At 37.6% G+C, this 70,659-nt stretch overlaps 2 protein-coding genes, 1 long non-coding RNA gene and 1 pseudogene across 5 annotated transcripts in view; 1 reads left to right on the forward strand and 3 right to left on the reverse strand.

The window, feature by feature from the left end:
* LOC126622117 (uncharacterized) overlaps positions 1-916 on the reverse strand; it is a 2,399-nt gene extending 1,483 nt beyond the window's left edge. The window contains exons 1-4 of one of the 2 annotated variants that reach the window (XR_007623333.1): positions 683-916; positions 441-544; positions 251-346; positions 62-157 (exon numbers count right to left, since the gene is read on the reverse strand). This is a non-coding gene — a long non-coding RNA (uncharacterized LOC126622117). The remainder of the gene's footprint in view (positions 1-61; positions 158-250; positions 347-440; positions 545-682) is intronic. The other variant, XR_007623332.1, reaches the window with a different exon arrangement.
* Positions 917-12,119: 11,203 nt separating this feature from the next.
* On the reverse strand, positions 12,120-14,243 carry LOC126622516 (uncharacterized). Its single transcript, XM_050291313.1, has 5 exons — positions 14,121-14,243; positions 13,180-13,392; positions 13,000-13,092; positions 12,819-12,917; positions 12,120-12,170 (listed from the first exon to the last, which is right to left on the reverse strand). Exons 1-5 carry the CDS (start codon positions 14,241-14,243, stop codon positions 12,120-12,122), a joined length of 579 nt encoding a protein of 192 aa, XP_050147270.1.
* A 6,849-nt stretch (positions 14,244-21,092) lies between these two features.
* LOC126622111 (uncharacterized) lies at positions 21,093-26,618 on the forward strand. 2 transcript variants are annotated; one of them, XM_050290769.1, is made up of 2 exons: positions 21,093-21,952; positions 26,353-26,618. In XM_050290769.1, the coding sequence occupies exons 1-2, from the start codon at positions 21,277-21,279 to the stop codon at positions 26,616-26,618; spliced, it is 942 nt and encodes a 313-aa protein (XP_050146726.1). In that variant the 5' UTR covers positions 21,093-21,276. The 2 variants fall into 2 exon arrangements, with proteins under 2 accessions (XP_050146726.1, XP_050146725.1); XM_050290768.1 differs by having other exon boundaries at positions 21,093-21,874; positions 26,275-26,618.
* A 12,422-nt stretch (positions 26,619-39,040) lies between these two features.
* On the reverse strand, positions 39,041-40,704 carry LOC126622517 (uncharacterized; annotated as a pseudogene).
* Between the last annotated feature and the right edge of the window lie 29,955 nt (positions 40,705-70,659).

A 70,659-nucleotide genomic window follows, 5' to 3' on the forward strand; every position in this document is an offset into this window, starting at 1 on the left:
TGAACTGTCATTGAACATGAAAATGTTGAGTTTAACAACTGCAAAAGAACGAGATCTTTACCTTCATGATTTGCAGCGGGCGAGACATTTGCCGTTTAGTTTGCGTTCTGGAACCATTAGACCGACAGCTTAAGCTTGTTTTTCTCTCGGTTATATGCTGGATTTGAGTGTCATTTTTCAGTCCCAGCAGTGGTTATATTATTCAAATATCAGATCATCGTCAATCCATAAAAAGGGTTACGGGTTTTACCTCATCATTTGCAGATCCTTGGTTGAGCAGAGCTGGCGACTCAGGGTGTGTTCTTGTGTTGTTGTCTCAGATTTGAAACCATTAGGGGTCGTCACACTGATAAAACCACATGCATGTGTTAGTTTTTGTTCCAGTTGTCTCAAACAAATAAATTGGACAATGAAACCACAAGATTGGAGGATGATTTTACCTTTGGGTTTCAGTTTTTCCGATTTTCCACCACGGCTGGGTACTCACGGAGGTGTGTTGTTGTTGGATTATGGAAGGCTACAGATGCATCACTCTACGAGGAAACTGAGACATACACAGAACAATCAAATGCATCAGTCACAGACATTTTCATTTTACTCTTGGTGATGAAGTTAGCAGAAATGGAGCTACATCTTTACATTCGAACGAACAACAGGAGAAATGGCATGGCTTAGTTTTTACCTGCAGAGGGAGGATTTTTGGACGAACTATTTTAGATCTGCCCATTTGGGTATCAGTGTTGCGGACCAGAGCACTATTATAGAGGAATCAGACATGCCTGTGTCGCTCCACCATGGATGGGATCTGAGAGGAAATTGAGAGAGAGACGGACCCTTCTTTTCATTTTTGAGAGGAATGGGTCTGAGAGAAAAGAGAAAAAGAGTAGAGAGATGAAATGGGGGCCGAGAGAAATGAAAGACTTCTTTCAGTCTCTATTGAAATGCGAGAGACTTGGGGTTTACAAAGCTTTCAAAAAAGTAAGGTTGATCTTAACCGTTCCTTTGGAATCTTAAGTAGCTCACTGCCGTGATGCATGCCACGTGTACAAAGCTGGCGTATTCCCATGTCTGTTCACGGGACTCGGTTTGCGTTAAAGGCAAAGAATAGCCGTTTGGCTCGGGACCCAATATTTGCAGGAATCCTTTTCAAATTGCATGCCAGCTGCATGCCTTTCAAAAAGGGAATCCAAAGTTTTCAATTTTTGGTGCACGCCTGTTGTGCACATGGCTTTGGTCATATCTCCATCAAGTGGGCGCATGACTGACATATTTAAAAAAAAAAAAAAAAATTGCGCCAGCTGCATGCCATTCTCACGGGAATCCAAGGTGCTTTCTTGACCAATCAAAGTCAGCAATGCCAATTATACCATCTTCTTAAGCATCGACTGAATAGCCGAATAGTGAAGAAAATAATATTTTTTTTTTGCTTTCGACAAAAAACACACAATGAAATACATGCTGCAATATCACATCTTCTTAGCAAATTTGTATTACTTCCTCGGCCAACTAATATATATATATATACCAAATGGGTGCGGAAGCCAAAAATGTAAATGGAGACTAGAAATTCAAAGTATTTGATTAATATCAGATTGTGATTAATAGGAAATTGGAAGCCAAATGAATCAATTAAAAGAATAGAAACAAATAAAACTAGGTTGAAAGTAGATGTAGTATACATGATGAGATAATGAATTAAAATTAATGATGCAAATATAAATTTGAAAGTAATTTTATTTCAGATTGGAAACCAACTTACAGTTCGTCTACTGACGATTGATTGAGAAAACAATGGAGCTCGCAGGCATCCTTGATTGAAAAATTAAAAATACAAGTGTTTAATATTTTGGTAGGTAAAAATAGAGCTCAGAGATGGCTTCTGTTCTGAAGAGAATTCGCAGAAGTTCTGAGATGACGACTAGACTCCTCCTCCTTTCTGAATGAGCTTCGAAGATATAGGAGGGGGCTGATGATTCAGATCCAGGAATCCCGTTCCTTCTGTCTTCTGCATGTGCTAAAAGCTGTAAAGGCTGAGTAATGATGAAGCTTTCACTGTGTAAACACGATGATGTTGTCTGGAGTGGTAAATGAATAGTAAAAAGTGATTTTTACTATTCATGAATAGTAACTTATCGGGTGAATGATTGCTGCTACTGCTGATTGCTGCTTTTATTGTGGAATTCACTTGACCTTTACTGTGCGATTTACAAATCATACAGGTCTTGGGCATCTGGATACGGATCTTGGGCATCCGGGTATCTGTCAACTCGATCCGCCTATTTCTTTGGTTGAGACGAAACATCTGATGAGTCAGAACTAGAGACATCTTCTTCTTCACTAGAACTTTGAAGCAAAGCTGCTATTGCTATGAGCTTATCGGCCATCTTCAGGAGTTGGGAAGATTTTCCTTTTTTCTTCGAGCTGGAAGATTTGGAAAATTTTGCTGTCTTGGACTGGTTGCCTTTGAGGGAGGATGAAGGACTAATGTCCGATAATGACTGAGTGTTTTCTGGGATTTTTGGCAATGCTTGAGTAGATGATGGTGTTGCAGAAGGCAATGCCTGTGTAGCTGATGCTGGTGGAGCTAAAGCTGAAGCAGGAGAACTTGGGAATTCCGATGAGACTAGGCTGATAATTCTGCCACAGTCGAATTTATCCCACCACTTGACCCACCGGGCTCTGTAAATTTCACCTGTTTCATACTCATAATTCCATTTAAATATCCAAGGGACTTTGTATTTTGCCATAAACAATGAAATGAGGGTGATTCTAAAGTCAAAACGACTTATGTCAAAATGCTGCTGGAAACTAGATAAAAGAAATTGCATGAGATTTTCTGGAAGTAAACTGGCTGTTGGGCCATGAGTAGACCACCAATTTGGAAACCAGGCTGGGAAGTTTAATTTGAAATTTTTGTCAAAGGTTACAAACCATGAATGAGAAAAATCGGGTGTTTGGTGAAGGAAAATATTGGTCCAAGCTTGGATATAATCAAAATAATTATATCTGTTGTTTGGGATGAGTTCATTTTGGATGGCTAATTGTTTGGTATGGTAGAGGGGAATTGCCCATTCTTGTTCAGTGATGAATTTTCCAATGTGGATTGAATGGTATAAAAGTTTAGGAGTTTGATGGGTAGTGCTATAAATGGGTTTGATGGAAACTCCTTCAGTTGTAGAGAGAATGGCTTGATAATATTGAAGGGATTTGAAACTTTCAGTAGGGATGTAATGGAGATTTGGAGGGAAAATGGTTTTGGCAATTTTGTCTGGCGATTGCCGTTTATTGATATGATGATGGATAGAAAAAAGTTGTTCCATAGGATGTTTTTTGACATAAGGGGATGTTTTAGCAAAGCTAGGTGTTTTTGGGGTTGAAGGTGATGGCATTGAAGAATATGGGTCATAAGGACTGGCTAAAGCTGTTTGGTAGTTTGGTCTGAATTGGCCAACGGTTGATCCTAATGGAGATCCTAAGGGAACAAATCTGTTTGTTATGGCTAAGGCCGATGATGAGGAATTGGGAATAGATTCCTTTTTTGGTGGTGGAGATGGCAGAGTGGCTGGAAGCCTCCTCTGGCTGCTATTGTTGTTCTTTCCTGACATTCTTTCCCTGTAGAAATTCTCTTGTTAAAAAATCTGGAATGTAGTTATGGCTGCCTTTAATGTATTCTATATCAAAATAAAAAATGCTTAATATGGCCTGCCATCGTGCAAAAATCTGTTTTGATGCAATGTTTTGAACATCTTTTTGTAAAACATGTTTTGCAGATTTGCAATCGACTCTAACAAGAAATTTTTGATTTAATAAATTATCTTGAAATTTACTAATGCATTATACAATAGATAATATTTCTTTTTTAATAGTACTATAATTAGTTTGTGTAGAATTCCATACTCCTGAATGGAAACGGACAATTTGTTCAGGGGCATCGGAAGAAGTTTTTTGCTTGAGGATACCTCTATAACCGATGTCAGAAGCATCAGTTTCAACTATCTTAAAAGAGTTGGGAGTTGGAATGCCAATACAGGGCAATGTCTTAACGTGTGTTTTAATCTGTTTGACAATGGAGGTGTGATTTGGAGACCAAGGTGGAGGATTATCTTTAAGACGATCAAATAATGGTTTACACTGCTGACGAAGATGAGGATAAAATTATGATACATAATTTAATGATCCAAGGAATCTTTGGAGTTGGGTTTTATCAGTAATCTGATCTGGGAATTTTTCTGCAAATTGGATAACTCTATCTATGGGTTGGATGGTAGATTGGTGGATATTGTATCCTAAAAATCTAACATTCGTCTGAAACAATTTAATCTTAGAGGCAGAAACAACTAATCCATTGGATTTAATTATTCTAGCAAACAAATGCAAATGTTTCCAATGTTCGTCTATAGACTTTGAATAAATAAGCACATCATCAATATAAACAATCGAAAAATGGCTATACGGCTTAAAAATTTCATTCATAATATTTTGAAATTCACTTGGTGCATTTTTCAAACCAAAAGGCATTACATTCCATTCATAATGTCCAAAAAGAGTTACAAAAGTTGTTTTGTATTTATCTGATTCATTGATTTGAATTTGCCAAAAGCCTGATTTGATATCAAATTTTGAAAAAATAACTGCTTGAGAAAGTCTTTTGATTAAATCTCTTTTGTTGGGAATTGGATATCTAATCCATTCCAAAACTTCATTCAAAGGTTTATAGTTAATAACTAATCTGGGAGTTCCTCTTTCTAATTCTGCATTTTTTTGAACATAAAATGCAGGACAAGACCATGGTGATTTACTTTTACGGATAATTCCTTTATTAAGAAGTTCTTGTATTTCTATTTTACAGAATTCCATGACCTCTTGACTCATCTGGATGGGTCTAGCCTTAGTAGGTATCTTAGATTCATTAAACTCCTTTATATAAGGAAGTTTAACTATGTGTTGCTTATGGTGCCAAAAAGCATTGGGGATATCAGAACAGACTTTATTAATAAGTTTCTTTTGAAAATTATTAATAGTTTCTAACAAAGACTTATTTGTTAGTTGTTCTTCAATTCTTTTGTGATTAATTTCTTCTTTTAAGAAGTCAATATGCTGCGACTTATTAGTGATAATACTAATAGTTTTTGAAATGTTGTTTTTCTGTAAATGTCTTAGTTTTTTGAGGTCTGTTTCCAGGCAGAACTCAAACGTGACCTTCTGTCCTAAGACTCTGGTGGTAATTTTATTATGATAAACTTTAAAGGGATATATGAGTGCTAAAAATGGAAGTCCTAATATAATTGCATCAGAAATATTTTTGATCAAAACAAATGGGGTTTTAAAACAAACATTATTTTGGCAAACATGCGCTTTAGGTATTTCATATTTCAAATGCATAGGTGATTGATTAGCAGCACTAAGTATTTATGTTGATTTATGAAAATATTTAGTAGGTATTAATCCTTCTTGAATACAATTTAAATCTGCACCTGAATCAATCAAAGCAATTGTTTCTAAATGAAAATCTTCTATTACTATTGTAATTTTAGAATACCATTTTAGAATTCTTATTTTATGTAAAAGACTTAAAACTAGGTTCTCAGTTGATTGAGATCCTGACTCAGAACTGGAGGAAGAACTAGCAAGTTCTTCCTTGTGAGGATTTATTAATGAATGGGTTTGGATTTCACTAAGACGAGTACGGACTTCTATATTTTCTGATTTTAAAAATTTAATTTCATCTTTATTTTATTCACTTCAACTTGAAGATCTTTAACTGTGATTTCTTTCTTAGACTTATTAAACCTTTCCAAGGTTGTGCTAAGAGAGATTTTTGGAGTTAATGGAGTGTGGTTAGTGCCTGATTCTTCTGAAGAAACTAATTTCTTTAGTTTCTTAAGATAAAAAGTTTTAAGTTCAGGGTCATCAACCTTACTAATTAATTCAAGTAGAAAATCTTCTTGTTCTTCTTGTTTATTAAGAACTGAAATCTTGTTTTTGCAACAAGCATCAGTACAACCAATTTTTATATCTGGTGATGAGCTATTGCTCATTGATTGATAATCAGAAGAGGATATTTCCAAATCATCTTCTGACTGACTATGGTCTGTGTCTTTGAGTTCCAAAACTTGGATTAATTGAAGTTTTTCTTTGTCAGAAATCTTCAACTGGTTAATGGTTTTCTTTACATGACATTTATTAGCATAATGACCAAATTTGCCACATTTGTAGCATTTACCTTTCTGGCTTTGGTCATTGGATCGAAATTTCTTGGAAGATTTCTTCTTCCATTTGGATTGTGTGGGTTTTTCATAAAACTCATTTTTATTAAAATTCTTTTGTTTATAATATTTTTTACCAAAATATTTTCTTGGATATTTATTATGAATATCTAATCTTTTCTTTTTATTAGAAGGAGCAATAGGGGGTAATCCATATTGTTCACAGAACGTTCCTAATTCGTATTTAGCTATAGATCTATCTTTATTTACTTGTTTCGAAATTTTCATACCTATACACATTTTCAAACCTTCCTTCTGGATAATATTAACTATGTTTCCATAAGTAAGAGTATGATATGGTATGATACCTTCTTCATTAACCAAAACACTTCGGATTTTATGAGCAAATAAATTTGGTAATCCATTTATAATTTTTTTTTCCAAAAAGGTTGATTACTGTCTTCTCTGAGCATGACTCTAGACATGAATACATCTTTGTACCATCTAAAGTCGCTTAGAGTTGGACATCTCAGATTGCTGAGTTGATCATGGATCCTAGAAGTGACATTACTAGGTGTTCCTATAAAATGTTCTATAATTGTAAAAAGTAATGTGTTAATTGCGTCTGGGACGCCTTGTCCTATTTGTTCATCAAATATAGGTATTCCTTCTTCATCTCTTTTAACAGCATGTTTTATTTCATTTCTGATTCTTCTGTGAGATGTTTCTCCCACCAGGAATGAAGCATTCCAGTGAATCCTGTGACCAATAAATCAATGATGGTGGTTTGGGGAAGATTATGATTGGTAATATAACTATTAGCAACCATGGAAATATGTTGGAGTTTATTAAGAAGTTCTTGTTCTGACAATCCATCTATATTCCATTCATAGAGTTTGTCAGAAGAGACGGAGAATTGGTTCTGAATATTCCTTTCTTCAAATTGAATATCAGGAGGAGTTGGTCTGGGGTACCAGTTTTTTGTGAGAGATGTAGGATTGACTCTTCTATTGTTAATACGTTTTAATCCAAGATGTTGAAAAGCCTGTTCAACTCTTTGGATAGAATCTGAATCATGTTCTGACTTAGATGATGATGTAGAGTTTTCCAGATTGGAATCCTCACAATGATTTATGGTTTGGACAGTCTTTTCTTTCTTTAATTCTAATAACATTTGTTCGAATTTTTGATTTGTGGAGGCAGAGGTTGTTTTCAAAGCTACTGTATTTGAAGAAGATTCTAGGAAATTAATCAAAGGTTTTTCTTTGACTAATAGTTTTGATTGAGAAATCTGGTTAATTTTAGTTTCAATTTTATCAAGTTGTTTACCAATAGTATGAAGACTTTGATTGGTAAAATTGTTTTGTTCAACAACGGGTTTCGCAATTCCTAAATCATCTTTGGGGATCTTGAAAGGAGTTGCAGGAATTTGGGTATTACCTTTTGTGATTAAAATGGTTTCTTGGGGAGGATGACTAGAGGAGACGATAGTCTTATCTTGCTTAAGCCAATTTTCTTTGGTTATTACCTCAAGTTTTTTATCAGAATCGTAATATTTTTCAACATAATCGAAGAAAAATACTTCAAATCTATGTTTTTCCATGAATTCATTCCATTTCTTTAGAATTATTAATTTTTCCTCTTGTGTGTATTTTTTCTTGAAAATATTCCTTCTCGGAATATTCTCTTCAGCCTCAATATCAGCATTGAGCCTTTTACTATTCTTTTTAAATGGTTTATTTAAAACTAAAAGTTGATGATGAACATGACTTGCTTCGAAGTCAGATACAGTAGGAGAAGTTTGTCCTCCTTGATCTTGGGTTTGTGGTTGATAAACCGGATGAGTAACTTGAGAAGCTGTTTCTAATGATTTTAATTTGATATTAATTAAATCATCAACTAATTCTTGTTGGGTAACAGATGAGCTAGTATCTACTGATTTTAATTTTCTATTAGCTAAAGAATTGATTAATTCTTGATCTTGACCCATCCTATCGGTTGGTATGGATCCAGAAAAAGAATTTCTGCTAGGAGCAAATGATCTTTGAGAATGAACTGATTCACAAGATCTTCTGGCTGGACGATCAAAATTAATTTTGACAGTCCCGTCAAAATACTGTTCTATGTTTTCTAAATTAACTAGACTGTTTTGGATGGCTACTGGCTTACTTTCAATAATTAAACACCAATCTGAGGGTAGACTAATGTCTGACCACTTAATGGTTCTAGGGAATTTAATGTTTGCATTTTCTTGATTAGTTTGAATTAAAAGTGTATGATCTCTCGGACTTTTGGTTAAAGCCTGAAAGTTCATATTTGTGCCAGTGACTTTGTAGTAAACTCTATAAATTAATGCCAAGGGCTGTGTTCCTTCAAGGACTTGGTATCCTGAAGTTTTAATGTTTAGGGTGAGTGCTTTCAGCATATGTGGATCTGAAAGACTTATGGTGAGGTCTGGAAAGCAATCAAAATGGATAGGTCCATTATATAAGCTTGACTCAATCATTCCAAGTATACTATCACTAAAATTAGTGAATCTAGCATCTCGGAGACATAATAAAATTGAGGTATTAAGACCTTTTCGTGTTAATGGTTTAACAACTATTTGAACTAACCCAATATGAATATAATTATGACCATCTTTCCTATGGGATTTGATTTGTTCTGGAGAAAACAATTGACAAGTCTCATGATCTTTACTAAGGGCATAAGCTTTTTCAACTGTCTTTACATGATGTTCACTTCTAAATGAGGTCATTGACCATTTCTTTTTATAAATGTTTTTACTAGAAACCTTAGGGATATTCCAATCTCCAAAGTCTATGCTATCATCAGTTTGAAAATCAAGTTTTTGTTCTTCATTAACAATATCTGGTATAGTACCCAAACTAGTTCTAGAGCTAGTGCTGGCCATTGAATTAGATCTAAATAATCTACTCATAATAATCACAGTTCTAGCAAACAAAATACAGAAAACTTATACTCATTCACCTTCCTCGTGCGCTAGTTAAACCCCTTTCCCGCTCATGCGATCCTTATATATATTTGGATTGCCGCAGTGTTGTTGCCCCCCTTGTTTTCTTATGCATCGGCTTAATTAGCAAGATGATTAAGAAAATAATTTATTCTTTTTTTATTTTTTTTCTAAATGGAAATAAAAGTAGCCGAACCATAGTCAGGAGAAGGCCAACGATGCTTTATTCCAAGCCGAGATCTTGTAATAACAAAATTTTGAAATTGATTTTGCTCTAGGCCAAATAAAGAATCACCTCCAAATACTTTTGACTTGGCGAAATATTTTTTATCATCGGCTTCCCAATGTATTGAACAATTACTACGCCCCCTGGGCATAATAATTTCACCAATTTCACCTTTTAACTCAAACAATTTAACCGAATGAGATTTCTCCATATCTGCTTTATCGCCAATAATCATATCAATTGGCGTGGTTTTTCCGGCTAGGCCTATGTCTCAGCCTTGTTCATCGTTGGAGCACTTTTATGTCGAATCATTTTTTGAGTCGATTTGTGGCTCAGAAACTTGATTTTTTCCTTCTAGGCCTACCACACTTTCAGTCTCGACTGAAAAAATAGGTGGCCTAGGTTTTTCATCTTGGCCGACCATATTTTCAGCCTCGACCGAAAAAATAGGTGGCTTTTGTTCTTCGGCCAAATTAACAATTTTCTTAGGCCGATGTCTTATTGCGGCCGGAGTGAAAAATTGCCCCCCGGTCTTTTCAACCAACCATTCCTCAAATGGAATTGATCTGTAGTCGAAAATGTAAGGAAAATGTTCTCCATCTAGCCAGGCATTAAATCGAGCCCTATCTTCATGTACCTATTACTCTTGTAAGGTAACATGAGCGTTTATTCTCATCATGTATGCGAATGACTTTTGCATCTCTCTATGGCCACGAAGAACTTTTTCCACTTCCCAAGATTTTTTACGTTCCTCATTGTATTTTTTCAATTCCTCTAGGAGCTTGGACAATCGGCTACATTGAGCCAGATTGGAATCTTGATATATCATATGAACTTCGTAGTATTAGCACTGGGTCCCATTGGGTGCGCCAAAATGTTGACCTTAAAAACTACCAAGCCTACGTGACGCGCATGCCGAGTAATCTATAAGCTAACTACGTCATTCAGTTGAATGCGGGGCGTGCCAACTCGTCGACCGAGCTCGACCGAGGAGTAAAATTTGTTGATGTTGCGTTGGGTGCGTGGCTGACCTCTGCGTCTTACGATTACGACCGAGGAAGGAACATGTCTCAGCCTCTTGGGTTCTCGAACTTGAAGACAAGGCTACCATTCTTACCAAGTTCACAAATCGTCGTCGTTGGATTCGGTCACAGTGATGGTATTCGTCAGAGTAAACTCACGCCGAATCGACACCAAAGTGTAAGGGCACAAATACTCAAAGCAGATATAAGTCTTAATAGTGAACGTGGTTTGGCCATCTGAATGCCGAACTCTAAATCCCACTTGAGAGTATCCAATCATAAAATAACTCGGCGTACAATGCGTCGAGCTCAGTAAGCTGTAACACCTCACTTCGTCGAGAAGGCTAATGAGATGACCTCGATCAATAAGGATTCGGAAATCTTTCTCGACCGAGACTTGGATAGGTAACCAACCGTCCTCGCCGCAGTGCTGTTGATGCCAACGGAAGATGATGCAAGATCGGTTGATTCTACGGCGACAAAGCTATCTATGTCGACTGAAGATATCACCGGTTGCTTTCACAGAGCTGTTGATGCCAAAGAAAGATGTGTCAACGAAAAGAGAAAATAAAAAATCTCAAAGTTGTTCAGAAAGTTTGCGCAGGGCAGTTGTGTGTTGAATTGGAAAGGCCTTTGAATGCTGCACGACCTCTTGTATTTATAGTAGCTGTATATCTGCTGCGACATCCAGGCTAAAATAATATTCCTCAGAATATTATCTTTAATATCCCACGGATTGCTTTTCAATTCTATCTCTTGCATGCAATCTCTTCTGAGCAATTAGTCTTTGATTTGATAATGTCTAACAACATCATTATCACCCTAAAAAGACCTAGCCACCCTAGGCTTTTTAAATGTCACCATTATCCAATACTTTTATCTTGGCATTCCCCCATACTTTTAGACTTGGTGCATGCAACGAATGTGATGTCAATCTTCTGAGGATACACCAAAGCCGTTCTAATCCGCTACACTGCTAACAACTCCAAATTAATCCGGATTGTTCCGCTTGCTTGGAGGTATAATTTGCATCTTATCTTATCACATTCAAGAATATGTCAAGATAACTCACAAAAGATCATTTTTATGGTAAAAATCATAATATTATCCTTTAAAATTATCTTTACTATTCCATCTGACGATCTAGAACCATGCTTACCCAACGGCTTCGATTACTTGGGCCGATGGTGTAAAATCGTGTCCAAACAGTAACCTATTGGGAGAAGTTGGTTTCTCCCTGGAATTGGAATTTAGTGCCAAGAATTAATGATCAAAGGTACTAAAAGTTAATTCATATTAGTCCAAAACCAAAATAGCGTATAATATAATTCGTAGTCTACAAAATCAATTAAGCTTAACGTTAACAACTATGAAAGTTCACATTGTTTTCACAAAAAGTTCACATATTCCAGTAAAACAAAATGGCTACTTGTGGAGGTGGTTGCTACCCTTCCATTATTTTGAGTAGGAGTTCCTCAAATTTTTATTGGTTCTCCTTCAATTCTTGGATCTCTTGTTTTGTTTCAACAAGCTCTTGTTTTGTTGTCACAAGCTCTTGTTGTTAAGCCTCAAGTTTTTCTTCTAAATGTTGGTCAACATAGTGTCTTCACGAGAGACAGACTTTAAAGGACCTTTGAAGTACCTAGACTTGTGACCAAGAACCCCTAGAACAATTTCATTATTTGTCAACATCACAGTACCATCTGGAAGAGTTGTTTTGTTTTCATACTTAGCATCTCTTCCTACAAAGGAAAAATAAACTATCATGCTTGGCTCCTTCATGTACACAAACATAAAATTTATCATGTTTGGTGCCTTCATATACATATATACATATACAGGCCCTTTATGCAAAGGGATCCCCATTTTTTGAAATAAAATGGGGATTAGGTGTGGGGCTCACTCCACATCGAACTTCAACGATCCGAGCAGTCTATTTTGTAAGTCTCGATTCATAGATCATTCTTGCAAAAATTCAATTTAATCCGAAACCATTTGCCTATTTAATTATGAAGATAAAATTTCATTGTTTCTTATATAACAAAGTATTCGTTCATTTCTTTGAACCCAATTAGATGTCTTAAACATTTCCGATTTGGCTAATATTTTGTAAGGATAATCTATGAGGTGCAACTTGAAAAATAGACGGTTCAGATCGTTAAAGTTTGATGTAATATGGACCCCGTAACTAATCCCCATTTTTATAAAAAAATGGGGATCCCTTTCCTTAAAGATTCCTATACATATATATACATATATACATACATACATACATACATACATACATATATATATATATATATACATATATATATATATATATATATATATCATAAACAGAAAATCTTCACAGAAAATATACACAACCAGCATGTACATAACTAACTTACCCACTTCAGTTTAGCCCCTTTATCCCAATCATTTTTGGTGTTTTTAAGCACAGCCTCAAAGTAATCAATTGCACTTAGTTGCTCTTCGGTTTTGGCTTCCTAATACATGGATCACAAATTAAAGTTAATAACTTATTATCCACCTAGAATCTAGATTAAAATTATGAAAAACACATCTTACAATCTCTTCTTCATGGGCCCTAAAAGATTTTGACCCTCCTTTATGATTGTAAGTCAAATGAGACCTATTAATTGCATTTTTATTTGAGCGTTCCTGCATAGCAAAATAAATGTTGTGACATGAAGAAGATAAACATCACACATGACAACCACAATTTAGTTCATTAATATACACGCGTACCTTGAGTTGAACACTTGCATAATGATCACAAAGAAAATTCAATTCCTCTTGACTAGTTACATCCTCATGTTTGTTTTGTTTTACCTCCTCTAGAGTTGGGATGGAATCAAAATGCTTTTTCAGCTTGTGTCGAACATCAACAAAGCACCTTTGTAATGCATTATTAATATATGTACTAACATGAGTTAGTGACAAATCAATATCGTACTTGCTCTGCATGGAATTCAATTTATGGTAAATCTAATTTAAGAAGACTTTTACATACTGAATGTAACAAAAATGTGAAAAGAAAATATTACTCACAATTATTCTTTCAATCATCTTATCCACATCCTTCTTTTCTACATTCCTCCATTGCTTTATATTTAGTGGTGCATGGGTCCGAACCACAAAACCAATATCATTCACAAGAAATGAGAAATTTGAACCTATAGGCTTCCCCTTTAGTTTTGTCAAAGTAATTGTTATTTTCAAACCACCAAGCTACTCTTACAGTTTATCAGAATTCTTCCCATGGGTGTTTGAAGTTTTTTTTTTCCGGTTCACCTAACACATCATTAATGCAAATTTTATTTTACATATGATACAAGAACCTTTTACATAAACAAAGACAATACAAAAACAAGTGGAACAAGAAGGCCGAGGACCAAGAAAACCATAAGAATATAAAAAAAAATCAATTGAACACACCAATAACATCCTAAAAGAAAAGAGCCACATTTTCTTGCTATAAAACAGAACACCTTTTTAGGTTTATATCAAGGACTTGCTCTAACTTTTAATCCATTAATGAAAAGTTCAAATAGTTAATAAAACACATCATAACTACACAGATTATGTTCAAATACACTTAGAGAAGAAGATCACTTCAATTAAGCAACCTAATATAGATAACATTCAAAATAAAAAGGCATACCATTAGCACTTCCCTGGGTATTGACTGATGATATAATAGCAGCAACCATGTTGCTTGAAGGTATCACAGCAACAACTCTAATTAGTGGATTATCAGTTGATGCCTCACTTGAAGAGTCATGAGGGATTTGCTTCCTCTTTCCTGCCATAGTGATATTCTTCAAGAAGAAAAAAATTAACAAAATTAAAATATGCAAGTTATTTGAGAAAGCTTAACAACATGACAAATTAGTTTTATGAATATAGACAGTGACTAATTACAATTGATCAGGGGAAACTATTGCACCTTACCCCTCAAATGCCAAAGACAAAATACACTTCATCACATTAGTAGCTTCTACAATTACAATAACCATATGAAAATGCAAAAATTAAAAACATGCAAATACATCATGGCACTACCAAAAGTTCAAAATCAAAAACTACATTAGAAAAATCTTAGTAGTCACTGCCATCACTGTCATCACTTTTAAGAATTTCTTCATCTTCACCATCATCCAATGGATCTTCTTCAGAATCCTCGTTGTCGTGTCTTGAACATGGTTTTGACATTTCAAAACTCAACAGAATTATGGGAAATCAGATAGGCTTTGATCATGGACATGTCTAGTTTCAAAACACATGATAATGGATCGAAAGGAATCCATAAGGACATAGAAATCAAGAGCCAAAGTAGGCTACTTGAAACATAGTTTTTCTTCTAAAAAACATAAGTTCCCTGCAACTTAGAACCCAAACTCTTCTAATTATAACTTCAAAATACTTCCATCCAATCCCAAAATCATGTCTATAACTTTGATTTCAACTATACTCACAATTAACAAAAATTGACTTTTTAAGCCAAACCCTAAAACATGATATTTGATCAACACACCCAATGTATAAAATTAAAAGTAATAAGAAAGATTGATACAAAGTAGCTATGGAAATAACAAAGAAAGCTGAGAATTTTTACCTATGTTGCAGGTCGGCAAAAGGAACCATACTTTTGTTACGATTCTCTTTGCTTTTTCGAACGTAGTCTTCTATACTTCCTTCGACCTCTTTGAAAAACTGGGTATAGTTTTCTCTCCTCGTTACCCTTCTTCTACATCTTTTTCTTTCTTTTTCTTTTCCCCTGTTCTCTTCTCCTCCTCATTCAGGTTCCTCCTCCTCCTTTTTTCCACCTGCTCCCCTTTTTAGAAGATTCTCCCATTTCCTTTTCTTTTATTAATAGTATTATTATTATTATTATCCCATAAATGACACTGTATTGCCCTTATAATACTTAGAAAAATATTGAGTTTCACAAACTTGGGCCGTCTGCAAGAAATATTTTTCTTGCTGAACACTTATGCAACCCAAATACAAAATTTCTCGTTGTAGGTGTGAATAAAAGGTGCCCTATTTGAAACTTTTGGAAAATTATAGCAGGAATGCTACAGCTATAATCCATTTTACTCACTAAAAATTTTGTTCAACGAGAAAAACAATAATTTCCTAGCTAATATTTTGGTGGGAAGGGAATATAATTCCCACTAAACCTAGAGCGAGAAGAACAATTTTTCCTCGCTAGTATTATGTACAGCAACAAAACAATTTTCTCACCGAAATTATTTTTTCCTTGCTGTTTCTTAGAGATGTGAGGAGACCAAATGAGCTCACTTTTTGCGAGAACTCAAAATTTTCCTCGCCAAAAGCAACCCTACAGTTTGGAAGATAATGATCTCGCTGAAACGTTTCTCGCTAAAAGACCAATTTGTTGGTAGTGTGTTGAAAACTTAAAAACAATAAAAAATAAAAAAAAATAAAAAAGGGTTCGGCCACATAGGGAATTCGGTTCCAAGGGTGAATTCAGCCAACATGTGGGCCATGTCTAAGAATTCTCCATCGAAGCATATGGTTCTTGAAAGTCAGAAACCTTCATCTTCATATCTTTTAGCTCCACCACTTGAAGAAAGTTTGATTCAAACTTCTGGCAATGAGAATGATACTTAGCTACAACCTTAGTGGGAGCTCAGAATGTACGGGACCAATGGTTCTTTGAACCACAACGATAACACATATTTGCATCCATGGTGTTAAGTTCGTTGCCTTGGAGGCGTGGTTGAAGCATTTTGCGGCTCTATTTCCTTCCTTGGATAGGCCTTCACTTTGTTGACCTTAGGGGTGCGGCTTCTGGCCATGCCTACTGCGTCTAGAACGACGGTTCAAGCATCGTTTCTCACTAATGTGTACTTCCAGTCGAGCCGTTAGGTTTAACTTGATGCTTCTTCATCAACAGCTAGTTCTGCTTAATATCTAGAAGTCAAATATAGATCAAATATGAAAACTTGGTAAACTTTTGTGCCCTATATTTTGTTAAAGGACAATATTGGTGGCATGGAAGGTCGAATAGGTCTTGTTTAGGAGGTCATGTTCGGTTAAGTCCTTATTACAGAACTTAGAAGTGATATGATTCGACAAATTTCATAATTGTATTCTAGACTTATAGTCTTGGAAGCGTAAATGATGCCAGTCCTTTCTTGTTTAAGTCAATAGTCTATCTCTTTGGTGATCAAAATGATCCGCCAAAGCGATCCATAAAGTATGTGGATCCTTCTCAACGAGATACTCGACTTTTAGTGCATCATGCCTATGCCTTCATATAAAGATCATGGCGGTGGCTTTGTCAGCTTCGCCAACCGGTACATCCATGTCAACTTCTATGGTGGCTCTAAGGCTTTTAGCCATGAGATGAAACTTCACATCTTGGACCCACTTTAGGTAGTTTCTTCCAGAGACTTCCAAAGCAGTAAGGTCGAATTTATTCAAATTCGACATGTCTCTGTCACAAAAATAATTACAAGATTGTGGCTAGTGCAATGGAGACAAATTGATCAGTCCATACACAAGGAGTAGAACGTTTAGGTTCCTTTAGATATGTATTGGTTTAAATTTGCATGAAAAGCTTTGGGTTTTCATGAGTGAAATGTTTTAGGTAAATTTCAGGTTTTCAAGGCATTTTATGCGAAACTTCATATTCGAATTTTATAAACTTTAGGTTCATAGGTTCCTGCAAGAAAATCCAATATTTAGAGAAAAAAAAATGCAATAAATAAATGCATGTAGGTCTTCAAGTCATATGAAAATAATTAATCAATTGATAATTTTCATTATTGAGTTGAGGGCCAATCAGGAAAGACGACTAAAATATAAACCCAATGAATAATGACTAAAATGATTAGGCACTAAAATTTGGTGGTTCAAAACTGGACCAAAGCCCACACGGGCTGCGAAAAATAAAAAGGAGCCTAGGCCCAAATCTGGGCTGGGTTCAGGTGCCAGCCGAGTGATATAACAACGCAACAAGCCCATGGGAGAACAGAGGAAGAGGCACAAGGAAAAGGGCAATACTGCTTCGTAGGCCAAAGAAACACAAAGCCCAAAGGCTTGTGTGGCGGGCAAAGAGTGACAGAGGAGGGCTATGTTCTTTGTAGTTACCGTTTAATACATAGGATAAGACGAAATGCAGTAGGACGAGGTGTTCCATCCCATGTTTGGTATACCAAATTGATTGGGACGCGCTGTACCGTGGAACGATTTTTATCTATTCCAGCCCATGGAACACAAAATTATATTTTTTTGGACAACAATACCCCTCATATTTTTCATTAATTCCACTCTCCCTCTCTTCGAACCCAATCCCAGCAAATCCATCCGAATGCAATCCCAGCTTCCATCTGCCGCCTCCCTCTTCCATGGTTAATGCCACGGTCTCTAGAACGTTGCCATGGAAGGTTGCTTGATGAGATGGTCTCAAGGCAGTGCTGTTCTAAAAGCCCTCAAACCTCTCGCTGCATGCTTCTTCTTCGCATGCGTCCTTTTTTGCTTTCTTCTCCGCATCGTGGCTTTTGCCCGTTGATTACTTCATTTTACAGGCTCTATTTTTCTGGGTCCTTATCAGAATTTTGTGCCATTGTGTTTTGATCTAATCCGAGATTCCAGTCTCATTTGTTCAAATTCCTTTTTTTTGGTTTTTATTTTGTATTTTGTCAAGTTCTGATTTTGTGTGTGTTGTTTTGTGGTGGGTTAGTTGTCCGCAGAGTGAGGCTCAATGGGGAGTAATGGCTAACAAGAATCTGGAGAAGTTGGCGTCCATTGACGCGCAGCTTCAGCTTCTGGTTCTAGTTGTAAAATTTGGTTTCGATCGGTTTGAGACGTTCATCTTGAAAAGTACAGAACTTTGTGTGTGAATTTGAAACTCCTTATCAATTTTGTTTAAACCCTTTTGATTTTGGTGGATTCGTGGACCCTTTTGATTATTTTAGGATTTAATTTTGCTTACGAAGGTTTATAACTTTGGAGGGTTTGCAGAAGTTGATTGGGTTCTGGGTTGGGTGTTTTGCATTCTTTCTCTCTATGAAGGGAGGCTGGATTTGTGAGTTTTCTGGGATGCCAATTAGTTCTGATCAAATTTAATAATTTCTGGATTATGTTAATAGAGTGGTTGATCAAATTTTGGGTTAAGCATTTGTTATTGCAATACCGTTGACATCAATCTTTTTGTTTACTGGGAGCAATTTAGGCATGCAAAGAACAAGAAAATATGGAAAAAGAGAAAGTAGAGAGATAGGGGAGAGACTGAGTCAAATAAAAAGGGTAAGTTAGTTATTTAATCTTGTTCCGTCCCGTTCCATCTGGTCCATACCAAACATGACATGAAATCTTTGTTCCATCTTGTCCCATTCCGTCCTGTCTGTGTACCAAACAGTACCTGTAAATCAAGAGAGTTCGAGGCCCAATTGGGCTCTCTTGCATACCAAAACACCCCAGCATCGCTTGGTGAGAGTTATGAGCAACCTTTTTATTTTTATTTTTGTATGAGGAATGCTCGCTAACTCCGCCTGTGTAAGTTTATCTTACATTGCCAGTCCCAAGCCCGGATAAAGGATGAGGGGGAGGGCATCAGGTAGTCAACAGCCGGCACTCCTCAGTTACGTCGAATCCTTATGAAAATGAATCCAGAACGAAATCGCGCTAAAGCTAGGGCGTCACCCGTAAGTGGCGCGCTGTGTGGCCCGAGCACAGTGATAAGTGAACAAGGGTCGCTGTATCTCCATCGGCACCCGGATGCAGTGTTAAATGAGCAAGGGGGCCATAGAAACTTCTTTTCGAACGACTCCACTCAAAGTTGTTTGGGAGCATATGCTCCTATCAACTTTACACAGGACACACAAAAGAAATACTTTGATCCTATTAGATAGGGGAGGGTGAAGAAGCTAGGACAGAAGGGTAGAGTTCAAAAGAGTAGAATGCGTTTAGGAACGTGGAATATAGGAACCTTAACGGGAAAATCTATGGAAGTAGTGGAAGTTATGGTGAGGAGAAGGATAAATATTATGTGCCTACAAGAAACTAAGTGGGTTGGTCTTAAGGCAAAGGATCTAGAAAACTCAGGGTTTAAACTTTGGTATTCGGGCACAAATAGAACGAGAAACGGTGTTGGCATCATTGTGGACAAGACCTTGACACAAGATGTTGTAGATGTCAATAGGGTAGGAGATAGAATCATGGCAATCAAGATTGTAATAGGATAAGAACTCATCAATGTGATTAGTGCGTACGCACCTCAAGTAGGGTTGAATATGAGTTCGAAAGAGAAATTTTGGGAAGACCTTGGAGACTTGGTGCAAGGAATTGCTCAGACGGAGAAGTTATTTATAGGAGGAGATTTAAATGGACACGTGGGCAGGGAGACAGGCAACTATGGAGGTTTTCATGGTGGCCATGGTTTTGGGGAGAGAAACGAGGATGGGGAAGCTATCTTGGATTTTGCAATGGCATATGATCTCTTCTTAGCCAACACCTTCTTTAAGAAGAGAGAAGAACATGTGATCACCTACAAGAGTGGGTCGTCAAAAACACAAATAGATTTTCTTCTAATGAGGAAAGGGGATCGTATAACTTGTAAGGATTGCAAAGTTATACCGGGGGATAGCTTGGCTAATCAACATCGCTTGTTGGTGATGGATGTACATATAAAAAGAGTGAGAAAAAAGAACAAGACTTGGAAGTGCCCAAGGACTAGATGGTGGAATCTAAAAGGAGAAAAACAAGCCATTTTCAAAGAGAAAGTAATCACCCAGTGTGTGTGGGTAGAGAGGGGAAAGCTAGCCAAATGTGGGATTCCATGGCTAGTTGTATCCGAAAAGTAGCAAAAGAGGTATTAGGAGAGTCCAAGGGCTTTGCTCCACACCAAAAGGAATCTTGGTGGTGGAATGAGGAGGTACAAACAAAGGTGAAGGCTAAGAAGGAATGTTGTAAAGCCTTATACAAGGATAGGATCGATGAAAATGGTGAAAGGTATAGAAGAGCGAAGCAAGAGGTGAAGAAAGCTGTGAGAGAAGCTAAGTTAGCGGCTTATGATGATATGTATAAATGACTAGATACCAAAGAAGGAGAGTTAGATATCTATAAACTAGCTAGAGCAAGGGAAAAGAAGACAAGGGACCTAAACCAAGTGAGGTGCATCAAGGATGAGGATGGAAAGGTTCTTGCTACAGAGAACGCGGTCAAAGACAGATGGAGAGGTTATTTTCATAATCTTTTCAATGAAGGACATGAAAGGAGTACTTCTTTAGGGGAGTTAAGTAACTCAGAAGAGTGTAGAAACTACTCATTTTATCGTCGAATCAGGAATGAAGAAGTGGTTGTAGCATAGAAGAAGATGAAGCATAGAAAAGCAGTGGGCTCAGACGATATACTGATCGAAGTGTGGAAAGTCTTGGGAGAGACAGGTATAGCATGGCTCACTGACCTTTTCAATAGGATTTTGAAAACGAAGAATATGCCAAATGAGTGGCGAAAGAGCACTTTGTGCCTATCTACAAGAATAAGGGCGACGTACAAAATTGCATGAACTATAAGAGTATTAAGCTAATAAGCCATACAATGAAGCTCTGGGACAGAGTCATTGAGCATAGATTGAGGCAAGAGACACGAGTTTCTGACAACCAATTCGGGTTCATGCTAGGACGCTCAACCATGGAGGCAATCTATCTCTTACGAAGATTGATGGAAAGATATAGAGATGGGAAAAAGGATTTACACATGGTCTTTATAGATTTGGAAAAAGCGTATGATAGGGTCCCAAGAGACATTCTTTGGAGGATTTTATAGAAGAAAGGAGTACGAATAGCATATATCCAAGCTATAAAGGATATGTATGAAGGAGCAAAGACTGCCGTAAGAACTTATGAAGGACAAACCGAAAGCTTCCCCATAACTGTAGGATTACATCAAGGCTCATCCTTAAGTCCTTACCTTTTTGCGTTGGTAATGGATGAGTTAACAAGACATATTCAAGATGATATTCCTTGGTGTATGCTTTTCGCAGACGATATAGTGTTGATAGATGAAACTCAGGAAGGGGTAAATGAGAAGCTGAACCTTTGGAGAGAAGTGTTGGAATCTAAAGGTCTTCGCCTAAGCCGATCAAAGACAAAATATATGGAGTGCAAGTTTAGTGCAAATGGAGGCCAAAATGAGTTAGGGGTGAGGATCGGAGATCAGGAAATACCAAAGAGCGACCGTTTTCGCTACCTAGGATCTATCTTGCAAAAGAATGGAGAATTAGATGGAGATCTCAACCATAGAATACAAGCTGGATGGATGAAGTGGAATAGTGCATCCGGCGTGTTGTGTGACCGCCGTATGCCACTGAAGCTCAAGGGAAAATTTTATAGGACGACAATAAGGTCGGCGATGCTGTATGGCACAGAATGTTGGGCGGCGAAGCATCAACACGTACACAAAATGGGTGTAGCGGAGATGAGGATACTTCGTTGGATGTGTGGGCACACGAGAAAGGATAAGATTAGGAATGAGGATATCCGAGGTAAAGTAGGAGTAGACGAAATTGTAGGAAAGCTGAGAGAAAATTGGTTACGATGGTTTGGACATGTGCAAAGAAGGCCTACTGACACTCCGGTTAGAAGATGCGACTACGGGACAGAGGTTCAGGGCCGAAGGGGTAGAGGAAGACCTAGGAAAACTTTAGAAGAGACTCTAAGAAAAGACCTAGAGTAGTTGGATCTAACGGAGGACAAGACACAGGATCGAGCACAATGGCGTTCTAAGATTCATATAGCCGACCCCACTCAGTGACTTGGATTTTTCAAGTCTCCAACCGAGAAGTTTTCCTAACTCAGGAAATTAAGGGAACACTACCTCAACCTACATGCTTCACTCACAAAGCTTCAACATACAAGCTTCAACAAAAGAAAAATTCAAAGAACTTAGTGAAGAAGGCTTTGGTGTATTTAACACAGTACGTTGAAATGAAACAAAGCTTATTTATTGATATCTCTGATAAGTTACAAATATGTACATATACATGAGTCAAAACAAACAAACAAGAGGGAGCCTTCACAAAGGTTGCTTAAGAGGTCTCAGTAGTCGGTAGAGCCCCAGAAAGAGAAGGCACCGGAGGGGGATCATTCGGAGCCTCAGTACTGAACAGAACCCTAGAAGGAGGAGGCATCGGAGGTTGATCATTTGGAGCTTCATTACGCGGTACAGCCCTAGAAGACGAAGGCAATAAATGTCTTTGGAACAAACCCACAAACCTCTGATGATCAAGTAAAATCTGACCATCAGATTCCTTCATCTGGTCAAGCTTCCTCTTCATGTTTGTAGCATAGTCATGTGTGAGTCGGTGCAACTGTTTATTCTCATGTTTGAGCCCTCTAATCTCCTGTTTGAGACTCATCACTTCAGCCACCAATGATTCAATGGCGGGTTCGAGCAAATAGGCGTTGGGCCATATTAGACACAGAACCTGCACACTGAACACTGAGAGCCAGAGAATCCTTAACAGCCAACTCATCAGACCGTTTGGAAAGTAGTCTGTTATCTTTGGGAGTGAGAAGGTTCCTGGCCACCACCGCAACGGTTATATCATTCTTCATCACGAAATCCCCAACGGTAAGAGGACCAGTAGGAGATAAGAAGGATGGGCGCCATATGTTGTCTGGAGAATGCGTAGCTGCCTCTTCAACAAGGTTCAAGTCAAAACGACGGTCGGAGGGGCCAGACATTTTCAAAGGTGTTGAAGAGAGAAGAGGTCGGACAAATCAAGATCTTAGAAATGCAAGAATGGAGCTTCTACTTGTGGAGATTCAAGTGTGCTTTGGAACTTAATGCCAGCCTCTATAAAAATCTGCACTCGACGGAGCTTCAGAAATCGAAGAGGCGTCTGCTCAGAAATTGAAAAGGCGTTTGCTTTCTCAAAAGTTGGGTTGCTCAGAGACCACGAGGGTTGCTCTCAGAAATCGAAGAGGCGTTTACTTTCTCAAAAGCTGGGCTGCTCAAAGACCACGAAGGCCAATCTCAAAATCGAAGAGGCGTTTGCTTTCTCAAAAGCTGGGCTGCTCAGAGACCACGAGGGCCGATCTCAAAAATCGAAGAGGCACTTGCTTTTTCAGCCTTGTCAGCACCTATCACATGCACTCAACTTTGTGGAAATTACGGGCATTCTGTCGAAGATTTCTGGTGAAGTAGAAAACACGTGAATCTTACTGTTCAATCATCCACTTTCCACACGCAACATCAACTTATGGGTACCACAGATAACTTTGCTAAAGATCTCTGACAAAGTTTAGACACGTGAAGCTTGCAGCTCCCATTACATCGCTATGACCAAGAAGAGTAACAGAATAGCAAAGAAACAGCACTAACAAAGTTTAGACACATAAATTTTGAAGGTCTAGCTACCATATTATTACCCACAAGGGTAAAGGAACAGGACCACTGCTGGATAATTGGAAAGTCCCTGTGTGTCAACCTCTGTGCTCCGTGGCAAGGTAGACTAGCAAACATGACCAACCTTTACTCACATTCGAGAAAACATTCCCAACAAGATTGTTTGCTCCAAGATCGAAGAGGCACCGCCTTCCGAATCTCGAGAGCCAGACTCCCAACATGATTACTTTCTCAAAAATCGAAGAGACACCGCTCTCCGAATCTCGAGAACCAGACTCCCAGCATGATTGCTTTCTCAAAAATCGAAGAGGCACTGTTCTCTGAATCTCGAGAGCCAGATCCCCGACAGGATTGCTTGTTCGAAAACCGAAGAGGCACCACTTTCTCAACTTCGAGAGCCAGATCTCCTTGGATAAAGCTTGTCTATAATCTTCACACGCAACATCAGCTTTCCAGATACCACAGACCACTTTTTCAAAGTGCTCTGACAGAGTTAAAACACGTGAAGCTGGCAGCTCCCACTACTGTGCTATGACCAAGCAGGGTAAAGGAATAACATTACTATTGTTAAGGAAGCTCCTATATATGTTGACTTCCATCTTCAACGGACAGGCAGACCTGTAAAAATGCTCAACCCTTCCTCATATCTGATAGGGCACTCCCAACGAAGCCTTTCGAAATACTCAGCTTCCTTTCCCCCCCCCCCCGATAATACCTCTGGAAACAAGCTACACCAGAGCAAGAATACCTCATATCATCAGGGTTAAAAGCAAGAGTATCCCATATCATGTTTTTTCCCTGTCTTTTCCTTTGGCTTTGTTCTTACCTGCAAGACAAGGAAAAAGATAGCAATCAGTCAGCACTTGGAATCAAGCTTCCAGTCAGGAACTGACTGCCTGAAACCCCTTACCTAATTACTTACCTGGCATTGCTCTCGAGTACTCATCTTCAACATCTTATGCTTCCAGAGAAGATACCACATCTGACTGAGGAACAGATAGGGCAAGTGAGAAGGATACAAGGAAGCATGTGGAGACAAGCGTAACATAACACGTGCCGATACATCCACTACTTTGTCAACATCAAAAGTATCCCATATCAGCAGGGTCGAACGTACTCTAGATTTGATGGACTTGTTTTGACCCTCAAATTCTTCAGTCGGCCTTATACTCTGGAGGAAACCAGAAAACCCTCCAGCCCAATTCAAGAATAAGCCTGTGGAAAGTTACTTCTTCAAAAGCAAAAGTATCTCATATCACCTCTTCTCATTTTCTTCTCTTTATCCTTCATGCTGCCTGCAAGATAGGGAGAATGAGAACAATCAGCCGGAACTCGAAATCAAACTTCTGATATGGGACTGATTGCTTAGAGCTCTGATTACTTACCTTGTCTGTCACCTATTCCAGCAGATCCCATAGCTCGGCGACTTGGGGGACTCCTACTACATAGTTTGTATCGCGCTTGACCAAGCCTGAAACTACAAGTAAGCTTCAAGTGAAATTGATACATTACCTTGTGCATCTCCACCAGTTAAAGATACCACCCCTGGATGGAGGAAGATTACTTCCAGAGAAGATGCCACATCTACCTATGAGACAGATAAGGCAAGTGAAGACGATACCATACTTCGGTAATTAGAAGTTTCGTGATTACGAGATCATTCTCCCACAATATTTCCTAATGTCATTTGTACTAAACCATTCACTTGTACTCACTAAAGGAGAGCTTGAACCTATGTACTTGTGTAAACCCTTCACAATTAATGAGAACTCCTCTACTCCATGAACGTAGCCAATCTGGGTGAACCACGTACATCTAGTGTTTGCTTTCCTGTCTCTATCCATTTACATACTTATCCACACTAATGACCGAAGCAATCTAGCAAAGATCACAAACTTAATACTTTCTGTTCAACCGAAGTCCTCACTGATTTTGTGCATCAACAATCCTTAAGTCCTTACCTTTTTGCGTTGGTAATGGATGAGTTAACAGGACATATTCAAGATGATATTCCTTGGTGTATGCTTTTCGCAAACGATATAGTGTTGATATATGAAACTCAGGAAGGGGTAAACGCGAAGCTTAACCTTTGGAGAGAAGTGTTGGAATCTAAAGGTCTTCGCCTAAGTCGATCAAAGACAGAATATATGGAGTGCAAGTTCAGTGCAAACGGAGGCCAAAATGAGTTAGGGGTGAGGATCATAGATCAGGAAATATCAAAGAGTGACTATTTTCGCTACCTAGGATCTATCTTGCAAAAGAACGGAGATTTAGATGGAGATCTCAACCATAGAATACAAGCTGGATGGATGAAGTGGAAGAGTGCATCCAGCGTGTTGTGTGACCGTCGTAGGCCACTGAAGCTCAAGGGAAAATTTTATAGGACGGTAATAAGGCCGGCGATGCTGTATGGCACATAATGTTTGGCGATGAAGCATTAACGCGTACACAAAATAGGTGCAGCGGAGATGAGGATGCTTCGTTGGATGTGTGGGCACACGAGAAAGGATAAAATTAGGAATGAGGATATCCGAGGTAAAGTAGGAGTAGCCAAAATTGAAGGAAAGATGAGAGAAAATCGGTTACGGTGGTTTGGACATGTGCAAAGAAGGCCTACTGACGCTCCGGTTCGAAGATGTGACTACGGGACAGAGGTTCAGGGCCGAAGGGGTAGAGGAAGACCTAGGAAAACTTTGGAAGAGACCCTAACAAAAGACTTAGAGTACTTGGATCTAACGGAGGACATGACACAAAACCGAGCGCAATGGCGTTCTAGGATTCATAGAGCTGACCCCACTTAGTGGGAAAAAGGCTTTGTTGTTGTTGTTGTTGTTGTATGAGGAATGCTCGCTATCCTTTCATTTCATCTTTCTCTAATTGTTTTTTCCATTCATTAAATGACATTTGGACTCCACTACTACTTAAAACTCAATATTTAATGTGCTAAAATATTAACTATTTAATTCTCATACATGCCCTTCATTAATATATCTATTTTGACAAAATTAAGTGAATGCATCTTTACGGTGTCGTATAGTGTGATGGTGAATGGTTCTCCGTATGGGTATTTTCGACCGGAGAGGGGTTTGAGATAGGGTGACCCGTTATCACCCTTTCTTTTTCTCGTATGTGCAGAAGCTCTATCAACTTATATTCGACAGAATGAAATGGAAGGGCAAATTAGTGGGGTGCGGGTGGCACCTGGAGCAAATGCGATTTCTCATTTTTTTTTTCACGGATGACTCCCTGGTGTTTTGCAAAGCGGATGAAAATGAGGCAGGGAACGTCATAAGGATATTGGAGAAGTATGGTCAGGAGTCCGGGCAAATTATTAATTTGGAGAAAAGTTCTATTTTATTTGGAAAGGGTTGTTCGAAGAAGAATAAAAAGCGTATTATCTTGAGAATGAATATTCAAGCACGAGACGTCTTTGGCAAATATTTGGGGATCCAGGCAGATTTTGGACATTCGAAGAAGGCGGTATTTGAATCAGTATGACATGGCATTGAAAGTCGCATAGATGAGTGAGCGGAGCAATTTTTGTCGCTGGCGGGGAAGGAAATATTGATTAAAATCCATGGCAATGGTGATGCCGAATCATGCTATGTCATGTTTTAAATTGCCAATGTCTACATGTAAAGAGATGGAGCGAGTTATTGCTCAATTTTGGTGGAGGAATCAAGGGAAAACCAGGGGATGTCATTGGGTGGCATGGGATAAAATGACTAAGAGTTAGAAGGTTGGAGGTTTAGGTTTTCGAGACCTTGTTGGGTTTAATTTAGCTATGCTTGCTAAAATTGGTTGTAGGGTGTTGGGGAAGCCGGATTCGGTGTTTAGTATGGTGCTTCGAGACAAATATTTTCCTAATTCATCGTTTATGGAGGCAAGGCAGCCTAAGAAATCATCTTGGGGGTGGAAAGGGTTTCTCTTGGGGAGACAAATTTTGCACCGTGGGGGTTAGATGGAGGGCGGGTAATGGAGAAAAGGTTACGATGGCTGAACCATGGGTGCCTAAGCCCCATTCGTTTAAACCGGTGTTGAGAAAATTGGATCTTGATACAAGGGTGTGTGAGTTGATGACAGTGGATAGGCAAGGGTGGAATTTAGATGCACTTGCGATGGGAGTGGCACTGGAGGATGTGGAGTTGATTCGATCTATACCATTTAGTTAACATGGGTGCAAGGATAAAACAATTTGGTATTATACGAAGAACGGGGTGTATACGATACGGTCGGGATATCATGTTGCGATAGAAATGTTGAAAAATGGTGAGTTTGGAAGGAAAGGGAGTGGGATGCCGAGTTCTTAGGGGTTATTGGGAAGGACGTGGAAAAAGATATTGACTCTCGCTGTTTCGCAGAAACTTTAGTTTTTTATGTGGAAGGCTGGTAGGAAGGCTTTGGCTGTTAGGCATAATCTGGAATGTCGGCGGATTCGAATAGTGAATAGATATGAATTGTGTGGAGCAAGTGATGAAACTGAGGCTCATCTTTTCTTTGACTGTGGGTTTAACCGTATCTTTTGGTTTGGAAAGTCATTGCAATTAAATATGGCGGCTATGGGGGTGAATGAATTTTTGGAGGGATGGTAGTTGATTGTGAAGCGTATGGAGAAAGAAGAGGATGCTAATTTTATCTTGCAACATGTGGTATTTGGCTTCTGGCACATCTGGAAGTGCATGAATGAAATGGTTTTTAGGGGGGGTGAGGACGTTACCACAGGTGGAGGTGGAACGATGGCAGCGGCAGGTGGAGGATTATAGGCATGATATGGCTGCTACGGTGGGGGAGGGTGGCGTAATGGGGAGAGATACGAGGGATGGGGTAGGGTCGAGTATTGGGGAAGACATCAGGGAGGGAGGGGTGGGGGGTGGGGAACGTGTGGTTAAGTGGCAGAAGCCGGAGTTTGGGGAGTTAAAATTGAACTGTGATGCAGCCTAGAGGAAGGACATGGGGGAGGGAGGGGTTAGGTGGGTTCTTAGGGACTTTGCGGGTATTCCGATGCTTGCAGGAGGGGTAGGAGGTGGATGGTTTGGGGACGCCATTATGGCAGAGGCGATTAGACAAGGCTTGGAGATGATGGTGGGGACGGAGGATTGGAAGGTTAGTTCCAGACTGGTGGTGGAGTCGGACTCTAAAGGATTGATCAATATGTTAAATAAGGAGACCACGGTTGATGTGGATCTCGAGATTTATATCCAAGACATTTGGAAAATGACTAGTTTATTTCAGTTGGTAAGGTTTCGTTTTACCCCTCGTCAATGCAATCGTGCAGCCCATTCAATAGTGGCGTACATCGTCAAGCATGGCCGGAGATTTGGCTGGATGAATTAGGTCTTGAGTTTCTCTTTAATATTTTAGCAGAAGATGCAAATGTAACTGTTCGAATTTAATTTCTAATAAATTTTTATCTTTTGACAAAAAAAAAAAAAAACTTTTAATAATATAACTTTCACCGGAGTCGTTCCTTCTCCCTATCACTTTATTCTTCTTTCTTATGTTCACGTCTGTTTTCCTTTTTTTTTACAGGACTTCTATTCATGTTCTTCTACAAGATTTTTTTTTTTTTTTTTTTTTTTTTGGTTATCAAATTTTCATGTTTATTTCAAGCAATATATCCTTAGCACTGAACACCACCAGCATGCCAGTCAAGCCCCTTTTTGAATTCCCGATTAGCGCACCTCTCAGTTTGTCGCCATCAACCTCCCTTTCATAGTCCGGTCACCATCCCTTTGATCTATCCCTCATCTAGCGATCCCACTTCCTGATTTTGAAGATGGCAGACGCATGGAGGTGACGACCGTTTGTCACGATTCCTCTGATTACGAATCTGAATGTTTTTGTTATATTGGTTTGGTGTTAGTCATTTGGGTGGGCATATGAGCTTTTTATATTTGTAGTTGAAACCAATCTTTGATCTTTAAGGATTGGTTTGAGATTGTGGTACTTTTAAAAAAAAATTTGGAACACAACTGTGCTTGGTAAAACAAAAACAATGTGTTTTAATTTTTTTTCTTAAACTGCTGTCAATGATAGCAGAAAAGTATAGAAAAGCAAGTAGGGTCTACCATGGTTTTAAAACAAATGTTTTTTTTCCAATGCATAGTGAACAATTCTTATTTAATGAAGTTTTTAAATGACAAGTAGACCCTCGCATGTTTTACAAAATTACAATATTTGACACTACATTATTCTCTTTGACAATTATTATATCACATCCAATACCATATATTTTTTAGTTATTTAACATATTCACAGTAGTTTTATATAAAAACTTTACAAACACTCAAACAATGTTTTTTTGTTTTTGTTTTTTTTTTGTTAAAAGCACTTTTACAGAAAGAAAAAAAAATTTACCAAACGCTCAATAACTTTATTTTACAACTATTTATTCCCACATCATAGCAAAATCATTTTTTTTTAATTTTAAGTGCGGCATTACTAAACTAGCCCTAATCTTAAAACCTCATTTATTATTTCACTTACTACTGTAATTTAATGTTTTACACCAAATGAGACATAAATCAATATTCACTTTATGTTTTTTTTTTTAGTACATTGATATTTTTACACTAAGGGGATGGGGAATTCGGCTAAGCTGCACAATGGACAATTTATTTGGTATCGAATTTGCCATCCACGAGATTCGAACCTAAGACCTCTCACTTTCAAGTGAAGAGGAATATCACCAGACTGTAGTACTGAGTGACATTTAATGAGTTATTTGATACAATTTAATCATATACACCTAGATCCTGAAACACGTTTTCTCTTTCTCTCCTTGTTTCTCTCTTTAGAAATCCAGATCTAGAGCCTCTTCTCCAGCTTCCACTTTCAACACATGCTCTTGTTTGGGGTAAGAGACAACCCGGTACTTCCTCCTCTTTCCAATCTCCTTCTTCCCTTCTTCTTGCCTTATTCCATCCTTTGCCTTTTTCTTCTTTTTCCTCCCCTCTGACTTCCTTTGCTCCATCCCCCTCCCTGCATCCATCTCTTCCTCTCCTCTTTTCAGTCTCATTCTTTCGTTTTATTCCTGGTTCTCTCTGAGTTTATCTCAGTTTTTCCTGAGCTAGGTCTCAACTATCCCCTGAGCTTGTCTCAGATTTAGGCTTCATGCCCCTTATTCGACATCTTTTGCCTACTTTTACTGCTTTTTATCTTTTAACTTTCTGTCCTCCCTCCTCTTTAGTTGTGATGCTCACCATGTACTCGGATAGGCGGGCTCCAATTAGGAATAGGATACCAAATCTACTACCCTCCTTCACTTCCCCTCCCCCAACCGGCATGCCTATGCCGGATCCTTATCGAGGCTAAGTGTTGGGTATTTTACATACCCTCTTAGCCTCACTCTCTACTCGTATGATACTTTGTGAAGGGGACTTGAATTTGGTGTCTACTTTTTCGGTTCGAGTTTGGCTTCCTCTGAGGATGTGACGGCGATGGCAATGTGGTCTTTGCTGCTAGAGAATAGGGTTTTTTTTATTATTTGCTTTCTGTTGCTTCGGGCCTAAGCTTGTGTGGGTTTCCCGTCATATCTTAGGTTACTAATCTGATTTAGCTTGGGCCTTTTACTTTCCTTGTAATTGTTTATCCGGCCCTTTTTGAGCCTTGTACTAATTTTTATCATAATGAAAACTGACTTTGTGATAAAAAATAAATAAATAAAAATAAGAAAAAAAAGAAAAAGAAAAAGAGAAAAAAAAGACATAAATTAATACCCCACTTTAGTACCTTCTTATACCAGTATAACTAGTTGCTCTCAATTAATGTTTTGCTCATTGATACATCCACATAACAAAACACACCATGTATATTGAGAACAAATTTTATTTTTTTATTTTTTTTATTTATAAATTTTAGCAGAAGTTTAGAGGTAGATTGGCTACTCTCTCTACTAGCGTCAAGGCAATACCCACAACTACAAGTAGGAAGGACTTACACGTTGTACCTAACTATCAATTGTCACTGATATGGATTTACGTAGAAATTTACAGATCGATGACTCCTAGTAGCGAAACATGAACGATTTGCTCGTCCATGCATTCACACAAAAACACACTAAAAAAAACAATGTACAATGATACGTGACCAATAAACTGTTAGTATTAAATATTTGTAATGGTCAAGAAGTAGAATTTTCAAAACGTTCTCATTGATTTGATGGAACAAAAAGATAAAAGTATATGACACTTAGTACTACAGTTTAGTAGTATTCCTTTTTATTGGTAAATGAGACGTCTTAGGTTTGATTCTCGCCAAAGATGAATTTGAACTATATTATTGTTAACCCATTGTGAGGCTAATCACACCCCCTCCTCTTAGTGTAGATAATGTCGTTTGTTAAAAAAAAGTGTATGTGTTTAGGTTTAATCCTTATATTTTAAGAAAACTAATTAAAATAGCTTCAAATCTTTGCATTTTAATTAAAAATCATCTACTAACTTTATTTAATTATAAGAACAAAAGAATAAATAAAAAAAAACATAAAAAAAAACAAACTTGCGCTTGGCGCATCCCTTTCCACACTCATCTTTTTTTGGCCCATAGTCGGCTACATTAAAAGTTTTTTTTTTTCTTTTTTTTGGCTTAGAATAAGAAAAAGACTTCAAATTGAATTATATTCCCCAATTTTATTTGGGTTTTTATATTAACACCCCACAAAATGTTGAATACACCCCACATTAAAATTTAATATTAAATGACTTATTTATTCCACTATGCAATGACAATTTTGACCTTATTAGGTTTTAAAAAAAATAAAGATTTATAAATACACCCCAAATCACTTTTAGCGTATTATTTATCTTCTCAACTATCAAACATGAAGATTAAGAAAAATTGTTTTTGACGAATGGAACACAAAATCGATGTTTTAGGAGCTTCACATGAGGCAAGACTTCATAGATTTCATTGCTCTAGTGATTTCGATGACATCGATAATTATTTAATCTTGCGTTTGCTGCATTATTTAAACTTCTATATTCATATTCATCTCTTTAGTGTTCATATGGTTATATTCAATCCCTGAAAATTAAAAATGAGTGTTATAAGATTGGAGAAATGTGGGGTGTAAAGAAAATGTGGGGTGTATGTACAAAATATAAGATGTATATTGAGAATGTGGGGTGTGGGGTGTGGGGTGTGGGGGTATTATGGGAAAGCAAGTGGGGTGTATTAAGATAATTTTTAAGTGAAAAAGCAAATGTGGGGTGTATTAAGTTTGTGGGGTTTATTCAACAATTTGTGGGATGTTAATATAATTAGCCTTTTATTTTTGTGGTGTTGTTTCCCAATAGTAGTCAAGATGACGAGAGATTTTTCAATGTGCCCGGAAGACGGGGTGGTACACCACATGTCTATATACAAGTGGTGAGATTCTTGTGTTAAAAAATTAATAATACAAAAAATAAAATTTCACACCATTTATATAATAACACGTGGTGTACCACTTGTATTACAGGCACAAGGAAAAATTTCTCCATGACGACACCCAAGCTCAAGAAATTGGATGGAGAGCTACATTTATTGTTGTATGTAAAAAATGTGAGGGAATTTTAATTTGGTAATTGAAAACATCTTTTTAAATATAATTATTGAGAACATAACCTTCTCAAGGTTTTGATCTAAAGGATCACTATTGGGTTCATCGTTTTCGGTGCAATGGGTGCTTTTATAGGACCAAAAAAGGTCTAAGTTTCAAACCTTATGAAACTGAACCAAGAATTAGACACTATTTATAAAACTTGACCAATAAGTAGGCATTATTTATGAAACTAGACCACTAACTAGACACTATTTATGAAACGAAACCAAGAATTAAGCACTACTTCTAAAACTAAACCAATAGGTGGAAACTATTTATGAAACTGGACCTATACACTATTTATGAAATTGGACCAAGAAATAGACACTATTTATGAAACAGGATCAAGAATTAGGCACTATTTATGAAAGTGGACCAATAACTCAGCACTATTTATGAAACCGGACTAAGAAAGAGACACTATTTATGAAACTTCAAGAATTACTTTATTTATGAAACTGGACCCAATAACTAGACACTATTTATGAAAGTAGACCAAGAACTGGGCACTATTTATGAAAGTAGACTAAGAACTGGACACTATTTATAAAACTGGGCCAATAAACAGTGTAGTACCGTTCAGTTTCATAAATAGTGTTTTGTTTTATAAACAGTGTCTATGATGGACTCATAGGTCCCAAGCGTCATGTTTATTTTTAAATTTTTTTATATTAAAAGTGTGTTATTTTCATTAAAATTTAAGTTCTTTTGTCATTTTTATTAAAATTTAAGAATTTTTCATTAATATTAAATTTTTTTATTAAATAAAATTATAACATGATTTTTTATTAACATAAATTTAATTCAAACCCTTTTCATGAAAGTTCTTTATATTTTATTCCTCTTTGGGAGAAATATATATATATATATAGAGGAAATCTTTAAGGAAAGGGATCCCCATTTTTTTATAAAAATGGGGATTAGTTGTGGGGTCTACATTACATCGAACTTTAACGATCCGAACCGTCTATTTTTCAAGTTGCACCTCATAGATCATCCTTACAAAATATTAGCCAAATCGGAAATGTTTAAGACATCTAATTGGGTTCAAAGAAATGAACGAATACTTTGTTATATAAGAAACAATGAAATTTTATCTTGATAATTAAATAGGCAAATGGTTTCGGATTAAATTGAATTTTTGCAAGAATGATCTATGAATTGAGACTTACAAAATAGACGGTTCGGATCGTTGAAGTTCGATGTGAAGTGAGCCCCACACCTAATCCCCATTTTAAAAAAAAAATGAGGATCCCTTTGTATAAAGGGCCTGTATATATATATATATATATATTATACAAGAAGCCCTATTAATCAGGAAACAACAAAACCGAATTATATCCGGATATCATTCCATTCTATATTCTCCGCACACCTATTGACTCACGCAACACAAAATACCAAACAAAACGAGTGGATGTGTATAATCAGTAGTGTTTAACAACAAAACGAGTAGACCATTTAGTCTAATGAACTGGCGTGGTCCCTTGGCAATTATTATAGTTTAGTACTACTCCTAATTTAAAACGTTTGGGAAATGAAAAGTCATCAAGCCTGGTCCCCAAATTTAGGTCGAAGCGGAGACATCCACCTACAACTTGGACTCTCGACGGATCTTAATTACAAACAAGTCAAGTTTTAACATATAAATATGTTACGGAATTGTTATTTACACTTTAAAATTTTCGTTTTGCACTTTAAAATTTTCGTTTTGCACTTATCTCATCTGGATTTTTTTTTAATATAGATAGTTTGAAGTGTAAAATAAGAATTTTATGTTGCCAATATTCACATCAGAGTGCCATGTCATCAAGAGTTTGTTGAAAGGTTGTTAGATTGATAGTGTTGGTTATTGTTGTTATGCTTGTTATATCTGTTAGCTTTGGAGCTAAGCTTCGTACTCTATATAACTGAGTGATGAATCATATTGTAATTAAGATTTCAAGTCTTTTGATAATAAAGATCATTTCCTTTCTTCTCTTTGGCTCCCTAGCTCTTCATCTTCTCAATTCTTCACTGCTCCTTAATTTTTCCAATGTAGTTAACATTTTAGAGTGACAATACCAATTCTCATGTGTTATTAGAGTAAATGAAAAAAACTTGAATTTAATTTTTGTACCTCTTCATAATTACAAAGAAAATTTTAGGCCTAATGTAGATTAAATCTTTTTATATACAACTATATTTTGGGGTGAGAGATAGACAAAAAATGGGCAACAGAACAAAACATAGCTAGCTTAACACCAGAACTTATTTTTAAAAACATACTAAGAGGGATGGATTAGTCTCCGGAAAGGAGGGTTTGGAAAACAAATAGGTTTTGTGAAAACAAAGTGGTTTTGGGAAAACGAAAAGTCTAGGGTTACAAGACGGTGCTAGATTTGGAGAGAGGTTTAACCAATGGATTCCGATGCTTGAGTCGTTATATTTGAAAAGAGTGAGTGTTTAGAATTGATGTGTAACAAAAACATACTACTAAATAGTGAAGATGAGATATTTATAGAAAATGACCGGTCATGAATGTAGAGTTTGTCCTACACATAGCGACTTTCAATCGATCAAAGTGAGCCATCCGAACGAAAAAAAATATCAAACAAAACGAGTGGATGTGTACAAGCAGTAGCATTTAACGACAAAACGAGTGGACCATTTCTATGAACCATCGTCGTCCCTTAGCAATTATTTAACAACCAAACGAGTGGACCGTTTAGTCTTAATGAAAGTGAAAAGTGGTTGTGGCTGATCCCCAAATCTAGGTCGTACTGGGACATCCGCCTACGACTTGGACCCTCGCCGACCCTAATTCCAAACCAATCAAGTTTTAACATATAAATATATTAGGGTAATGTTAAGGAGATCAAATTTTTTAAATTAAGTTTGCAAATCAAATAATGTAGTTATAAATGATTGAATTATTAATTAAGTATCAATTCATGTGCTTATTTCTTATTAATGACACATCATTTGATTTAAAAAATTTGTTTGAGATAAAGACCATAATAATTGTGTTTACGGGAATAGAAAAATAGGATAGACAAAAAATGGGCAACAAAACAAAACATAGCTAGCTTAACACCAGAACTTATCATGGGATATTTTGGATGCGGTTCCTAATTCTTAATATTCTTTGACAAAAACCTTAATGATATTCAAAGTTTGATCAAAGTCCCTTAACTTTGTACACCTTAGTATATTACAATTAATATTTATATTTTTATAGTTTTGACATTAATTGTTTGATATTTTATGAGATTTATAATCCTATAAATTTAAAATCCCTCATTATAATACTATTAGAAATGGTTACAATAAAAAAATTCAAATATTTTGATTGAATAAATGGATAAAAACTAAGTAAAAATAAGAAATAATAAATGACAAAAGAATGTATCCATAGTGTTAAAAAAATCGGTACATTTCACATAAAACAAAGTGGTACATTAATAAAGAACAATGTGTACATTATAAATAAATTAGGGTATAGATAAAAGATTAAAAAATTATGAGTACAAATGAATTTTTTAAAAATATAGGCACTAAAAGAAATTAATACATGGGTACAAAATAAAACTAAAAAGAAAATACTACAAATTTAAAAAAATGTTGCAAATTAAAAGTGGGTACAAACTAAAAATATAAATATATGATACAAAGTTTAGGCATAAAACATAAATATACCATATGTAATTTTTCTATCATTGATTAAATATACAATATCTACAGATTGGTACAAATACAAATAAAACTTTAAAAAATATGGGCACAAAAAGAAACTAATATATGGGTACAAATTAAAAATGTAAAAAAAATTGGTACAAATTAAAAATAGGTACAAACTAAAAATAAAAATATATCATAAAAAATTTAGCCATAAATATAAATGGGTAAATCTCTGTTTACTATCCTCATGTTTCATGGTTTTCAACATTTAGTACATCAAATTTTTTTTTGTCCCAGAGTCATACCTAAAGTGTAAACTTTGGGACAATCTCATACATCCGTTAGTCAAACTATTAAGTCTTCCATTGTGACGTGGCGCCCACATGGACAATGATTGGGCACCACGTGGGTCCACGTGGATTTTTTTTTTTTTTAGAGAAGGGGTTGAAAAAAGATTTCCCACCCAAATTTCTTTTCCCACAACCATGTACCTTACATTTTTTCCCACCAAAATTTTTTGAAAAAAAATATCATGAAAAAACCACAACTTTCTATTCCAAATCTGCAAATTCAATTCCAAACAAACTTTGAATTCTAAATCCGCAAATTCATCATTTAAACTACCAACAAAATTCAATTGTGAACAACTTTCAATTCACAACAAAGTTCAATATACACCCTCCAATTCACACAAAGTATCAAAAGACCACAACTTTTACAACTAATGGGTCAAGGTGTTCTTCCAAAAACACTAAAGATCTATCCAAAACACTAATGGGTCAACTTTAACAACTAATTGAACTCTGTCCAAAACACAAAAGATCTATCGGAAAGTTGTTTCCAAAAAAATTAAGGGCATATTCAACTATAACAAAATGAAACCTTACAGAACCTAAAGCGTTAAAGCAGCATCATGGAACATTCCTCCTCATTTTCTGACCTCTTGCAGTAAACTTTGAAGTGGTTTGAGAGGCTTGAGTTGGCTGAGATGAAGGTTGTGGAGCTTCCTGAGTGCATGGTTGCGATGACTGAGAGGGTTATGATGCCTTAGATGTTGAGGCCTAAGTAACTAACCCATATAACATTAGCACTGACATATACTACACTTCACAAATAACAATTCACTTAAGAAATGAAAAATCAACAAAAAATATCAAAAGTATACCTCATTTTTCTTGCTTTTTCCTCCTTTTCTAGCAGCTGGAGGAGGATGAGTGGTAGGGCATCTAGCCTTGTCGTGTCCCGAGGCCTTGCAAACACTACTCTTCACACTTTTTGCCCTCTCTCGCTTAACTTGAATTCATTTTCATCACCCTCCCTAAGTCTCCTCTTTTTTGGTCTCCCCGGTTGCCTTTTAAAAGTTGGAGGAATAATGCATTTGTTTTCAGATGGCTCCCAAAATTTCATACCTTGGACGGGTTGAATCAAGTTTTCGTAAGCTTCAAAGTACTTCTCCTTCTTGTACCAAGAGGAAACAAATTCCTCAGGCTGTCTCCTTGCATAATAGATGGCCTAGCAACCATGTATGCAAAGAAAGTCTGTCAAATCTCATCTTCTACATGAGCAAGTGCACCCATTTAAATCCACCACAAATATATTGCCTCTGCCTTCATCCACTTCAAATTTTTCTCCTCCAGACCATGTAGCTATAGTGTGTGAGCTTTTCAGTTTGTACTCCTCCAACTTCTTCTGGATTTTTGGGCAGATAACTCCTTTATCCTTCCTCATTCTATCTCTTCTCAACCATATCCTTTTCATCAATAAAACTCTTATAATTTCCAGCATGGTAATAATAGGCTTGTCCCTAGACCTTAGGATAAAAGAATTGAAGCTCTCACAGAGGTTGTTTAAGAGAATGTCGCATTAAGTGTGTGTCTCAAAGTGTGACCTACTCCAATGCAAGGCTGGTCTATTCTCCAACCATTTATAAGCTTCTTCATTCAGCCTATTCATCTCATCCAACCATAAGGCATCATTTAATCATTTCCCTCTAAACCCATAAGCCTTGTAGTTGGTGTATAAATGCCTAACATAGAACCGATGATTACAATTAGGCAGCACCTTCTCAAAAGTTGGTATTAAACCCTTTTGTTTGTCAGAAATGAAAGTCCAAGCACGCTGGTTCATAATTCCCAAGTCAGCAACTAGCAGTTCTAGAAACCAAACCCAACTGTCCTTGTTCTCGAGCTCTACTATAGCATATGCAATAACCCAAGTTTGGTTATTTGCATCCATTCCCACTGCAGACAGTAACTGGCCCTTGAACACTCCCTTCAAGTGAAAACCATCCAACCCTACAAGCTGCCTAGATCCATTCTTAAATCCATTTTTACAAGCCCCCAAACAAATATAAATCCTCTGAAATATCACATGAGCATCATCGTAGGGCAGCACCTTCATCTGAACTGTACTACCCGGGTTTGTCCTTCTAAGCTCATCACAGTACTCCCACAAATTTGTGTACTGATCCATGTTACTCCCCTCAAGGATTTTTAAACACTGTGCTCTCACTCTGTAGGTTTTCTTGAGGTGGATCTCAACCATTCTTTCCTCCTTGACTGTCTCCATAAATGTAGTGATAGGCATGCTTGGGTTGAGTCTGAACTTGTCCACATACCTTTTCACAAGCCATGCCACTTTGTAGTTAGGATTTTCCCTCCAAATCCTTGGACATTCATGTTTCCCAACATAGGTTTTCACTTGCATTGAATCTTCATTGTACATCCTAGAAGCATACAATCTTCATGGACAGTTTTTCTGACACCTTGCACTAATCTTCCATTTCTCATTCCTTTTTAGCTTAATAGAAGGTGCACCATGCTTAATGGAGTAAGTCCACACTACCTCTCTTAACTATACAGCATCTCTGAACTTCAATCCTTTTTCAAACTTTGAATCATCCATGTTGGCTTCTTCATTAAACTCAAGGTAGATGACCTTCTCATCACATTCTGAACCTGAATTGTCAACACTATGCAGGCCATCTGAGGAACTTCTTCTACATCCCTTGCATTAATAACGTCTTCTGGATGTTGGTTCCCAACCCCTTCACCCCTTTCAGCATCTCCAACGACACTTTCTACAGCCGTATCATCTACTGCACGACGATCATCATCTTTCAAATTGTAGTCACTATCCACAAACTCACTATCTGTAGTGTCATCCTCTGCATTTACTGCCACAAACAATGCATATTTGTTAAAAACCTAAACTTTGCAAAAATAATTGAATACTGAAATTAAAATTGTAAAATTAAATGTTTCAAAAATTTTACTTTCATTAGCTTCTACTTCGATTCCTTCATTAACTTCTTCAGCTTCGTGACCTTCTTCAGTCTCATTAACTTCTTCAGCTGCGTGACCTTCTTCATCACCTTCATTATCAACATTGAGACGACCATCTTTAGCCTTATCTCCACTTCCTTGTCCTCCCTCAGTTGCTTCAGCCTCATGTTCATCATCACCATTGTAGGCTATGTCATTCAAAAGCCATAGCTGTTTTTCTAAGTCATCCGCACCCCCTTTTGCTCTACCCTTCTTCAGCTTTGATCCACTTCCCTTTGTAATCGAAATCGCCACCCTCGATTCCTCAATATCTTCTACAATGACACCTTTTTTTAATATGGCACTCTCATCTAGATTCATCAAAAGCTTATGTTTCAAGGGAGCTTGCTTCGGACTTAGATGTTCTAGGTTTTATTTCCCTAACCCCTGGAACATACTTGCACATTTCAGCCACATCTTGGTCTTGTTCAATACGCCTTAATCCCTCATAATAAGACATCCCAAGAATCTTATCGTGATACAATATAAACCCATCATATCCTAACTCCTTAACCATTTCAGCAATCTCGAAAAAGGACATGAAGTCTTTGTATACGTAATCAAACCAAGCCTTAAACCCTCCCGTATATGCACTTTCAGACCACTTCCCACCATGGTTAATTTTAAGGCTAAATAATTCGGGCATGCCTGCAAAGTCAAGGAGAAAGGTGAAAACAACATAAAATCCTAGAGGCACATGGGGGAAAAGGTGAAAAAACTAGTACGACCATGAGGAAAAAAGGTGAAAACAAAACCATGGGGACCGTGAATACAGTTCCACTTTTTTTCCTGAAACCATAGAAAAAAAGGTGAAAACAAAACCATGGGGTCGACGATTGAAGACAAAACCACATGCACAACCCACTACAAAACACAATTCCAGAAACCATAGAAAAAAAATGGGATTGGAACTCACAGATCCCTAATCTCTAAAATTCAAAATTGAAAAATCGAATAACCTAAACCCATATTATCTACACTTCGAAAAATGTAGGTTACTTACAATAAAGTGGTGTTTCACCCACTTCGATCCTCCTTTTTTCCCACCCCATCGCCAACAATGGCTTCACGACAATCTTTCCCAAAAACTTGTGTGCAACATACAATGGCGTGCGAGGTGGAGCGACGGCGAGGTCAAGTGACGGGCCATTGGTAAGGTTTCAGACGGAGATGAAGGGTCGCTATTTTCTGGTGGAGTGAAAAGTGAAACCACTTTTCATTTTTTCATTTTTTCACCTTTTCTTGGGGAGATGGGGGGTCGTGAATTTTTAATTTTAATTTTTTTTTTTTACTGAAACCCCTTCTCTAAAAAAAAAAGACCCACATGGTGCCCAGTCATTGTCAACGTGGGTGCCACGCCACAGTTAACGGAAGACTTAACAGTTTGACAACTGATGTATGAAACTGTCCCAAAATTTACACTTTAGGTATGACTCTGGGACGAAAAAAACTTGATGTACTAAATGTTGAAAACCATGAAACATGAGGGTAGTAAACAAAGATTTACCCAATATAAATATACTAATTGTAACATTTTTAACACTAAAGGAATATATTTAAAATAAAAATATTTTATTATTCAAATAATTAATGATGTTATTAATATCCAAGGACCTTGATTAAAAAAATAAAAAATGAATAGGATTTTAATCAATGGAGTAGCAAATAAAAGGATGTGAACCTAATTTCTCCTATATTTTCTCTTCACATGCTAATTTTAGTTAAAAAGTGCCGCAATTAAGTTATTGTCTTAAAATTGTAACAGTTCGGTTAAAATTATAACAATTGAAAGGTTATAAACTGAAGTGAAACTAAGGTTCGAATATATCGACACTGCCATTTTGACAAGAAACAAACATTGAGTACACCCCTATTAATCAAATTGATTTTTTTCAACTTGCATTTTAATGTGAATTCTTGTATTCTTCAGCAAATACTTGGGATGGTATCCTGTTGAATATTTTAATAATATATTAATATATTCGAATGGAAGAAGTTGGGTACTTACCCAACAGTTGCTCTTCATCAGATTAAAGAATTGTGACTTTTCAAACTTTACTAAAAGACATGATCCATGTCTGAATAGTGCATAGTTTACTAACAGACACAACCTTTGGTAATTGATGCTTTGCATCAGATATGTAATTGATGCTTTGCATCAGACATGCGAATTGGCATATTTCTGTAATATTAATTCAGTTGTATCCTATGGCGAGAAGGCATATCCAAAACCAAAGGATATGTCTAACAGGTGCAATCTCCCCTATATAATGGTAAATTGGTAGAAGAGAAATATCATTCAGAAATTTGTTGTCTACATAATTTCTTTGCTCTCTTTTCTCTCTTCATCACATTCATACAATTTCTTTCTAGTTATTTCTAAGGGAATATAATTCGGCTTTGCTAATCGAATATTCCATACTTTGTTGTATCCTGGAAGTGATTTGCCAAGAACCCTTTAGCAAACTCATTCGAGTGGGGGCAAATAACACTTTAAGGAAACGATTCAAGTCGTACCTCAAAGTCATTATTCGGATTATTCTCCATAATTCTACATTTAATCTAACAATCTTAAAGTGTTATTTTCGTTATTAATAACAAATCTGATAACATGGCTTTGAAGATTATCAATCAAGATGTCTACAAGTTAGACAAATTTGATGGATCAAATTTCATCCGATGGAAGAACAAGATGCGTTTCATGCTTACTGTTTTAAATGTCATATATGTGTTGGACCCGAAATTGGAGCCTATTTGTGAACCAAGTGACAAAGACTCGAACAATATAGTTGCCGATCGAAAGAAGCGTGAAGAAGATGAATTGGTATGTCGAGGACACATCTTGGGCACATTATCTGATCGTTTATATGACCTGTATGCACACATTCAATCTCCAAAGGAAATTTGGGAAGCACTTGAACACAAGTACACAACGGAAAAAAGAGGTACCGATAAATTTTTAATGTTCAAATATTATGAATTCACTATGTTTGATAACAAACCAATCCTAGACCAAGTTCATGAATTATTGGTCTTGGTCTCAAAGCTTCGTGAACTTAAAATAGTTATTCCGGATCCTATGATAGTTGGAGCTATTATGGCAAAATTACCCCAAACATGGAATAACTATAGAAAGAAACTTCTACACATGGTGGAAGATATTAGTTTGGAGAATTTGCAAAAGGGTATTCAAATTGAAGAGGAAACTCGAAATCGTGATAAGAATTTTGCAAATCAAGATTTCTCTAAAGTTCACATTGTCGAAGGAAACAAATATAAAAAGAACTTCAAAGTCAAAATTGACAAAGGGAAGTTTAAGAAGACCAATTCCAACAACAATAAAAAGAATGCAAATGGTGTATGTTACCATTGTGGAAAGAAAGGCCATTACATTCGTGATTGTAGACACAGAAAAGCAAGTGAGGAATATGCCAATAAGACCAATAGCGCAAATATGGTGGAAAACTCTGGAATTGATAACATTGTTGCAATGGTATCAATGATGCATATTGGCATGATTACCGAACTGAATATGGCAGCGGTAATAAAATCCTCCGATTGGTGGCTTGACTCAGGGGCTACTATACATGTGTGCAATGACAAGGCACAATTCAAGACATATGAAGCATCAACGGACAATCAAGAAGTTTTAATGGGGAATCATAATTCCGCCAAAGTTCTAGGAAAGGGAACCGTTGAACTTCAATTTACTTTTGGGAAGAAATTGACGTTGCTTAATGTACTGCATGTTCCAGAAATTAGAAAGAATCTTGTGTCTGCAAATTTATTATGTAAGAACGGTATAAAGACTGTTCTAGAGTCCGACAAGTTAATAATGTCGAAAAATGGGATGTTTGTTGGGAAGGGATATTCTTGTGATGGGATGTTCAAACTAAGTATCAATAATAAAGTGAATTCTTCTGTTTATATTGTTGAATCTTCCTCTCATTTATGGCATTTACGTTTAGCACATATAAATTTTAGATCTTTAAAATACATGCGCACACTTGGTTTTATTACTTGCAATGATGATTATAATGATAAATGTGAAACATGTATTCAAGCAAAAATGACTAAGAAACCTTTTCCAACTACCGAAAGAAATACAAATTTATTAGACTTAATACATTCTGACATATGTGAATTTAATGGTGTTTTAACAAGAGGAGGAAAAAGATATTTTATCACATTTATAGATGATTGTTCTAAATTTACGTATGTTTATTTATTGTCTAATAAAGATGAAGCTTTTGAGTGCTTTAAGCGCTATAAGGCTGAAGTAGAAAACCAAAAGGGAAGGAAAATTAAATGCCTTCGTAGTGATAGAGGTGGTGAATATTTTTCACATGAATTTGATATTTTTTGTGAAGAGCATGGTGTTGTACATCAAAGAACTGCACCCTATACACCACAACAAAATGGTTTGGCAGAAAGAAAAAATAGAACACTCACTGAAATGATTAATTCTATGATGATTAATGCTAATACTCCAAAATATTTATGGGGTGAAGCATTGTTTACTGCATGCCATATACACAATAGAATTACATCTATGAAGACACATGTGTCACCATATGAAATTTGGAAAGGAAGAAAACGAAATTTGTCATATTTGAGAGTATGGGGTTGTGTAGCTTTTTATAAGGCACTCGATCCTAAGAGATCCAAGTTGGGTCCAAGAGGAATTAAAAGCATATTTGTAGGATATGTAGAAAATTCAAAGGCATATAGGTTACTTAATTTAGACTCGAACACAATAGTTGAGTCTAGAGATGTCGAATTTATAGAAAATAAATTCTATAATGACTACTCAGTGTCTGGAAAAGAGAATGATCAAACACATTTCTCTAATCCGTCTACTAGTCAATCTCAAGGTGAGAAAAGAAAACAGTCTGAAACTGTTAATGAACCAAGGAAAAGCCAAAGGGTAAGAAAAGAAAAGACCCTAGGCTCTGATTTTATTTCATCTCAATCTATTGTATTTTTAGTCGAAGGAAATAGAACAAAGGTTCTTAAGAAAATACCCATATTGTTGAATGTTGAGGATGATGAATTTGAATCATTAATATCTAATCAGACATGGGTTTTAGTAGACTTGCCCCAAGGATCAAAAGCAATAGGTTGTAAGTGGGTATTTAGAAGAAAATACAATACAAACGGGTCTATTCAGACATTAAAGCCAGGCTAGTTGCCAAAGGTTTTAAGCAGAAAAAAGGAATAGACTATTTCGATACATATGCACCAGTAGCTAGGCTCACATCAATTAGAATATTGTTTGCATTAGCATCTTTATATAATTTGCATGTGCATCAAATGGATGTGAAAACAGCATTTTTAAATGGTGATTTAGATGAAGAAGTCTATATGGAATAACCAGAAGGGTTTGTTCTCCCTGGGAATGAAAATAAGGTTTGTAAATTAGTAAAGTCATTATATGGATTGAAGCAAGCACCAAAACAATGGCATGAAAAGTTTGATTTTGTCATTTTATCATATGGATTTAGACATAACAGTGCTGATAAATGCATATACTCTAAATTCACAAATGATTATGGTGTTGTTATATGTTTATATGTCGACGACTTGCTAATTTTTGGTACAAACATGAAAGGTGTATCTGAAACTAAAGAGTATCTAAATTCAAAATTCAAGATGAAGGATTTGAATGAAGTAGATACTATCTTGGGAATTAAAGTAAAGAAGCATAGTGGAGGTTACGCTTTGTGTCAGTCACATCATATAGAAAAATTGCTTCTTAAGTTTAAGCATTTACAAATAAAAGAAGTAAATACCCCTTATGACCATAGTGAAACTTTGCTTAATGATTCTGGTAGGTCTGTTGCACAGCTTGAGTATGCTAGTGTAATCGGAAGTTTAATGTATGTCATGCATTGTACCAGGCCATATATCGCATTTGCAGTAAGCAAACTTTCTAGATACACTAGTCATCCAGGTACTGCTCATTGGAAAGCAATAAATAGAATTTTTTGTTATCTTAAAAGAACTATTAACCTGAGTTTAACTTACTCTGAGTTTCCAGCAGTACTTGAAGGATATTCAGATGCAAGTTGGATAACAAGTGCTAATGATAATAAGTCTACATCAGGGTGGATTTTTACAATTGCCGGAGGAGCAATTTCTTAGGCTTCGAAGAAGCAAACATGTATAGCACATTCAACTATGGAATCTGAATTTATAGCATTAGCAGCAGCAGGTAAAGAAGCGGAATGGATTAGAAATTTGTTATTGGAAATAGAGTTGTGGCCACAACCAATGCCATCTATTTCTTTATACTGTGATAGTGAGACTACTTTGTCTAGAGCATACAATAAGGTATACAATGGAAAATCTAGACATATTAGCTTGAGACATGAATATGTCAAGCAATTAATAACTGATGGAGTTATTAATATTGTTTATGTTAAATCAAGTAATAACTTGGCGGATCCGTTAACGAAAGCACTTTCAAAAGCTTTGGTAGTTAGTACATCTAGTGGAATGGGGCTAAAACCCTTTACTGAAAATTAGCCACCAATAATGGTAACCCGACTTTGTCTAGAACATCACTAGTTTAAAAGTTTAATGGGTAATAACAAGTTATTGTTAAGTGGTTGTGAAAGCACTAAAAATTATTATATAGCTCATTCTAGGATGATCAGTGCAAGACTGCTACGTTTAGGAGGATGAGTTTTATCTCTTAATGAGGTTATTTGTGGTTATGTCTATAGTAGCAGGGACATGGGAAGGAACCTCACCTATATGAACATAAGAAGTGGTGCCGCTTCTACCAAGAGTTGGGTTTTCTCTTGTAAATGTTTATGAAATCAGGATGAAGCACAAGGCCATAATAGTGCTTAATTGGATCAGAAATTTCTTTAAGGAAATAAGACATAGTCATGTGTGTAGTGATTCCGGTTTTAACATAAGAATAGGTGGTTTAAACTTAGGTCACCATCGCATTCGTTATAACTTTGAATTACTTACACTAATTAAAGGTTTAATTCGAAAGACACATTTATTGTATGTATGATTATATCGGTATGCTTGTGATAATTATAAAGAGAGAATTGTTGTAATATCATTTTCTATATATTCTTAAAATAGGGAAGGATTGTTGAATATTTTAATAATATATTAATATATTCGAATGGAAGAAGTTGGGTACTTACCCAACAGTTGCTCTTCATCAGATTAAAGAATTGTGACTTTTCAAACTTTACTAAAAGACATGATCCATGTCTGACTAATGCATAGTTTACTAACAGACACAACCTTTGGTAATTGATGCTTTGCATCAGATATGTAATTGATGCTTTGCATCAGACATGCGAATTGGCATATTTCTGTAATATTAATTCAGTTGTATCCTATGGCGAGAAGGCATATCCAAAACCAAAGGATATGTCTAACAAGTGCAATCTCCCCTATATAATGGTAAATTGGTAGAAGAGAAATATCATTCAGAAATTTGTTGTCTACATAATTTCTTTGCTCTCTTTTCTCTCTTCTTCACATTCATACAATTTCTTTCTAGTTATTTCTAAGGGAATATAATTCGGTTTTGCTAATCGAATATTCCATACTTTGTTGTATCCTGGAAGTGATTTGCCAAGAACCCTTTAGCAAACTCATTCGAGTGGGGGCAAATAACACTTTAAGGAAACGATTCAAGTCGTACCTCAAAGTCATTATTCGGATTATTCTCCATAATTCTACATTTAATCTAACATATCCCATTTTGGGTGATTATATTTTACTATTTCTAAGGTTCTAAAGGACGTTAGGTGCTAGACTCTAGGTGCTAAGTGCTAGTCTGGCAGCGGGGTTGGGGCTTAGCGCCCAGGCGGTTAGGCGGAAGCCTAGGCGGACTAGACGGATTAAAATAAATTTATTATATATTGTATAAATAAGCACCTATTATAATTAAAAACACACATAATTATATTGGAATACATAAATTGTAAAATAAAATGACAAATAAATTATAAAGAATTAGAACATATTGAAAACATGGGAAACAAACATATAATGAGTGTTCATCTAAGTATTTAACAAGTCTCTTACATTTTATTTTTGTCTAAATGAGAGTCACGACCTAGGTGGGTGTCTAAGCGGGTTTAGTTAAAGGCCTAAGCGGGTCTAGGCGCACTTTATTAGGGACTAATTGAAATGATGACCAACCATCTAACGCCTAGGCGACTCCAGGCAAATATTTTTAGAACAATGACTATTTCTTTAATATAGGCAGGACCTACTAATATAATGGTCGGCCCTACCTTTGTTTGATAGGTTGTGCAATGTGGTTCCCTACTATTTTTCATATCATAGGAAAAAATTTCACGTACTTATCTTATAGTAAGTGTGCATGAAGTAAAAATGAAAGAGGAAGCAAGCAATGAAAATGTATAAAGGTAATATTAGGGAAACTAAATTTGTATACTAAAATTTGAAAACTAAAGGACGTAGAAGTTGATGATTGGTTTATTATTTACACGTTGATTAATGTGCTCATTTTTATTGATGACACATCATTTAGTTTGCAAATTTAGTCTCCTTAGCATTACTTAACATTATAATAAGCAGGTGCTTGAAGTAAAAGTGGTATTAATGGAAATCACTTCCACATGTATGCAAGCATGCATGCCCATTTTTACCCCCAAAAAATAAAAAATAGGGACTAGTTGTGGGGTTCAATCTACGTTGAATTGGGTTCATTCTACATCAAAATTTAACGATTTAAATCGTCTATTTTTCAAGTTACACTTCATAGATCATCCTTACAGAATATTAGCCAAATTAGAAATGTAGAATATTAGCCAAATTAGAAATGTTTGATGCATTTAGTTGAGTTCAAAGAAATTGACGAACACTATGTACTACGAAACATTAAAATTTATTCATGACAATCAAATGGGTATAGAGTTTCAGATTGAAATAATTTTTTGGAAAATAATTTGTAAATGGCGACTTATAAAATAAATCAAATCGTTTGCATTGGTTGTGGAATCAGCTCACAAATAGTTCTCACTAGCTAGGTTGCCCGTGCGTTGCTGCGGTGCTACATTGTTGTATACCATTTTTTCGCAGAATGGGCAGAGTATGCATCTATTTTGTTCACATAACGAAAAATCTTCCGGAAGAATGAAGCACATAAATACGTATTAGGTTTTTAAATTGGCTTTATTCTTTACATTTATATTTTAATGCAGCAGGAAAGAAATTGTAATAGATTGTAAAATTAAGAGGTTGCCGAGAGAAGTAAACATTGTTTTGTAGCGATCAATACGGCTGGATATGTAACGGCTGAATAAATAGTGAGGGAGGAAAAATGATGTGATACGTACCATAGTTGGAATTTCATCGGTTGAGAACGGATTAGAGTAGTGGTCCATGCATAGGTATTTTGTAGAGGTGCTTAGGTCAAACTGTCAACAATCAATTGTTTCATTAGTAAATGTGGATTGGATGATTTGGGTTCAAAATGATAAGAATAGTGTTGCTGATAATGATAAAAGAGTGATTGGTGTATGGGACCTTCAGTGTTTTGATTGAAAAGAATGTCATGAATTTATCCATTGGGCAACTGCCAAGGCATCCACGATTTTTCATTGAAAAAATCACGCAATTTAAAGGTACCAGTCTAAAGATGTTTTGCAAGCAATGAAAACCTGACCAAGTTGATGCTTATCACAAACTCAAATCAAATGAATGTCAAATAATGAAGCAAAACAGTTAAAACGTTCAGGGTTTAATAGGTTTAAAAAATGCATGCTAAACATAATTATGAAGAAGAAAATGCTGTGAAAAAAATGAGAAAATAGGTAAAAACGAAGGAGAAGCAGAAAAAATAAAGAGCTGAATACGTTTGTTTTCCACCTGAGGTTTTTGGGTTGATGAAAATTTTTGTGTAGAGAACAATGGCATCAATTTAATTTTTCCTGTGTTTTAAGATGAATCCCATCTCAAAAAATAAGAGTAAATCTGTATCAATACCATGATGATAAAAATGGATAAGTTGTATGCATAGATGGTTACATAGTTGTGAGTTGACCTGGTTCATGAAGAAAAATAAGAAATGCTTAAACACTGAGAAAAAAGAAGTTTTTTTTTATCCTGTATGTGAGCATGTCAATATCTATTGAATAAAGGTTTTCTAGAAATGCAAAAGGAAAACAAAATTGAGAAAGAAATTAGAACTAAAGATTGATCAATGTTATACCTTGAACATGGCCAATAGATGCAATTCTTTCAGATTGATTCCAACTTGGCTGCAGGAAAGTGAAACAGATTCAAATTGTAAACATTTTGCACCAATGATTGGATATGGAGAGACACAAATACTGTTTCCAATGAATAACAATGAGTGTAAATATAATCATTTCACATATGATAAGGTAGGCAAAAGATGATGGTGATTAATACAAAATTGTAACTGTTAGTGGTTAAGATTGAGATAGAGAGGTAAAACATATTGATGCTAAATTTGCTTCTAAAGGTTGGTAACAATCACAGAACAATGCTGGATATGATTATAGCCCATGACGAAATTACTTTTGTAATTATTTATTGCCTAACATTGGATACATGCTGTAGTTCAAGGTTTTATATGTTTTTACCACCAATTGAGTTTGGTTCCAATGTGCACAAAATGAAAATAATATGTTGGGGTTAACACTATAGACTTTAAGATCAAACTGGTTAAAATAGTTTAAAACAAAAGATATCGCTTGAGAATAGATCGGGTGATCAAATTTATCCAATGAAAGATTACAAACTGAGGACAATGGGTTGAACAAAAGCAAAAGAGAAGCAGATAAAAAAGGAAAAAAAATAGAAAAAAAAGGGAGGCGGCAACGAAAGTAACAGAAATTTAACAACGCAAAATATTTGATACATTGAAAACTAAATGGCTAAACGGATTATGTACCTTCAATAAACATCGGTGATTCTTGAAAGTGAAGAAGAACAAAATCAGATAGCAATATGAATCATCTGATTATGAAGACAAAATCTGCAGCATGGCAAAATGATAATTTAAATGTAAAATTTATCTGTAAATCAAAAATCGAAAAAACAACACTAAATGAAAAGAGAGGCACATCAAGAAAAGAGGCCTTACCACAGCCTAGTTGAACTCTAATTCAAAACGACTACAGGTGGGAAACTATACTTAACACCATGCTGAGAAGATGTAGAAATGGCATGATAAAATATCAACAGCGTCGAAAACAAAGAGCTCGCAAAAGGGTTATAAACAAAATGTTTTAAGTTGTAGAATGCACATACAAAAGGCTAAAAGTTGTTTATTTACATACACACAAAATATTACAGACATGTGTTCAATTTTAGCACTTGGAACCACCTTTCAAGCGCAATCAGCATTCGGATACAAAAAATTGTCAAGTGCTGGTCTAAGAAATAGGGAAAAAAAATATTACGAAGTTCAGATTAGAGAGATATTTACATGGCAAACAAATAGGATAAATATTGTTTCATACACTTTTAACAAAAAAGCATCAACATTTTTTAGCGTTGGGGTCAACTTCTGCTACTGCATTGTCCATTTTTTGAAAAACCAACCTAGAGAAACAAAAGAAATTAAAACGGTAAGTTGGCTATTAAATATACGGTGGAATAAATTTTGTAAAAAAAAAAAAATTAACAACGAATGAGATGTTGGGTCTAGTGCACTGATGCAAGTATAATAAAGCCCCAATTGCACTTAGGTAAGGAACTTCAAGTTCCAAAATCTCTTCATCATCCTCCTTTGGACGGAAGGGACCTGTTTAGCATCTAGAGTCCGAACGACCATGGGTGTACTCGAAGGCTTCGCTTTATCCTCATTAAAACGACTCAACACCCTTTAGGTGTAGTTCGATTGATGTACTAGAATTCCATCTGAACAATGATTGATCTCCAAGCCGAGACAGTATCAAGTTTTCCCAAGATCCTTCATCTCAAATTTCGATTTCCAATGTGTAGCAATTTCCTCAAGCTCTGCGGGAGTCTCGATGAGGTTCATGTCATCGACATTTTGCAAATCCAAAATGTGACTTCTTTATGAACACGCATGGGCATAATTCGTTGTTCACATAACCCTGACTTGTCAAATATTCACTTAGATGGTTATACCACATCCGGTTGGATTGTTTCAATCCATAGAGTGACCTTCTCAACCTAATTGAGAGAGTGTTCTGTGGTCTCTAACCATTTGAACCAGTCAATGAAAGTCTTTATGGAACTTTCATGTATATTTCCGTATCTAGATCTCCATAAGCTGCATATTCAGTTTTTCAGAAACTACCCAACTGATAAGGTAACAAAACGTTATAACGTCCATTATGGGGGAATACATCTCCCCGTAATCAATCCTAGGGCACTAAGAGAAGCTTTGCGGTATGACGCGTGCTTTGTATCGCACTATTTCATTTTTCTCATTACGCTTCCTCATGAAAACTCACATGTAGCAAACGAGCTTCACGCATGGTGATGTAGAAACGATAAGTCCAAACACTTTACGTTTTGATAGCGAATCCAGTTCTACTTGGATTGCTTGTTTCCAATTTAACCAATTGGTTCTATGTCAGCGTTCATCGATGAAACGTGGTTCAATATTATCGCTAAACATGATCAACGATCATCTCATTCCTATTCCAAACCTCATCCAATACTGCGTAGTGAACCGAAATCTCACGATTCTCGAGAGCCCAGCATGTTTCATTTGAAGCATCACCGTAATCTAGAATAACCTTATGCGTTGGAATGGATGAGTAAGTGATGGTCGGATTCAAACTAGGGTCACTAGTTGGTGCCATTTTCCTCTTCCGGGGTTGTGAATCCTTTGAACCAAGGGGTCTGCCACACTTCAGGTTCGAAGTAAATGATTGGCTAGCCGCCAATGTACTGTGTCGCGTGGAAGGTGTGGCCTACCCACCTTCAGGGACGGTTCGGCCTTCCAAGGTAGGTTGTGGACGTACGCGGGGTACATCTATCCTTGTAGGTGCGTTTACAGCGAGTATATGTGATCTTGTCACCTTTGCGGTAAAGAGATCTCCTATCAAGGGTTCTAAGTAGCGAATAATTGATGGAAAATCATAACCGACATTGATTCCTATTTTTCTCCGAGGGCCCATTTTAGTACATAGTGGCGACGTTATTGGCATATAAATGGAGCACCCAAACACCAGAAATGCAAGACATCAGGCTCGTATCTAATGACCAACTATAACGGTGAATGTGGTTGGGTAGCAGTGAGCCTTAGGCAGATTAACATAACTGCGTGCAATACTACATCGCCCCAGGCAGATACTGGCAATTTGGTTCTCATAACCAAAGTTCGAGCTATCAATTTAAGGCGCTTTATGAAAGCATCAACTAGGTCATTTTGGGTGTGAACATGGGGTATAGGATGTTCCACATCAATCCCAACTAACATGCAATAATCATCCACATCAATCCCAACTAACATGCAATAATCGTCAAAAGTCTGTGACGTAAACTCTCCAGCATTATCCTGTCGAATCGACTTAATTGGATAATCATGGTGGTGAGCCCTTAGCTTAATGATTTAAGCGAGGAGTTTAGCAAACGTAGTGTTGTGAGTGGACAACGGGCAAACATGTGACCATCATGTTGATGCATCAACCAACACCATAAAGTATTTAAATGGTCTGCATGTTGATTGGATAGGTCCACAAATGTCCCTTTGAATCCTCTGAAGAAACTTAGAGTGGTCGTGACTGATCTTTGTATATGAGGGTTGATGTGGATACAAATTACTTCCTCCTTGTTCTTGGATAAAATTGCACCTACAAAATAAATGACACCTTAGGTCAAGGCCAAGAGCCTCACTCGCCCATGATGAATTTGGGGGGGGGGGCTTTGTACGAAGAACCTCCAATGCCAAAGTTAGAATTTTGAGTGAAGAATTTAGCAAGAGAATTGGAATTGAGTTTTGGAAAGAATACGGTAGTATTTATAAGGGTGTGGCCGACCCCTTTAGGAGAAGGATGACCGGCCACTTGGTTGGTATTTTGGGTGAGGTTCATGATTTGTAGCTAATTAGGAATAATTGAATAATAAATCAATTAATTAGCTAATTAATATAATTAAAAAGGAATGATTTGGGGGCTATCTTGTGGAGAAGATTTGATGAGGATGGATGAAATAGGTTTAAAAATAAATACTTATTTGGGCATTTTTTTACTTGATTGAAGGATGATTGTCCACTACTCAAGCATAGGAATTCCGATGTGCCTCAAGGGTAATTTTGTCCTTTTCACCCAAAAATCCACATATTGCCTCTTGATTATTTTTGGCTCCACAAATGCCCCCACACCTGTTGGCTGCTCGTAGGAAAGGGTAGCACGTGTAGAGATCTTCTTGCTTTAGGAAACGTAGGATTGTTTCTTATTTTGATGTTAATTCCCTCTTTAATAGGAAAGTAGATCCTTCTAGGAAAGGGAAATAAATTTCTCTCAAAGCCTATTTAAGTCCACCTTAAGTGGGTTATTAAATCAACTTTGGAGAGTGATTTATTCAACCCTACAAGAGAGATAGAGCTTAGAAGATATTTGTTCCCCATCCTCTAGTAATCTTCTACATCTTGCCCATGCAAACGACCGTCTTTCGTTGCTTTCTTCGTCTTCTCCGCGCCGCACTGAGGTAAGAAAAAATTAATTTTCCTTGTCTTCTTCCTAGATAGTGTTGTCGTTGGGGTGGTGCGATGCGTCGGCTAGCATGGGCCAGGAGTTGGCTCGGCATATGCTGATGAGGTGTTGTGGCAGGAACACTGCTTGGGCTGCTCGGCTTGGCTAGAGCCAAAGGTAGCGAGCGCGGCTGGGGCCGCGGATTGAGGCACTAAGGCACAGTGCTAGGTGAGCCACATGGCTCATGTCCTTTGGGCTCTTAGACCTAAAGGGGGCCAAGTCGACAATTGAGAGAGATGAGGAAGTCGTAAGCCTCATGGGCTGCTAGAATGTTGGGCATGCAGGCCTCTTGCCTGCTGGTCCGAGAGAAAAAATGAGGGAAATCAGTATAGGTTGAGTTACCATACTAAGTAACGTGAATGTCGTTGGCTGCTTAGTTCTTTTTGCAGAAAGAAATGTGGGCGGCTCTTGAGAGAGAAGGTAAAGAGGATCAAGGTGGATGCATTGGCTCGTTTAATCGTTGTGGTGGAGCTTATTATGAATGAAGGTGGAAAGAAGAGATCTTCCCCGCCTGCTCAAGATATGCTAGTTGAGAAAAAACTGAAGACTTCCTACATTGCTCGTGAAGGTCCGCCTGCTGCCGAGAGGCCTATGATTGACATTACTTCATCCAATAGGAAGAAAAAAAAGGCTGATAAATCTGAGCCTATGGCACCTGCCATGTCGAGAATGGTTTGTACAACTGCTGATAGGATTGCTCAGCGTAGAGGTCCTGTCATGCCCCTAGTGCCAAAGTTTGTACCAAGATGTCCATTGAAAGCTAAGTTCGGTTCACTTTTGGAGAGGCTTGCTATTATGAAAAGCGATAAGGTGGACTATGCTGGTAAAGTGGCACTAAGGCCCACTTCCCCTGCTGCTAAAACTGATTCATCTGTTAAAAAATAGGAGACTGCTTTGCACGGGCAGTTGTGAGAAATCCACTAAGCCTACTTCTAGGAAGGCTGCTGAGATTTGTGCGTTTTTTAAACCATATCTATTTGAAAACATGGCCGCTTGTGCCAAGTTTGTCGATAGCGTTAGAAGGGTTGTTTGCCCAAGTTCCTTTACGAAGCATACGACCATGTATATGAAGACTACCCTACTTGCCATAATGCAAAAGACGACTATTCTGGTAGCCGAGTCTATGCTCCTTGACCAAAAGGATACGAAGGCTACCAATGAGGTGGTAATGGATATGGCAGCTGAAGCTTATTCTTCAACTAAGAAGATCAAGAGGTTGAAATTTGAGCTCGTCGCTTTAAAGGGGTCTAATATTTCTACCCCAACTTCTCTGCAACTTGAGACCGCTCACCAAGAGATCATTGACTTGAAGACTAGGCTTGACGCGATTCAAGTTAACTATGAAAGTGCAGATAAGGAGATCGGATGTCACATACCTCAAATTCAAGATCTTGAGCGTGCCTTTTCTTAGCTTCATTCCGCTACTTATGTAAATGATGAAAAGTTAATTGTTGCGTATAACCAAGTGATCCACTTTAAGAAGGTCGTTGATAAGCTTGAACCCCAAGTGTTGGAACTCCAAGGTGTACTAAAGATTAACGAAAGTTTGAAGAAAGAAATGGATGAGCTGTAGCGCATCCGTGTTGGTCTGTTCGAGGAGATCGGGTAGCTGAAAAGTAAGAAGGCTGGGCTCAAGGCTCCGCTTGTTCAGAGTTAGGCCGATTTCTACAAGCTGGGTTACGTAGATCATCTCTTTGGTAGGTCGTCTGACTTCGAGTTTGTTGGGAGAGACTTCGAAACCTTCCCTATTTCTCTGGAAGACTTACTTGCCTTTACTTTTGAGGCCTTCACTGGTGAAGTAGTTGGAGATGTTGGTGTCCAGGCTGCAGCAGCTGGGGATGAAATGCCGGATGGTGCCGTTGTTGAGAATGTCACGGATGCCAAAAGTGTGGCGACTGAGTAGTCATGAAGTGTCCAAGCTGCTGAAGAGTAGTCTCCTAGGTAGTCTTTAGGATTTTCTTTGTTTCTTTCGTTGCTTTTTGCTTTGCTTGAAATCATTCGGTCTTTGCTAGTTGTTTATCAACTTTGCTAGAAAATTTAATAAACTTGCTTCCTTCGCTTTCTCCATCTTCGGTTCTTTTGTTCATGCCCTAACCTTTAGACTTTACAGACCAGTGGCAGGTGTGTTACTTTTTATAAGCAAATAGGCCTTCATAGTCGAAGCAGCCATAGGTATTGGTGTAGAATTTTGCAAAGTTGTTAGCCATAGGGTCGGCAACCAAACAACTTACTTTCAGAAGCAGACAAGTCTGCGTGACCACTAGGATGTTAACTTTGGCTTTCTCCAATTCCGTAGGTTGTGTAATAGGTATAACAACACTTTAGGACTTGGTGTAGGTTGTTCAACACTTGGCAAAGGTGAAGCTTATTGACTACGTAGCATGTCGGCAATTAATAAAGTTTCGCATATACACGCTAGCTTGTTTAACCTTTCACAATAATGTGTGGTTATGTAAGTCTAGCGTGGCATTATTACTCGAAGGGCAAGCCATAGGCAATCTTTTAGAAATTGTAGGCTACCTTAGTGCACTCGATAGCAGCTTTAAGGTTCCAGGGCAGCCGTCTGTAGAATGTACTGCGTAATGTGCCCCCTCCATCTTTGGGGCCCAGTTCCTTGTAGATTAGGCTAAGAGACCCAAAATCCTTCAGCTAGCTAAGCCTTGAAAAAGACCATTGTGGCTACTTCTAAAAATCCCGGCGCAAGCCATCTGGCACCTAGTTATACCAGGCAGCCCGGCTCATCCACGTCTGGATATTTGGAGTATAAGTTTATCCTTCCACCTCGGAAAGCAGACTCATGTGGGTGTCGGAGAATTGGTTTACTGATGCGAAAATTAACTTAATACATAAATTTAACCCTCTTTTGACAATTGTAGTATAAGTATAAGTAGAGATCGTTCTGGACCGAGGATTAGGAGGGCTTGCTAATAACCTCTAAACTGACTCAAAAACATAAAACTAAACTTAAAAACACTTACCAAGACTCAAAGACTCAAAGCAAACTTAAAATACTCAAAACAGCTTAAAACAACCAAATAAACTTAAACTAGACACTAGGAATGACTTTGGACGAAAATTGACTTTTACTTGAATCAAAACATTTAAAAACACAAATTAAAACAGATTCTAACTAATTAGACACACTAAAGTAAATGGGGATTGAGTTTTGGACGAAGTTGAAACAAACAAACAAGTATGAAAAACTAGACAGATTGTAAAACAAATTTGAGAAAAAAGATGATGGATAGGATAGCTAGAGGTTTTTTCTCCACACATGACATGTATGTAGATAACTCGATTTCCAGTTACTACTTCATTGAATTATGAACGACAATGCTCCAAATTAACCGTGACATCACTAGTTAACTCTCAAATTTTCCTTATTTTATTGGATTGGATGACATCATTCAACAACCCAAAACATTCTTCTAAAGTTCCCTACATGACATCATACTAGAGATACAATCAAAGATCATTACGTTTAATGAAAATCATAAGCATTGACAAAGCACTTGCAACTATGACATCATGTTACTCATGCTAGAATTAAACTTAACGCAATCGTTTATAAGCGACCTCCACTACTTATGAATATAAGTTTGTAACGATTATGTGAAACTTTCTTATATTCTAGCAACGGATTTATGCATGCCAATTAAGTGCAATTGAGTGCAAGGAATGGTGTAGCAATTGAGTGCAATGAGTGGTGTTTGAAATGATTCAAAGGTGAAAGTGAAGTGATGATGCAAAGCATGGGGGTAAAATGGAGTGGTGTTGCAGCTAGGGAACATGAATGATTGTGCACATGGTAGAAAAAGGAAAGGGAGGTGGAATGATGCAACAAATGAGTCAATGGAGGGAACATGGATGATGATGCACGGCATAGGAATCCAAAGGGAGTGCAATGGTGGTGCACGACAATGATGGAAAGGTGAATGGTGGAGTGACACCCCTTTGTGGCTGAGCTCTTTGTCCTTTTTACATTAATTCTTCTTTCTCTTTAACACATTCCTAGCCTCTTTAGTCTTCAATTTCGTCCATCCACCTTACTCCATGCATGTGCTATTCATTCCAAGCCCAAAACTGCTCCAAAATGCATCTTATTGCTTCATAAGGCCTATGGACCTACAAACACACGAAAATAGCTTAAAATACATAATTAACTAAGAAATAACAACATAAATGCATGAGAACAAGCTAACTCAATCGCATAAATATGCTCCCATCAAATTCCCCCACACTTAGCTTTTGCTAGTCCTCGAGCAAAACAAAACAAACGAAACAAATAAAACACAACCTAGACCTTCCAACATTTGCCTCAGGGATTTTTAATGAAACATGACATGTTAAAAATCATCATTCCCACAGATTTTGGTCATCTTTACACTTGAGCACATACTTAATCACAGTCACCACTTACTAGTTCACAATTAACCAATTAAAACGATGTTTTGAATGTAGTAACATGCCTTAGAGAATTTGCTCAATTTCTTACAAGATACTCTTTATTTTCACACACATTTTCTGACTACACACCCTACACTAGTATATGTGAGAAGATTAATGTAAACACGAAAGACTAGGACTCACATATGTTATAACAAAGAAAGCAATTTTCTGGAGTCATTAAGCATGTTTAGATATGATCTCATGAATGGAATGCTACTACTTAGATGCGAGAACCAGTGACACCATATGCTCATACCAATTTCGAACTCCACAAATTGAAACACACAACACTCAAGATTGAAGTCAAGGGTTGTAACAAGGCTTGAGGGTAATGGCTAATAAAGAAAGGATAGGAATAACAAACGTTCTTAAAGCAATAGCAAGCAAAGCAATGAAATAGACACTTGGAATTCACTTTAGAATGCAGAATCAACTTTTAAATACAAAGGGAAGATTCATGCAACACTTAGGGCCGAATTCAATGTTTTGGACCCTTTTTTAACAAACCTTTTTCTTTTCACTCTTTTTTTTTACCCGTGCCTTATTAAGGACTTTGGCACACACACACAAGAATCACTTCCCCCACACTTGCTTTCTGCAATACATTGATAAAAAAAAGGAGTTCATTTTAAGTCATGCTTTACTATGCTTCAAGAACAAGGGTATGGATGGTCCTAAACTAGGCTAGGTAAGGATAGTGTGGATTAACAAAGAACATAGGCTTAACAAGGCTCAACGGGGTTAAACTTAAACACATAATGAAATAGGGGCACGGCAATTTGGCTTTGGTGGTCACTACACAACTTCATCTTGAATATGTGTTATGCAAATCAATACCATGCTTTGAATGAAATAGGCATGAGTTCTAGCATTTGGAACTAAATGATGAAACGCCTTCTAAGTAGCAACCAAGCAAAGAATAATGAGATCATGCAACGACTTTAGAAAACAATGATGCACAGATTATTAACTCTCCAAATAAACGTTTAGGCTTAAGTCTCACAAGGTTGTAGCGTTCATTTGAGTTCCTTCCTTCAAGCATGTTACAAAAACTGATTTTTCCTTTATGATTGCATGTGAATTCATAAATTATAACCACAACCAAGCATACACCAAAGAGAAAATCAAATTTTCATCCATGTTTATAACTCTCTTTAACAATCATGTAATTAAAAACCAAATCCTCATCATTGTGTTGGAATGTACCCTAAGACACAAATAAACACACAAAAACAACTCTTTTTGGGTTTTTCAAAACAATTTTTCAAATTTTTATGAGATTTTCAGATTTTTATGTCAAAACACTCCAAAACAGCTTAAAAATACTTACAAACAGCAAGGAACAACACTAGAAGTAATGGGTGATAAACTCCTACGAATTTTATGCAAAACAACTTGGTTACCCCCCCCCCACACTTAAATCAAATATTGTCCTCAATGTTTCAAGCATAAACTCACACAAAAACAAGCAAACAAACAAACAACGAATAAACATGACAAGTATAGCAAAGTAAAAACCAGACAGAGTAAAGTTTAAGAACGCAAATCTGGTTTTGGAGATAGATGATCTTGTTGACTTTCCACAGCTTTGATCTCGAACTGGTTTGGAATTTTGAGTGAGGAATATTAGAGTTCCTTGGTTTTGCAGTCTGCATTCTTCTCTGCTTGTTTTTTCTGCATGGCAGGCAGGCATGAGGTAGAGGTGATGGTTTGTTTCTTTCTTCCATCTTTCCAAGTGCCCACCATTTGCTTTCTTTCTCCTTGTCCCTAGCTGAAGATGAATTAGCACATTGTCTCCACATGCTTCGAGGTATCATTTTCACTTCCCTTATCTGTTCCCCAAGCAGATGTGGTAGACGAAGAGGAAGCATAAGATGTTGAAGATGAGTACTCGAGAGCAAGGCTAGGTAAGCAATTAGGAAGGGGTTCCAGGCAGTCGATTCCAGATCGGAAGATTGATACCATGTGCTGGTTGATTGCTCTCTTTCTCCTTGTCCTGCAGATGAAAACAACGACAAGGAGAAGGACAGGGAGAAAGCATGATATGAGATACTCTTGCTTTCAACCTTCATGATATGAAATACTTTTGCTTTGGATGAGTTGTTTGCAGAGGTACCCCAAGGAATAAGGAACACTGAGTGACTCGAGATGCTTCGTTGGGAAGGCATTCTCGGAGATGAAGAAAGGTTATGTATGTCTACCTTGCAATGGAAGGTGAAGGTTGACATTTATAGGAATTAATAACCGGTACTATTTTTTCACTCTTGTCGGCAACCGTTGGATGATTTAATAGTAAACTTCACGCCCCTTCTACTTCACAAAAAATCTTCGACAGATTGCCCGTAATTTTTGCAAGGTTGAGTGTGCATGTGACAGGCGCTGACACATCTGGAAAAGCAAATGCCTCTTCAATATCTGGAATCAGCGCTTCGACAAACTGCCCGTGATTTCCAAAAAGCTGAGTGTGCATGTGACAGATGCTGACACGTTTGGAAAAGCAGATGCCTCTCCGATTTCTGAGCTTGCCTCTTCGAGTTCTGAGCTCGCCTCTTCGAGTTCAGAACTCCGTCGAGTGCAGAGGTTGCATGTGACAAGTGCAGACAAATCTGGAAAAGAAGATTGGCCCGTGGTTTCTAAGCAAGCCCAGCTTTTGAGAAAGCTAGTGCCTCTTCGATTTTTGAATTGGCCTCTTCGATTTCTGAGCTCGCCTCTTCGATCTCTGAAATCTCGTCGAGTGCTGGTTTTTATAGAGGTGCGCAGTACATTTCAAAGCACACTTGAATTTCTGCCTGTAGAAACTCCCTTCTTGCACTTCTACGATCTTGACTTGTCCGACCTCTTCTTTCTTCAACACCTTTGAAAATGTCTGGCCCCTCCGACCGTCGTTTTGACTTGAACCTTGGTGAAGAGGCAGCCATGCCTTCTCCAGACAACATATGGCGCCCATCCTTCATATCCCATACTGGTCCTCCTACCGTTGAGGATTCGGTGATGAAGAATGATATGACCGCTGTAGTGGTGGCCCAAAACCTGGTCACTCCTAAAGATAACAGACTGCTTTCCAAACGGTCTGATGAGTTTGCTGTTAAGGATTCTCTGGCTCTCAGTGTGCAGTGTGCAGGTTCTGTGTCTAATATGGCCCAACGCCTATTTGCTCGAACTCGTCAAGTTGAATCATTGGCCGCTGAAGTAATGAGTCTCAAACAGGAGATTAGAGGGCTCAAGCATGAGAATAAACAATTGCACATGCTCGCACATAACTATGCTACAAACATGAAGAGAAAGATTGATCAGATGCAGGAATGTGATGGTTAGATTTTACTTGATCATCAGAGGTTTGTGGGTTTGTTCCAACAGCATTTGCCTTCGTCTTCTGAGGCTGTACCACGTAATAAAGCTACAAATGATCAACCTCTGATGCCTTCTCCTTCTGGGGCTCCGCCGACTACTGAGACTTCTCCTAAGTAGCCTTTGTGAAGGCTTCCTCTTGTATTTTCTGCTTAATGTTCCTTTTTTTTCATGAAAATGAATGTAAAAATACTTTGCATATCTGTCAATGTTTCAAAAATAAACTCACACAAAAAATAATTAAACAAGCAACAAATAAAAATGACAATCATGGCAAAATAAAATGCAGAAAAGGGAAGGTTTTTAGAAACGCAAAACTGATTTTGGAGCGATTCAAAAATCTTCCTCATTTTTGAATACATGGGTTGCCTCCCAAGAAGCGTTTGCTTTAACGTCTTCCAGCCGGACGAAACTTCCTTCTAAGCTTGGATAGGGCCCATAGCATGGAATTGATCCTTGAATGGAAGGTGATACTTGACGTGATCCGGCAATGGTTGAAATTCTAGTGTAGGTGCCTGAATCATCAAAATCAGCAAGTTAGTATAAAATAAAATCAAAGTTGGAGAAGATGGCTTACTTGCTTGCTCCGACACAAACTCAATTACGAACACCACATCTTTGAAGGTTGCAGGGATATAGGATTTGGCCAGATTTGGTGTTTTGAGAGTTATGACTTGTCCCGTGTCATAAAATCCAACTTCTTTGGGATTTTTTGTCTCAAGTGTATCTTCTTTGATGAATTCTAGACATTGCCCATCCACTTCTTGCTCTTGATTCTTTGGAAAGGTTTCGAAGATGCCTTTCTCACCCTCTTCTTCCTTGGATTGCTTGATCCTGCAAGGAATAAAGACATTTGGTGAAACGGGGTCAAGACGAATTGAATTTAGGCTTACCTTGGTTGTAGTGGACGGCATAGAGGGCATATGGGGCTGCGGCAAGGATGAATCTTCCCTTGCCGTGGCCTTGTTATTCTCCTCTTCTTCGAGCATCAGCTGTTCATCCATGTTTTGGCTTGGTTTGGATGTCTTGGGTTCACCTCCAACCTCCATAGCACTTCCCAAAGTGATAGCATCATGGATTTCAAAATCTTCCTTCAAATTTTCAATAGTTGAGTTAGAGAGTTCACTTTGCTCTTGAATTTGTGCCGTGAACTCCATAATCTCTCCAAGTTGATTTTTCAATTCGCTCATCTCCTTAGCTTGATTGAGCATTGTTTCATTTTGATTTTGCTGCCCCTGAGTTTGATTGAGCATATTGTATATGAGGTTGTGATGGCTGCATAGGTCTTGAATGGAACTCCTCTTCTTGCTGCCAATATCCATCTTGTTGGAATTGTTGAGGTTCTATGTAATCTGAATAATCTCTCCAATCTGAATTGTAAGCGTTGGAAAACATGTTGCCCCATAATTGGCTATGGCCTTGATAACCCCAAGCATCTTCATTCGCAACGAATTGAGAATATTGCTGAGTTGGATATCCTTGCCCATAGGACACACCACATGTAGGGACACTTTGCATTGTGGTCCTTTCGGCATATTGTGACAATTGAGAAGTAAGTTCCGCCAATTGAGCTTGAATGGTAGCAAAATCCATGTCTTACTTCTCTAGTACCTGAAATCAAGGAAACAAAACTAAATCAAATATCAAAAGTAAAACAAAACAAAAGCACAAACAGAAACAAAGCCAGTAACTAAAAACAAAAGACACGAAAATAAACAAGAAGAAATAGCAAGGGATTAGCAAAGTTGCTAATCCCCGGCAACGGCGCCAAAAACTTGATGCGAAAATTAACTTAACACACAAATTTAACCCTCTTTTGACAATTGTAGTATAAGTATAAGTAGGGATCGTTCTAGACCGGGGATTAAAAGGGCTTGCTAATAACCTCTAAACTGACTCAAAAACATAAAACTAAACTTAAAAACACTTATCAAGATTCAAAGACTCAAAGAAAATTTAAAATACTTAAAACAGCTTAAAACAACCAAATAAACTTAAACTAGACACTAAGAATGACTTTGGACGAAAATTGACTTTTACTTGAATCAAAACATTTAAAAACACAAATTAAAACAGATTCTAACTAATTAGACACACTAAAGTAAATGGGGATTGAGTTTTGGACGAAGTTGAAACAAACAAACAAGTATGAAAAACTAGACAGATTGTAAAACAAATTTGAGAAATAAGATGATCGATGGGATAGCTAAAGGCTTTTTCTCCACACATGACATGTATGTAGATAACTCGATTTCCAGTTACTACTTCATTGTATAATAAACGACAATGCTCCAAATTAACCGTGACATCACTAGTTAACTCTCAGATTTTCCTTGTTTTATTGGATTGGATGACATCATTCAACAACCCAAAACATTCTTCTAAAGTTCCCTACATGACATCATAATAGAGATACAATCAAAGATCATTACGTTTAATGAAAATCATAAGCATTGACAAAGCACTTGCAACTATGACATCATGTTACTCATGCTAGAATTAAACTTAATGCGATCGTTTATAAGCGACCTCCACTACTTATGAATATAAGTTTGTAATGATTATGTGAAACTTTCTTACATTCTTGCAACGGATTTATGCATGCCAATTAAGTGTCGACCCTTAATTAACAAATACAAATAAGTTATCAATCAAATAGTTAAGCCAATTGCATTCACGATTCAAGAGTTCATAACTGGAATTTATCAAATTATATTGCACACATAATCATGGCTTTGAAATCACCCCTAGCCAAGAGGGGTTTAGCCACTCATATTTACAACAAAACGAAAGGAAATGAATTTAAACATTAGAAACAAAAGAAAGAAAATACCTAAACGCTCCAACGATCCAAGTTGGACAGCAAGCACGTCCAAGCACTTTCCTTCCCTTCCTTTGCTACGGCACAAGGTGTTGGTGAGTGTTTGAAGGTTTGTTTGTATGGAGGAATGGATGTGAAGATGAATGGATGTGTTTGGATGAAGGTTGTGTTGAAATGGGAGTGAATGATCTAACCAAGTATGAACTAAATTTATGTTACACACACTTCCTTTTATAGAGGAAGTCCATGGCAATGGAGGGGAACATGGAGTGGTGTAGCAATTAAGTGCAATGATGCATGAAATATGAAATGATGGAGGGAACAAGGAATGGTGTAGCAATTAAGTGCAATGATTCAATGTAATGATGCATGAATCTGAAATGATGGAGGGAACCAGGAATAGTGTAGTAATTGAGTGCAATGATTCAATGTAATGATGCATAAAATCTGAAATGATGGAGGGAACAAGGAATGGTGTAGCAATTGAGTGCAATGAGTGGTGTTTGAAATGATTCAAAGGTGAAAGTGAAGTGATGATACAAAGCATGAGGGTAAAATGGAGTGGTGTTGCAGCTAGGGAACATGAATGATTATGTACATGGTAGAGAAAGGAAAGGGAGGTGGAATGATGCAACAAATGAGTCAATGGAGGGAACATGGATGATGATGCACGGCATAGGAATCCAAAAGGAGTGCAATGGTGGTGCACGACAATGATGGAAAGGTGAATGGTAGAGTGACACCCCTTTGTGGCTGAGCTCTTTGTCCTTTTTACATTAATTCTTGTTTCTCTTTAACACATTCCTAGCCTCTTTAGTCTACAATTTCATCCATCCACCTTACTCCATGCATGTGCTATTCATTCCAAGCCCAAAACTGCTCCAAAATGCATCTTATTGCTTCATAAGGCCTATGGACCTACAAACACACGAAAATAGCTTAAATTACATAATTAACTAAGAAATAACAACATAAATGCATGAGAACAAGCTAACTCAGTCGTATAAATATACTCCTATCATTTACCTTCTCGCACTAGAGAACAATTAGTTTATCTTATCGCACTGGAGAGCAGACTATGTGGGTGTTGGGGAATTGGTTTACCCCCTCTCACACTGGAGAGCATGGTTGGTCCCTCAGGGGGCGCAATTCCTACGATGAGTCTCTAAGAAGGGCACAGTCTTCTTTTGAAGTGCAAAAGTGATTAGTTGTCGTAAGCATGCAGCTGAGCCAAGTTGCAAATTTCTTTTGAATTCCTCATTTAAAAACGAGTGAAACGAACGAGAACTTAGTTGTAAGGTAGGAACTGGATAACAACTAGATAGTCCTCGACTTATGAGGTGGTACTCATCGAGTTGCTTGAGTCTTCAGGCTTTGATGTAATGGAAGGTCACATATGGTACTTCCTCAAATTGTAGGTGTTCCACTGCTTTTCTATCTCTTTGTCGTTCATGGTGGTGAAGGTGTAATTCCCCTTGCCACCGACTCTGCTGATCTTGTACAGACCTTCCCATATAGGATTCATCTTTTTAGAGCCATCTCTGCTGGCAGTGATGAAGGTTTTCCTTAGAACTAGATCTCTGGGCTGGAATTAACAGATCTTGGCCCTTTTGTTGTAGTTGGAGAGAAGTTGTTACTGGTAAGCTATGATGCGGGTGATGGTTTGCTCGCATTTCTCTTATGCCAGATCTTATCTTGTGGCCATTTCCTTACTGTTCTGCTTGAAGCTTGGCAGTTAAGTGTCGATACTTGGCATGATGAAATTGGGAAAATGATCGCTTCTAAACCAAATGTCAAAGAGAAAACGTTTCGCCGGTGGCTTATCGTTTGGTGGTATGATACGCCCTCAGATATCCGGGGAGTTGATCTGGCCATTTTCCCTTCTTGTCGGAGAGGGACTTCTTGAGGTAGTCGAGGATCGTCTTATGAGATACTTTGGCCTACTCATTGCCTTGAGGATATCTCGGTGTGGACATGTATTGCTTGATGCCATACTTTTATAAGAACTTCACCAAATCTTTGCCTACGAATTACGGGGCGTTGTTTGTGACGATGGATTGAAGGATGCCAAATCGGAAAATGATGTTCCTCCATATGAAACACTCTATGTCCGTCTATGTTGTGGTAGTCATGGGTTCTGCTTCTACCCATTTGGTGAAGTAATCGGTTGTCATGATCGTCATGCCTTAGCCCACCAGTAGCAGGCAGCTTTGGCCCTACCAAGTCGATTGCCCACTGCATGAATGGCCAATGACTCTTATGTGGGTGTGATTTGCTGGCAGGCAATGCTAGTACCGACTTATAGCGTTGGCAACGGTCGTACTTTTGTACTAACTCCTTAGCATCTTGGTGCATGGTAGGCCAGTAGTAGCCTACGTTTAAAACCTTCTATGCTAAGGATTGGCCTCTAGAGTGATTTCCACAAACGCCTTCATGGATTGAACTTAAAACCTTAAGGTCATCAGGAAGGGCTAGGCAACAGAGATGTGGTCTAGTGTAAGATCTTTGGACAAGAATGCCATTCCACATGTAGTAGCGTGCTGCCTGTATTTGGAGCTTTCTAAACTCCAACCTTTCGGTGGGGAATGTGCCATTAAACAAGTAGTTTATAATAGAACTTTGCCAGTTTGGAATTGTACTAACCTGTGACACTTTGGCTGCTGGCTCTGCCTTTATGCTTAGCTTGTCTAGATACTCCATCGGAATAGAGTGTTTAAGTTGGTGGTCAAGAGTGAAGCCTAGGTCGGCTAGTGCGTCCGTGTGAGCGTTGTCCACCCGTGGAACTTAAGAAAGGGTGTAAGTCTGAAACACCTTAAGTAGTCTGGCTAATGATTAGCTGGGAATCAGAATGAATGGCGAGCTTTTCACAGCCAAGTCTTTTGCCATTCAAAGGCTTGCTAGAATGGCTTCGTACTCTGCTTTGTTGTTAGATGCTTTGAAGCCTGAAGTGAATGCCTACTCGGGCATCGAACTGTCTGGGGGTGACAAGGACTATGCCTATTCTCAAACCTTTGTAGTTAGATACGTTGTTGACAAGAAAATGCTAAAAGTCTCCATCGGGTGGAGCAGGCACGGCTAGGGTGTGCTCGGCTACCTCCAAGGTGTCATTGGGCTCTCTGTTGCGTCACTTAGGCTAGGCGTGAAGAAATGGTAGGGGGCCGTGGAGCTGGGGCCATGCGACACGTAGCAGGAGATGTTCAACTGCTGATATTGGGCCATTCTAAAGTTGAATTATGGAGCAAGGGTTGGATTGGGCCGTGTGACATGTAGTAAGAGGTGGTGTTCGACTGCCGGTACATGTTGCTCCTATGTAGAATCTTTTGGGACAATACGGACAAAACTTGCTTCCGAGTTTGTTCTTCTAGTGTTTGTCTGCCCTTGACGCGCCTTTTGGCCAAGTTGTTACGTTCGTCAAAAAATTTTGCATTCGTCATTGTCTACATCTTTATTGTCGCACATCTGGATTGGGCTGAATAGTGTGTCATAAGGATGACTATGTGCGTCTAAAAGTAAAACTTAAGCTTCTGGGTCGCAACAACTATTGCCAAAGTTAGCTTTTGAATTCCTGGTAACATCGAGAATAGCTTTTAAACTATTGAATACAAGTAGTCGGGCGCCCAGCTTTTCTCATATGAGGGCAGAGCTTAGTGCTACTTTGGAGACTGCTAGGTAGATGTATAAGTCATCCACTGCTTCCGACTTTAATAGTAAGGAAGGTGATATAAGATACTTTTTCAAGTCTTGGAAAGCTATTTCGCACTCTTCATCTCATTTGTCTCGTTATGCCGTCTTAATGGCCTTGAAAATGGGCTTTCAGCGATCGGTGGACCATGAAAGAAAGCAGTTGAGGGCGGCTGCTCATTCAGTCAAGCTTTGGATCTTCTTTAAAGTAATGGGAGTTTTCATCTCTAAGATCGCTCGGATTTGCTTGGCATATAGTCGCGAAGCGACTCCTTTAGGTTCTTCTTGACATTGAACAAATGGTAGGACTTTTTCTTGATCGAGTGATAGAATGAATATTCTTTGGTGAAAACCAAAGAAAATTCGTCGAATCTCCAAATGGATTATGGCGACAGGGTGTAGAACCAATCTTACGCCGCGCCTTGTAAAGTGATGGTGAATATCTTACACATGAGACCATCGTTGTTTTGATAGAGGATCATTGTGCTTCAGTAGTGTTTTAAGTGTCTCTCTAGGTTTCCATCTCCTTTGAAGGATGTGAAATGTGCATGCTGAACTTACGTAGAGGCTCTACCTGCTTGATTCCATCCGTGAAGGGTGACCTACTTATGTTAGTCATGTCCCGTCGTAATGCCTCGTCAGTGACCTCATTGCGTTGGAAATGGCTCAATCGTTTGGTCAAGATTCTCTCTACTTCTTCCTGAATTTGCCTTTGTTAAGGTAGCGGAGTTCTCGGCTGCCCTCAGTCGTGACTTGCTAGTCTAGGCTGCTCTTCCATGTGTTTGGGTCGCCTATGCCGTGAATGCGGTGCATGTGGTGTGTTCCTAGCAGGCGAGTGAGTTCTTCGCAGGCAGCTGGTTGAACTTGAGCCAAATTAAGTGATTGCCTATCTCCGTCTGTCGTGCTGCCTATTCCAATGTGAAATGGAGGATGCTCCTTACGGGTTTAACCACGAATGAACACTTCGCCTGGAAGGTTGCTCATGTTGACTATCGGAGTGTAACCCCAATGGTGAATGTATGTTCGTCCATGGGCCTAGTTGAGAGTGCACGCTCCTTCGAGCTCTAAGACAAAAGTATACATTATCTCGAGGGCCCAATAGGGAGTGTACACTGCCCAAACACTAGGTTCGTGGCTGGTCAAGTGGCTGCTTACCAGGACGTTGCTGGAGAGGTTCTTCGTATGCCCTTGTCCTACTTCAAGACACCTCATCTGGGGCACATTACATCTCGGTGCACTGCAAAAGTTGTTTCACCAAGGTCGTCTACT

This window comes from Malus sylvestris, chromosome 5 (genome assembly GCF_916048215.2).
Source record: "Malus sylvestris chromosome 5, drMalSylv7.2, whole genome shotgun sequence".
Classification (NCBI taxonomy): Eukaryota; Viridiplantae; Streptophyta; class Magnoliopsida; order Rosales; family Rosaceae; genus Malus; species Malus sylvestris.

Bases quoted from the DNA above. Each gene is read 5' to 3' on its own strand.
- LOC126622516 (XM_050291313.1), bottom strand. From the start codon at position 14,243: ATGGCAGGAAAGAGGAAGCAAATCCCTCATGACTCTTCAAGTGAGGCA. The intron at 13,393-14,120 runs GTCAATACCCAG...AATTCCATGCAG, and splicing joins TTGCTGCTATTATATCATCA to AGCAAGTACGATATTGATTT. The intron at 13,093-13,179 runs GTACGCGTGTAT...TTTGCTATGCAG, and splicing joins ATGCAAGTGTTCAACTCAAG to GAACGCTCAAATAAAAATGC.
- LOC126622111 (XM_050290769.1), top strand. From the start codon at position 21,277: ATGTATGAAGGAGCAAAGACTGCCGTAAGAACTTATGAAGGACAAACC. The intron at 21,953-26,352 runs GTAAAGTAGGAG...AGGATATCCGAG, and splicing joins TAGGAATGAGGATATCCGAG to GTAAAGTAGGAGTAGCCAAA.